This window comes from Schistocerca serialis, chromosome 1, assembly GCF_023864345.2.
Source record: "Schistocerca serialis cubense isolate TAMUIC-IGC-003099 chromosome 1, iqSchSeri2.2, whole genome shotgun sequence".
Taxonomy (NCBI): domain Eukaryota; kingdom Metazoa; phylum Arthropoda; class Insecta; order Orthoptera; family Acrididae; genus Schistocerca; species Schistocerca serialis.
Window position 1 is genome coordinate 448,603,381 of NC_064638.1, and position 72,089 is coordinate 448,675,469.

Here is a 72,089-nt window from a genome sequence, read left to right on the forward strand (position 1 = left end):
GCGACCGTGACTTATTAAACTGATAGTTCGGTAATTTTCACACAAGTCAACACCTGCTTTCTTTGGGACTGCAGTTATAATATTCTTCTTGAACTCTGAGGGTATTTCGTCTGTCCCATCCATCTTGCTCACCAGATGGTAGAGTTTTGTCAGGGATTGCTATCCCAAGGCTGTCAGTAGTTGTAATGGAATATTGTCTACTCACGGGGCCTTGTTTCGACTTAGGTCTTTCAGTGCTCTGTCAAATTCTTCACGCAGTATCATATCTCCCATCTCATCTTCTACTACGTCCTCTTCCATCTCCATAATATTGCCTTCAAGTACGTCGCCCTTGCATACACCCTCTGCATACTCCTTCCACATTTCTACATTTCCTTCTTCGCTCCATCTGAGCCCTTGATATACATACAAGTGGCTCTTTTCTCCAAAAGTCTCTTTAATTTTCCTGTAAGCAGTATTTGTCTTACCCCAAGTGATATGCACCTCTACATCCTTACATTTGTCCTCTAGCGATCACTGCCTAGTGATTTTGCATTTTCTGTCGATCTCATTTGTGAGATAATTGTATTCCTTTTTGCCTGTATCATTTATTGCATTTTTATATTTCCTCCTTTCATCAATTAAATTCAATATCTCTTCTGTTACCCAGGGATTTCTACTAGACCTCGTCTTTTTACCAACTTGATCCTTTGCCGCCATCTACCCAGTCTTCTTCTACTGTATTTCTTCCCCTGTTATTGTCAGTCGTTCCCTTATGCCCTCTCTGAAACTCTCTACAATCTCTTGTTCTTTCAGTTTATCCAAGTACCATCTCTTTAATTTCCCACCTTTTTGCAGTTTCTTCAGTTTTAATCTACAGTTCATAACCAACAGATTGTGGTCGGACCCCGCATCTGCCCCAGGAAATGTCTTAAAATCTAAAACCTGGTTGCTAAATCTCTGTCTTACCATTATATAATCTATATGAAACCTTCTAGTGTCTCCAGTTCTCTTCCACATACGCAACCTTCTTTCGTGATTCGCAAACTGTTAGCTACGATTAAGTTATCCTCTGTGCAAAATTCTACCAGGCGGCTTCCTCTTCCATCCCTTACCCCCATTCCATATTCACCAACTATTTCTCCTTCTCTTCCTTTTCCTACTATTGATTCCAGTCCGCCATGACTATTAAATTTTCGTCTCTCTTCACTATCTGAATCATTTCTTTTATCTCATGATACATCTGCGAAGCTAGTTGGTATATAAACTTGTACTACTATGGTAGCCATGGTCTTCGTGTCTATCTTGGCTACAATAATGCGTTCACTGTACTATTCGTAGTAACTTACTAGTGATTCTATTTTTTATTGATTATTAAACCTACTCCTGCATTACCCCTATTTGATTTTGTATTTATAACCCTGTATTCACCTGACCAGAAGTCTTGTTCCTCCTGCCACCGAACTTCAATAATTCCCGCTATATCTAAGTTTCATTTTATGTTTCCGTTTTTAAACTTTCTAACCTACCTGCCCGATTAACGGATCTGACATTCCACGCTTCGATCCGTAGAACGCCAGTTTTGTTTCTCCTGATAACGCCGGCCTCCTCAGCAGTCCCCGCCTGGAGATCAGAATGGGGAACTATTTTACCTCCGGAATATTTGACCCAAGAGGACGCCATCATCATTTAACCATACAGTAAAGCTGCACGTCCTCGAAAAGATTTACGGCTGTAGTTTCTCTTGCTTTCAGCCGTTCCCAGTTTCAGCACAGCAACACCGTTTTGGTTAGTGTTACAAGGCCAGATCAGTCAATCATCCAGACTGTTGCCCCTGCAGCTACTGAAAAGGCTGCTTCCCCTCTTCAGAAACCACACGTTTGTGTGGCCTCTCAAAGAGATCTTTCCATTATGTCCCATAAAAGTTCGACAGGATTCATGACGGGCAATATGGGTCGCCAAATCATTCTTTCGAACTGTCCAGAATGTTCTACAAACCAATCGCCAAACACTGTGGTCGGTGCCATGGCGCATCGCCATTCATAAAAATTCCATCTTTTTAAGGGAACATGGACCTAATACATGACTGCAAATGGTCTACAGGTAGCCAAACACAGCTATTTTCACTGAACGATCTGTTAATTTGGACCAGAGGATACAGTCCACTCTATCACAGCGCACACCACTATGGAGCGACCACCAGCTTCCACAGCACCTTGTTGACAACCTAGGTCCATGGCTTCGTGGAGTCTGCGCCGTACTCGAACGCTGCCATCAGGTCTCCTATACTGAATCCGGGATTCATCTGACGAGGCCATGGTTTTCAGTCATCTTGGATGCAACCGAATTGGTCACGAGCCCAGGAGACATGCTGCGGGCGATTTAGTGCTATTAGCAAAGGCACTTACGTCGGCCGTCTTCTGCCACAGTCCATCAACGTCAAATTTCGCCGAACTGTCCTAACGCATATGTTGGTCGTACGTTCCGTACTGAGTTGTACAGTTATTTCACCCAGCGCTGCTTAAATATTAGCACTGACAACTCTATGCAAACGTCGATGTCCTTAGTCATTAAATGCAGGTCTTCGGCCATTGCGTTTTTAGTGGTGAGAATTGGTGCCTGAAATTTGGTATTGTCAGCACACCCTTGACAATGTGGATCTTGGTATACTGAATTTCTTAACGATTTCCGAAATGGGATGTCCCATGCATCTAGAGCTAACAATCATTCCGCGTTCGAAGTTTGTTAAATCCCACCGTGGGGCCATAATCACAACACAAAATATGTTGCTTCATCTCGTTTGGGACGAGTCCTAGCACTGTGGACATTAAGAGCGGTAGACAAGGCTGCAAGTGTGCTGGAAAAGCCACCGGCTGTGAAATTTGACAGTACGTTGTGAGATGATGAGAAAACATTTTCGCTGATACGTCATGCAGTTTTCCGGACGGCCTCGCACAGACTCGAGTGGTGTACTTCCGCCTGCGTGGGAGTCGTGCACGCCAGTCATCGCCTCTGCATGTGATTGGAGGCGAATAGCGAAGTTGTCGGAGCGCGTTGCGTGTGTGAGGCGAGGTGAGAAGTGATCGCTAGGCGAGCAGAGACCGCTGCAAAGCGCCGGGGTCATTACCAGCGTGTGGGCAGCCGGAGGACGCGGCTGCAGGCGCAGGGCTTCCCCACCAACTTTCGCTTTTGCTCAATGTTTAGACTGTGCGTTAGCCGCAGAGGAAATGGTCACGAGGTCAACGCGCCGCTCCTACGGCGTAAGGACGGTGACTGGACGGTGCTCGTCCGAAATCTTCCGTAATGAGCTGACTATCTCAGGTACCGACTAGCAGTAGTTAAAGAGGTTCTCTTCTGCGCGGAGGGCCTCTAATTCCTTTGTTACTTACCTCAAGCCGAAGAAGTCATCGTAAATTAAGAAAACGAACCATCACAGCGGTGTCATCAAAGAAATTTACTTCTAACGAGTAGTTTCGGCGCAACACTTACGCCATTTTCAGGTGCACTACAAACCATAAGAGTACTTTTATTTCTTGGCCCATGTATCGTAGTACTTATATAGCACTAATTATCGTGCATAGAATACATCAAACATGTGTACTCTATAAAGTGTAGATGTATGCAGTCCACAACTAGTACTGAGTTCGGCAGTACATTGGCCACAGAATGAAAGTGCTCGTTTTGTACGCAGTGTCCCTAGAGATGATGGTAGTGTTGGACCGACACAAGACTAGAAAATTAAAGTTACGCCTGAGGTGGTCCGTTTTCTTTATTTATGTCATCAGCCGCTGTCCCACGACCGCGAGAAAGATGGACTTCCAGAAGTTGAAAGAACCGTAAACCGCGCGGAGAGCTACTTTGGTTACTTTAAACCTTTTCTCCACAGTTCTACATCATCGATTTTCTCTTCCGTCAAGTTCTCTCGACATCTCTGTCTGAGTGATGGCCCGTTTGACTTGTGTAAATATTATTCTCTGTCGATCGTAATAAGGTCGCTCGTCAGCAAAACCAAACACCTATATTTCATATTTATTTAAAAAAATGGTACCATTGATTTAATATTCTTTCTAGTTAGGTTCCTAGATTTTTTAATTACCTATATAGAGGGAATTTTATCAGAGAGGTAAATAATTATCAGTGTACCCACTAAGGCAGTGTGTTAGAAATCGTAGATATATCGTAATTTTCTTACGGTAACATCCCAGCCAAGATGATTTGCACTGACTAGACACAGATATAAGGAAAGTAAAGTAGTCATCAAGTCAAATTCTCGTGAGAACACAACATTTACCTTCCTCTGACTTGTGAATTGTATCATAAAGCTTCTTACTAGCAGATCTGTCATTTAATCGTCGCTACAATCGATCTCTCTGTCACACGCCTGATCGGTGGCGTTTGGTTCGGTTCAGATCTCGGTAAGTTTAGCCAGAAAAAGGAACAGATGTGCTGGCTTAGAGACTGTGCTCTCCTGATTTAGAGCCAATGTCCTGAATTATTAGACTGGTGCATAAGTTCGCTGCGATTTTCCATCAGTTTCATAAACCCAAGAGATACTCGTAACAGAGACTTTAGTTATTAATGATGTATCCTTCTTCACTGTTTACAATGGTCTGCCGACAATGGGGTCGCTTTCGATTCCGCGACTGTAGAAATAACGTGGTTTTCAGGCGAGCAACTCGTCGAGTCATGTTCGGAGCGCATTTTTATCCGGAAAGGAAATTTTTTGAAGGTTGATCGATAGAAAGCGGAACAGGTGGATAACGTGGGTGCCGAATGAATTCCCAACCCAGCTCCTATATAGAGTTTTTTGTCGGTCTAGCAGAACGCGGGCGGACATTATCGTGGAGTATCATCACCTCAACAGTTTACCTTGTTGTTGTTCTTCGATTACGTCTGCGAGACGTCTCAGTTATAGGCAATAAGTGTCAGCAGTGAGGATTACAACTTGGGAAGCAATTCGTAGTATACCATACCGACGCTGTTCCACTAGATGCATTAACGCTATTTTTTGTGGAGCACTTCTTTGTACCAGAAAGTTGCTGCTTTGTTTGAGCTTAACCATTCCTTTCTTTTCCTTACGTTCGCACAGAGACACCGTCCTCATCACCAATAACGATACAGGATAGGAATGGTCGGTGTTATTCACCAGCCCCCTTGATGACGGGCAAATAGAGATACCCATCTGGACACAAGCTTCGTTTCGTGATTTTGGTTTAGAGCGTGCGGACGCATTCACCAGATTTTTTAGCTTTCCCCATTGCATGCAATGCTCTTACAGTGATGTAATAAATAAAGTAAAACACATATACCAGTTCCCGGGAACACTGACGTGGCTTATTGTGGTTAATGTGTTTAAAACGATCATCCTGAACATGGAGAGTCACTACCGTCCAAACGATTCTTCTTCAAACGATAAAACTATTTTCTTGTCATACTCTGTTCAATGGAATTATCTCCTTTCACGGTGGAAATATTTCTAGCTGACCTTGCTGCTGTCACGCCTCTGCCGAACTCCAACAGAGGAATGTAATGTAAGTGTTCCGATTTCTCCATTTGGCACTCCTTTTTTTTAATGTCCGCAGCTCCACTCAGTACCTCCAAATGACAATATGTAAACTCAGATGGCAACGGTGAACTACAAAAAGATGGGATCGATAAATAAATCCATAGCAAACGGAATCCCAACATGCTAAAGAAAATCGCTACGAAACAACCTAATAAATTCCAAACCTCTGGATAGTGTCTCATGGAATTAGCACCTCCGAGAATATTTATCTGCAAAAGTGTCATACGTCTCCTGCCCCCATTTTTTCCACACACGCGATATTTCATTTGATGCCCCACCCTTTTCTTTCCGTTACTCAGATGTTAGTTGTCGTTCCTTTAGCACCGAGTATGACCTTCAAAGTAAACCTAAATCTAATAAGCGGGGAAATTTGGTTTTTCGTTACAAATAATCGTACACACTTCGCACAAATTATTCGCAAGGGGCATCTTTAGCGGCTCTCTCAGCCTGGCTCCCCAATTGCCGCCTTTGTCGTATCCATCCCTGCAGGGACGGCGCGGGGTAGCCGTGCGGTTTAGGGGGCCTTGCCACGGTTCGCACGGCTACGCCCGTCGGAGGGTCGTGTCCTTCCTCGGGTATGGTTGTGTGTGTTGTCCTTAGCGTAGGTTGGTTTAAGTTAGATAAAGTAGTGTGTAAGCCTAGGGACCGATGACCTTAGCAGTTTGGTCCCACAGGAACTTACCACAAATTTCCAACAAAATTCCAGCTCTGCAGGAGTGTAAGGGTGTGGATCTTAAGGGTAGTTAGTCGGTCGCATTGTGATGCTAAGCTCGGTATCCCCTTCGTGCTATTTGAGAGGCACCAGCACCGGCTTTCACTCTTGAATGGCACCACACAGTAGACAAAGTCATTACAGCCACCCGCAACAAACATATACACTCAAGGTACAACTATCGCACGCAGTGAGGGAAGGGGTCGTTACGCACAGAGCATGAAAACTTCTTCCGAGTAGGCAGCTGAAATCGCCCTTCGCAACCTGCCAGTTAACGATGTCATACGATTGTCTTTTCTACGAGGATTCCAATCCACTGCGCATCTTGGCTTTTTCGTAAATATACAGCACGGTCACTGGTAAAGCCACCAGAAAAAGTGTGAAGGTGACTTGGGAGACCAGTCAGAACTATTATAGTTGTTTCCGGATCTCCATCTTTTATTCATAGAGTGAATGGCTACATGACATTTTAATGACCAATGATATATTTGATCTGTCTTATATTTTTTGGTATTTTTACTAATGTATGTGTATGGTTAATTTATTTCAAATAATGACAACTGATGTTGCATATCAGAATTGTTGTCTATTGTAAGCTTGATTTGATCGATTTAGACGGGACCTGAAGATGGTGGCAATGAGTCAGCGAAACTGGTAGTCGACTAAAATTGGCCCGCCGGAGTGGCCGTGCGGTTAAAGGCGCTACAGTCCGGAACAGCGTGACCGCTACGGTCGCAGGTTCGAATCCTGCCTCGGGCATGGATGTGTGTGATGTCCTTAGGTTAGTTAGGTGTAAGTAGTTCTAAGTTCTAGGGGACTGATGACCACAGCAGTTAAGTCCCATAGCGCTCAGAGCCATTTGACTAAAATTATTCGTAAAATTAGGGCTGTCTGTATTTTATTTTCTTCAAGTCATTACAGCTGTACTCTAATCACTTTAATACTAACAATCAAGCTGCAGAAATCTTAGCATTATTGGTCAAATGGAATTCCGTATGTTATACATTCCTCAGGTGATTTGTACACTTACGACCGATTAAAACTTCCTAGCACGCAGAGAGACGAAGTCAGATTCATGACTTCAACAGACAGTGCACTTCCCGTTGGTCATCCGAGCACGGAACAACGAAAGGCACCACACGACACACAGCGTTCACATTCACACAGCAATTTCAGCACTTTCGCCTGAGACGATTCAACGTAAGCTTGAATCTACAATGTTCTCAAGTTAGGTTTATTTCGCTGCCTTGAAAGTTTGTAGCGAACTAAAACTGTACGTCAACAGTGACGCAAATGATATGTATATAGGGAAGTTAGCGATATGTTATGGCCTGCAGTACGGTCCGTGTGTTAGTGTGGTCCAAATGGCCATCACAGCAAACATTAATTTTTTTAAAATTATTTGTCATAGTATTTCATTGATGAAACACAATAGCCTTGTGCAAATGACAGTCTGAACGATAAGACATGTTATTAAGGTCTCGCAGTAGCTTTTACATTGTTCCTCACCAACATATGAAAGGAGAAGGTCTTTAGAGTCTACCATACTTTAACCACATTTCGCAACACGGCAGTGGTTTGTAGTATTAGACCTATTATTCTTCTTTTGTCAAAAATCTTTTATCGCCTTTTACAGGCTGTCTCTCCCAAGAGTCATCAGGCGCGCTTTCTATGGTGTTTCGGCAGATATTTACAATTTTGTTTTTGAAATGTACAGCTGGAGTCAGCCTACACAAATAGAGCCCGTCACGTCTTTCATACGACCCCCAGCGCAACGGGAAGCGTCGGTTTGTTTTCCGTTACAAACAAAATGGTTTTTTCAAGTGGAATTTCACGTACCCATTCAACAGAGCGCTACCAGATTAGTCTGGTGCGACATTTGCTTTATCGCAGGGTACTAACAAGAACAGTACAGGAACAGTAAACACTGAGAATAGCCAGTTCTGCACCGTCGACAGCTCCGTCCTGCTCCTCACGTAGTGCTACCGCCATAGGGAAGCGCAGTTCAGTCTCCGCTGGTGCACTGCTTATTCCGCGTGTTTTACCCTTCCTTTTAATAGGTGCAGGTAAAAAGAATATCGCACTAGACTAATCTGGTAGCGCTCTGTCGAATGGGCACGTAAAATTCCGATTTAAAATCATTTTGTTTGTCTTGCGAAACCAACCGATGCTCTCAGTCGACGCTGGGCGTCGTATGAAAGACATGATGAGCAGGTTTTGTTTGGGCTGACTCCAGCTACACAGTGCAAAAGCGAAATTGCAAATTTCTGCCGAAACACCAGAGAAAGATGCGCCTGATGACTCATAGACACACTTTATACACAAACAATGATACTTTAATTTGCAATCATCCATAGATCAATATTTCACCCGATTAAGTGAACGTTATGGAAGTGAGTGCTGTCTCTGCCATGGGCACAGGTTTTAAATATGCTGTCACTCTGTAGTTCAGAAAAGTAGATCAGAATACAACTTAGAGGCAACGTTGGCGTAAAATACCAAATTCGTCAGGATATGAAACCTACTGGGATGAAAACTGAGTTTCCCATGTCTGGCTATATTGATGATTACAGTCATCAATTTAATGTAAACAGAATGTAATTTTACTCGTCACTCAGAAATGTACCGTTTCTTGTGAGGGCCAAATTTAGCTTATTATATTTTTGTCACAATAATTTAAATCAAAGTTTGATTCGCAAAAAGATTAATGATCTTTTAAATGGGAGCATTCATTTTTGTCATTATAAGGTCATGCTAATAAAAAGTGATGCCTCCGAATTTTTATTCTGTCCTCAACATCGGTTGAAGTATTACATGTCATGTTCATTACTCGGACGATTTCCTACTATGCTGATGGAGGCTGTAACCCTCTGTCGCCATATGGCTCCGAATTGTAGCGTGTAACATGGCGGCGTGTAACGTAACAATGTCGGTGCGTGAGAAACAGCGTGCAGTAATCTAGTTTCTAATCGTAGAAAACGTCTCTCCAATTGAAATCCATAGAAGATCGAACGCTGTCTACGGTGATGGATTCCTTAACGAAATTGGGACTGGCGATCAAAGCTAAGTTAACCATTTTAATCCCGAAAAAAGAGAACATCGATGGAATTCCGGCACAAAGGATCACAGATCCCAAAAAAGTCTAAGACCATGGCATCAGCATGAAAAGTCATGCTCACAGTGTGCCGATACATACAACGTGCGAGTTTGGTTTTCATGTCTAAGGGCACCACCAAAAAACTCTGTGAAGTCCCGTAAGACATCCAGAAAACTGTGAGCACAAATTCTAAGGCTCGTCCACACATGGAATACCCTCTTGTTCAGTATGACAATGGCGGACCACAAACGAGCGCTGAGACATATGCAACAAACTGACGCCTCGGCTTCACTATCATGGATTATCTTCCATACAGTCCCAACTTGGCCTAAACCGCTTTTCATGTGTTTCCAAAACGTCCAGCATACTTTCGAAGACTTCACGTTCATAATGATGAAGCGTTTCAAGCAGAGGTGAGGTTGTAGCTCCGTCAACGATGCCAAACGTTCTAAAGTGACGGTATTAACGAACCGGTCACTCGTTGGCAGGAATCTGTTCTTCGCCAGAGTGACTATGTTGAGAATTTTCCCATAAGTATTTCGAAGGCATTACATTTCAGTACGGCATCCTCCTCACGCGTGTCAAACGACAAAATGACCAGCTACAGTGATGACATATTAAAGTGGGACTATTACACATATATGTGTCATTTCGCATCTTCCTAAAACTGTAAGCTGCTAACCCTATTTAGCACATTTCAGTTCTGTTGCATTTAGACGATTATTTCACTTCGTTTCAGATGTGTAACATGAAAGTACTGTACATATATTTTGCGTTAATTTCTGAAATTAGTGTATTAATTGTACTGTGTAATTTCCGTTATTTACTTGGAGATTCGCAAAATTGTTCTTGTCGTAGTATGTAATGTCAGGAGAAAAGCTGGGTGTCTGTTTATCAAGGCAAACAGCTTTAAAGTACCACACGATTGCGATCCAGTGTATGAGTGAACCAGGAATTAACTGCGAATATACGAGCTGTTTTCGCTTTACTGCATTTGTAGCTTCGTGAGTGACATAGTTACTATTAACAGGCTGAAGTAGATAGACTTGTTGACCTTCTCTTCAGAGTAATGACAATCATTCCGTGCTTTTATACAAATGACAGCAACACCGGATCTGGGCAACACTAGTTTCACATAAAACAGCCCACGATCGTAGAAACAAAGTAAGGTTTGAAGATATGAAAAGCATCTTAGTCTAGCAGTGAGCTGGACGTTTTAAACAGCCGTAAAAGAAAAAGTCTAATTGCGGTAAGTAGCCTATGATGAGGAAGCTCAGCTTCTCAGTTTCAAGTTGTACAATTTGCGAGACAAAATATATTTTCTGCTTGTTTTCTACGAATGATTTGTACGGATATGCAATTATATTTACACGGAATTTCACCTAAACAGAAATAAGGGAGATTTATCACGTGCAAAGTTGAAAACGTTTTATTTTAATTACTATATACGAAAGTACAAGACGTTTTAATATTTTCTTGAATGTATGAACACTCATCTCCCATTGACCATTAGATACTTGTTGGTTCGAAATTATTTTCCGATTTATACTTCGAAATCAAACTGTGTTCTAAGACTCGTTTCTGCCCCTGTTTCTCAACCTGAAAATTAACGCCGAGAAGGCGGAAGTGTTGGTGGTATTCGAAGCAGTAGTGCACAGAAACGCACTGTAAGCAAGATACGTTGAGTTGATTTAGGTAAAGTCTGTTAAGTACATGCGGAACAGGTTGAGGAATTACAAAAAATTAAAATAGCGCTTTACTAATGTATCCGTAACACACTTCAGCATGAAACAGGTGCTGTGACCACATACGCTCCACAGCAAAACTAGATTCAGGATATAGAATGTAATAATAGCTACAGTGAAGTTATGTGCAACAGAGGCATTGAGTACCGCAAAGTTGTAACATGAGAAACTCCTAGTGCATGAACGAGAAATCTGGAGAAACATCTTGGTGAGCAGCGAACAGCTGAAGAAATAAGAATCAGGAACTGTGCTAAGTGATGTGGCAACGAAACATTGTCCACAAAATCATAACAAGAAAAATTGACCGCTACGGCGCTGATGGATAGACATGAAACTGCAAGGTACATCCAGGAAGCTATAGATGGACGAAATCATGAAAGCTTGGGATTGACTTGGACTGGTAGCAAATAGTTTACAATGTATGAATTTCCAACTTTTTTCGAATAATTGCTACTAATTTATCACCCCAGTATGCACTGAATGGACAGAAGTAATGGGATGCCTCCTAATATCGTATCGGTCCTCTTTTCGCCCGGCGTCGTGCAGTAGCTAGAAGTGGCATGCACTAAACAAGTCACTCGAAGTACCCTGCAGAAATATTGAGCCCTACTATCTCTATAGCTGACCACAACTGCGAAAGCGTTGCCGGTGTAGGATTTTCTACAGGAACTGACCTCTCGATTATGTCCCATTACGGTTCTATGGGATTTATGTCGCACTATCTGGGTGGCCAAATCATTTTCTCGAATTTTCCAGAATGTTCTTCAAACACATCGCGAAAAACTGTGATCCGAAGACGCTGGGCGTTATCATCCATAAAAATGAACATTAACTCCATGAATAGCTGCAAATATTCTCCAAGTAGTGGAACACAACTGTTTCCAGTCAATAATCAGTTTAGTGGGACCAGAGGACGAAGTCCACACCATTGTGGAGCCACCACCAGCTTGCACAGTGCCTTGTTGAAGCAGGCCGTTGTGGCCGAGCGGTTCTAGGCGCTTCAGTCCGGAACCTTGCTGCTGCTACGGTCGCAGGTTCGAATCCTGCTTCGGGCGTGGATGTGTGTGTTGTCATTAGGTTAATTAGGTTGAAGTGGTTCTAAGTCTAGTGGACTGATGACCTCAGACGTTAAGTGCCATAGTGCTTAGAGCCATTTGAACCATTTTGAACCTTGTTGAAAACTCTGGTCCGTGACTTGGTGTGGTCTGCGCCACGCTAGAGTACTACCATCAGCTTTTATTAACTGAAATAGGGATTCAACTGACCAGGCCATAGTTTTCCAGTAAACTAGGCTCCGACCGATGTGGTCACAAGCCGAGAAGGGGCGCTGCAGGCGATGTAGAGCTGTTTTAGCAAATGAACTCGCGTCGGTCCCCTTCTGCCATAGCCAATTAATGCAAAATTTCGCCGCACTGTCCTCACGGATACGTTAGTCGTACGTCCCACACTGATTTTTGCGGTTATTTCACGCAGTGTTCCTCATCTGTTGTCACTGACAACTCTACACAGAAGCCGCTGCTCTCGGTCGTTAAATGAAGGCCATAGGCCATTACGATATCCTTGTTGGGGTATTTCCTGAAATTTTGTATTATCGGCACACTCTTGAGACTGTGGATCTAGGGATATTGAATTCCCCATCGATTTCCGAAATGGAATGTCCCATGCGTATAGGTGTAACTACTATTTCGCGTTCAAAGTTTGTTAATACCCATCGTTCCACCGTAATCACGCAGGAAACATTTTCACACGAATCACCAGAGTACACATGACTATTCCGTCAGTGCACTGCTGTTATACAACTTGCGTACGCGAGTCTGCTGCCATCTGCATACGTGCATATGGCTATCCCATAACTTTTGTCGCCTACGTGTATATCACTCGATAAATTAAGAAAAAGAACTGGACCTTCTGTGACTGGTACAGAGGCTATTCAGAGCATAACGTCCATGCAAATTTGTTACTAATAACCGAGAGCCTGGGTGGTTAAATATGTTAAGAGACGTTTGTGATTTCAGAGGACGTTTACTCCTTAGGCATATAGTATTCGTTTAATGATTTTTTCTCTGCTACGAATGTAGAATGGGCAATATTAACGTTAGCGGTAGCCTGGCTCTTTAAGCATTTTGGCAGCTGAAGCTGCTGAAGCGGTTCTGTCGATTCAGTTATATAAGAAATGAAACCTGATTAAGTACAGAAAATGTAAAAAATGAGTGCAAGGACAGCTATGTCCACCAGACTTTTCATGTTTATTTAATGACCTTGTTGCAGATTGGCCGCTAAATCCGAAAGTTCAATGCGACTTCGAAAATTCTTTAAGATGGGTAATTATTTTCATGGTTTGTGCATTACTGCTGAAAATATCGCATGCTAACACATTCACAATAATGTGTTCACCATTGACAATATTTTATGTTTTTTTGTCGAAAACTGGTATACTGAGACCACGCATGTGTAAAAATACAGGTTGATTCTTACAGTAACATAAAAGCAGCAATCAGCCACTGTTTACATTACTATTTATTTAGAACTAAAGGAGCTGTTACTGGTTTCGAACCAAAACGTTGGTTATCAAATGACGGTTCACGTTTAAAATTTCATGTATCTTAAGCTGCAAATGTGCGGTTCATTGATTTTAGTTCTGGCGAAAGTTCTTGGAGGGCGATGATGCCCTATAGCAAAAACCAACTTAATAAAAGATTATTTCATTGTTATAACATAACTAATACGATAAAATTAAATGAAAATAAAGATTCTGGTATAAACCCATCACCAACAACAGAAAGAAAATTTAAGACTGTCGGATAATAAAAACGAACGAATTTAAATTTAAAGTTACGTTTCAAAGTAGGTCACACACCTAGAAGATTTCTACAGGCTCTTTTGTGTATGTCACCAATAAGTATGACACATTTTTCAGCTAAGATCTTGGACACAGATACCACTTAATTGCTAAAAAGTGATATGTAATCTCGGTCATGTAATTTTTTTCGCTCCAAACGGGATTGTAAAAGGGCCTTCAGACACTCAGTTTTTATTGCGCAGTGACACTGACCATCAGCGCGCGGTATTGACGGCTTGGTAATGTACTGAAGGAGAGGGCAGTGTACACTATAAGTGTAATATTGCGTAATATACGGCAGTTCCTGCCGGAACAGAGAGTAATTCAACTCGCTTCGAATGAATTTCCGCAAAGAACTGAAAAAAGCCACGGACAAAAGGTCAGGGTGTGTGCTGGAGGATGTATGTTAAACCATCCTGAGATACTTTGAGAAATGATATTCCTGACGGTAAAGGAAAAGCTAGATACTTAACTGACCAGAGTATCAGAGAAAACTGAAGATAATGATGTAATGACAGTAAGCGGAAATGCTAATTTTACTTGTAGCAGTTTTCAGAATTGACAAATAGTCAGGTTAGCTGCCACGTGAACAAACTTCTTTCTTTGTAACGGTTGTCGCACCACGTACATAAAATCGTGTTAGCATTCAGTCAGTAAATAATTGTTTTCTTTCGTTTGCAATAGTTGTTGCATAATGCATAAACAGTAACACATGTTTTCGATCAACTACTCAGTTCATTTGTTTGTTGTTATCCTAGCTTACGCAGCTATGTTTGAATGAATGAGTCCTTTAGTCGACTAAAGCGTTTACAAAGAGCTTTTCAGGCTTCTTTCGTCAGTTCTGCACAATTTCTGCTTTTGCAAGGCAAGTAATTCAATAGCAAAACATAGGAGAGTGAATCGAAAAAAAGACGAAAGTAATGAGAAATAACATGAACGAGAACACCTAGAAACTTAACATCAGGACTGATGGTCAAAAAGTAGATGAAATTAAAGAATTTTTGTACCCAGGCAGCAAAATTACCAGTGACGCACGGGAAAAAAACACTGGAAAAAGGGCATTCATGGCCAAGAGAAGTCTAGTACCGAACGTAAGCCTTAATTTGAAGAAGAAATTTCTGAGAATGTACGTTTGGAGCACAGCACAGTATGGTAGTGACTCACGGACTGTGGGCAAACGGGAAAAGGAGAGAATCGAAGTATTTGGAATGCTGAAAATTAGGTGGGCTGATAGGGTGAGGAATGAGAAGATTCTGCCTAGAATCGGAGAGGAATACATGAAAAATACTGACAAGAGGGAGGGACAGGATGATAGGATATCTCTTAAGACATCAGGGGATGACTTGCATGGTACTAGTGAGAGCTGTAGAAGATAAAAACTGTAGAGGACAGAGATTGGTATATATTCAGCAAAGTATTGAAGACACAGGTTGCAAGTGCTACTCTGAGGCTAGTGCTACTCTGAGACATGAGAGGAATTCTTGGCAGGCCGCATCAAACCAACCAGAAGAATGATGGCTCAAAAAACGTCCTAAATTCCAGAATGAGATTTTCACTCTGCAGTGAAGTGTGCGCTGATATGAAACTCCCTGGCAGATTAAAACCGTGTGCTGGACCGAGACTCGAACTCGGGACCTTTGGCTTTCGCGAGCAAGTGCTCTACCAAATGAGCTACCCAAGCACGACTGACGCCCCGTCCTTACAGCTTTACTTCTGCCAGTACCTTGTCTCCTACCTTCCAAACTTTACAGAAGTTCTCCTGCGAAACTTGCAGAACTAGCACTCCTGAAAGAAGGGATATTGTGGAGACATGGCTTAGCCACAGCCTGGGGGATGTTTCCAGAATGAGATTTTCACTCTGCAGTGGAGTGTGCGCTGGCATGAAACTTCCTGGCATATTAAAACTGTGTGCTGGACCGAGACTCGCTCTCGGGACCTTTCCCTTTCGCGGCAAGTGCTCTACTGGCAGAAGTAAGGCTGTGAGGACGGGGCGTCAGTCGTGCTTAGGTAGCTCATTTGGTAGAGCACTTGCCGGCAAAAGCAAAGGTCCCGAGTTCGAGTCTCGGTACAGCACACAGTTTTAATCTGCCAGAAAGTTTCAAGTTCTAAATTATTGAGCGCAGACATTTCGCTTCGCAGACAGAGTTCTACCTGGACGTCACTGTAGTAATATTGTGCTGCTCTTGGCGTCACTCTCTCGCGTAGTGTAATTACATAATATTATAGTGCAAAAATATTGAGTGTGTGAGGGCCCGCTTAACGCTTGCTGTTAGAGCGAGCCACACACTTGCGGGAGCGAGACGCGGGCTGTGCGAGTCTTCCAGAGACGCTGCAGCAGGTGGGATGACGCGCGCGTGGTCGGGCCTTCGGACCAGTCCCAAGGGCTGCGGGCTGAGGTCGCCCGGCCTGCCGGTGGCCGCTATAAAGGCGACCGGCGCTGGCCGGCCTGCAGAGTCTAGCTCGGGCACCGGAGGCCGCTGAGGAGACGCAGACGCAGACGAGAAGCAGACGAGACGCCGCCGCCAGACATGACTCCCTCGACGAGAGCCGCGCTGCTGCTGCTCGGGATCGTGCTGGTCGCAGAGTGGGCCGCCAGCGCCCCTGCACCAGGTGAAGTCTCCACTAGTTCACAGCCCACACCAGTACTCGAGAAAGCACCTAACAGTAATTCGCTGAATTACAGAATGTCGGTTTGAAATATCATTTATGAACATATAGCCTGATCGCACATTATGAATCATCTGAGGAAGACGATCTATTGACAGTCAGTACGCATTCATAAAATGTCGTTCTTTTGAAACACAAGTAGCCATTTATTCACACGAACTAATGAGTGCTTTTCACAGGTGAGCCCTAATTTTCTACATACTTCTGGATTCCTTTCGGCGTTGTTCCTCACAAGAACTTCTAATCAAATAGCATGCATATGGAGTACCGTCTCTACTGTGCGACTGGACTCTTGATTTTCTGTCAGAAACGTCAATTCGTTAGTCATTGACGGAAAGTCATCGAGTAAAACGGAAGTAATACGTGTGTTCCCCTAGGAAGCGTTGTAGGCCGTCTGCTAGTCCTAATCTATATAAACGATTTAGGAGACAATCTGAGTAACCATCTCAGGTTCTTTGCAGATTATGCTGTCATTTACCGTCTCGTAAAGTCATCAGATGCTCGAGACCAACTGCAAAACGATTCTGACAAGATATCTCTGTGTTGTGGGAAGTAGAAATTGACTCTAAGTAATGTGTGAAGTCATCCACACAGGTTCTAAAAGAAAAATGCGGCTACACGATAAATGGTACAAATCTTAAGACTGTGAATTTAACTACATGCCGGCCGTGGTGGACGAGCGGTTCTAGGCGCTACAGTTTGGAACCGCGTGACCGCTACGGCCGAAGGTTCGAATCCTGCCTCGGGCATAGTTGTGTGTTATGTCTTAGGTTAGTTAGGTTTAAGTAATTCTAAGTTATAGGGGACTGATGACCTCAGAAGTTAAGTCCCATAGCGCTCAGAGCCATTTGCACAATTTTAACTACATACTTAGGTTTACAATTACGAACGACTTAAAGTGGGATGATCACGGACGTAATGATGTGTGGAATTACAAACCAAAGACTGCGTTTTATTGGCAGGAGACTTAGAGGATGTAATATTCTGTTAAAGAGACTGCAGACATTATGCTTGTATGTCTACTTCTGGGATATTGCTGCGCGGTGTCGGATACGCATCAAAAAGCATTGATGGAAGACAACCTTAAAGTTCAAAGTAGGGCAGCTTATTTTGTATTATCGTGAAATGGAGGGAGAGTGTAACGGATACGGTATGCGAGTTGGGATGCAATCAGTAAAACAAAGGCGTTTTTCGTTACGGCTGGATCTTGTCACGAAATTCCAATCAACAACTGTCTCCTCACAATGTGAAAATATTTTCTTATTGTCCATCTCCGTAGGGAGAAATGAGTATCACAAAAAAAGTTTAAGTGTTCGTTTTTCCCGTCCGATGTTCGAGAGTGGAACGGTAGATACAGAGCTTGATGCTGGTTTGATGAACCCTCTGCCAGGCTTTGAATTATGAACTGTAGCTGTATACGTAGATGCAAATGCGGACATAGTTCACGACCGCAACATTTGTAAACCCGAGAGAGCTTTGACAGACTCCTGAAATAGGAAGTATGGCCCTCGAACTAGTGTTACTGTTCTAAATGTGGTGCGTTTCTTACACTGTGTTTATGGCTCTGTGGGTAAACATCAGACTGTGCGCCGAATCGGGTCCAACGTGGTACCCTTGCCTTTCGCGAGCAAGTGCTCTGCCCACTGAGCTATCCAAGCACGACCCGTCCACACAACTTCACTTCCGCCGGTACACATACCTTCCAAACTTACACAAGTTCTTCTACATACCTTACGAGATATACAATTCCAAAAGAAATAAGAAAGGTCACAGGTTCGATCCCGATCCAGCACAGAGTTTTAATCTTCCAGGAGGCGTACACTCTGCTGTAGAGAGAAAATCCATTCTATTAACAACCCATTCATTCCCCTTCCCAGGATGTGGTTAAGCCGTGTTTACGGAATAACCTTTCTTCCAGGAATGCTAGTCCCGCAAGTATGTAGGAGACCTCCTGTGATGTTTGAAAGATAGATCCGAGGTACTGATGGAAGTGAAACTGTGGGTTCGTCATTAGACGTGCTTGCGTAGCTCAATCGGTAGAGCACCGCGAAAAGTATAGGTTCCAGGTTCGAGGTCCGGTCCGCCAGCAAATTTCAAATCAGCGGAGAGTGAACTTCATTCTGGGAATCAGACTATAATTCCAAAACATCGGTTTTAAAATCCCTTTCTCCACTGTTGTTCTGTGATGTCAGCGAAGTCTTAAAAATTCCTTGTATATATATAAAAGACATATTATGTTCCACCGTTTTTCGGACAATACATGTTACACATACACAAGTTTCGCAGACTGTTTCCGTGACTGTCTGTTTAAATTTCAAATAAAAAACATAACTTAAGCAGTCATTTTTATTTACAACGTCTTTCAGAGGCTATGCTCATCAGTGGGTAGCGGATCAAGTGTTTTGATCCCGGTAACAATCTAAACACTTGATCCGCCACCTGCTCCTGGAGCGAAGTCTCCGAAACACGTCGCACATTACTGACTTAAAGTTTAATGACTGGTTACATTGTGTTTTTTATTTCTATCCCAAGAAATGGTTCAGTGTGACAGTTAATAGGCCAACAGAATGTAACGGAATATTGCCTTCAATAGGACTACGCTCAGTAAATTACAGAGGCACTGAAGCAAAGCTTATGAATCATGAGACCCTTATTTTCTTACTCCGAATAATCATGTAGCCGTAAATATCGCTGGCCAGTCACACTGCAAGTCTTGGGTCCTTGAGCGCCAGCTTATTCAAAAAAGAATGGGCCAATGAGGAACGTAGCCGTGAAGTCACACCATACGGTGATACGTTCGCCATACAGAGGAACTTCATGCACAGTGACTGGAGGTGAAGATCTCCACACTCAGCAATTCTGCGTGTTCACCTCCCCTGTCAGGGAAAAATGAGCTTCGTCTGTCCATAGAATGGTCCAGGGCCAGCTCTCGTCAACTTCAATCCCTGCGAGAAAGCGAAGTCAACATGTCGTTGTGCGTCCTGTGACGCAAGCTGCTGTACGATATGGATCTTGTACGGAAACCATTTAAGAATGGTTCTATGCACCTTCGGTACAGTGGACCACGGTATTTTCAACTGTCGTGACACAGCACACTCACAGACTGACGATCGGGAATTGCACGCAGCGTTGTGTGTTATTGCAACAGCGATTTCTTTAACCACCTCCCGGAGCGACGCCCAGTTTTTCAGTTGATTCGAACTTCTTCGTCGTGCTCCGCACAGCAGATGGAGAAAGAGACCCTTCTGTTATCCCTTCAGCCGGCGATATGCTCGAAGTGCAGCATTACTGTTGTTTTGATAACAGAGCTTCTTCACCAGTAATGCCCTGCTCCTTTTGTCGAAGGTCATGTTGACACGTCACCAAGTGCACTGTGACTGGTCAGGTGTGTGAGACTATGCATCCCAATGAATGATCACTGCACCTGATGGCCATAGTTGAAACAGGATGGTGGCCCTGTGACGCAAGGAAATCATGCAGCCCATACTCTGGACATTAACGTTACCAAGTTTGGTACTCGTACGGTATTTAGTTTCTCTGTTATAACGTTTTAAATAGGGAAAGTTTAATTGTAACCCCCTGGTATAATTTAAATAAAATACAGTGCAGCTGGTGTAATATATTCAAATTTTAAGCTGCATCATCTCATTTTTTTTCTAATTTTTGTCACACTTTGGTTATTTTTCATATTAGAAGTTTCCTGTGTTGAATGAGAAACGATGACGATCCGTAACAACTTGGGGAGCAGAATTTGAAAGGGATAAATGTTTAATGATAATACAAATAGTGTAAGATACATAAAAATAACCACTAAAGAAACATCAACGAACAAGAATGTGTTGTCTGGATCTCATACGAACACCTTAGCTATGGAACACTCGATACTGAGATGGATGGAGAAGGCAGGTACACTGTGAGCAGCCGGCCGGGGTGGCCGAGCGGTTCTAGGCGCTACAGTCTGGAACCGCGCGACCGCAACGGTCGCAGTTTCGAATCCTGCCTCGGGCATGGATGTGTGTGATGTCCTTAGATTAGTTAGGTTGTAGTAGTTCTAAGTTCTAGGGGACTGATGACCTCAGAAGTTAAGTCCCATAGTGCTCAGAGCCATTTGAACCAGCCACTGTGAGCAGACAGGTAACTGAAGTCCATATTACCGGACTGTTGACGTAAATTTAGTGTTTGGCATTGAAAGATTACATTAAATAGCTAGAATCGAAGGATTACTGCAGCATGTAAGGATTTCAGAAATCTCGAGTATAACTACAGATCAAATTAAATGTATTTGCCTTTTCTTTCTCTTGAGTTTACTGACTGTTACTGACTAGCTGAAGATTAAAACTATGTGCAGGTCTTGGACTCGAACACGGAACCATTACGTTTCGCGGGCTAGCGCTCTATCGTCAGAGCATTCCGCCAAACGTAGCTCTCGTCCCGTTCTGACAGCACTGAGCCAGTACCTCATCCCCTATTTTCCACCGCACACACCGCTGCTAAGTGAAAATTCACAGCTAAGGAAAAGTCGGCGGTAGTCCTCACCGAGAAGCTAGTATATCTTCCATGCAGTTAGCGAAGTGCTGGAGAGGAAAAGCTCTCAACGCGTCCTTAATAAGCGTAGATATTCTCGAGGCTGCCGTCGAGGAGCTCTCGTCCAGCCGAGCAGATTCGTTTACTTAGCGCAGACGTGACGCAGCTGTCCTCGTTCCCACAGAACCGACGTTCCACCGCAAGAAGTTCGGCGGCTACGGAGGGTACGGAGGTTACGGCGGCCACGGCGGCTACGGCGGCCACGGCGGCGGCGGCGGCGGCAGCTTCGCGGGCAGCTCCGCGTCCGCAGGCAGCGTGGCGGGCGGGCACGGCCCCCACGGGGGCGGCGGCCAGTCCAGCAGCCACGCCTCCAGCGCCTCCGCCAGCTTCGGCGTCGGACCCTTCACCGCCTCCTTCTCCCAGAGCCAGGCCTTCAGCAACAGCCGAGGCGGCGGCGGCGGCTTCGGCTTCTTCGACTAGCAGGTACACTCGAGCACTATCAAGCTGCATTTCAATTACGTGAGCAACCTTACATCTAAAGGGCTACTCACAACTACCTACGAGGTTCCAGAAGAGGATTGCGCGGGAATCAGGACACATAGAAAAATGAGGTATCGGTGGACAGGCTATCTGTACAACTTTAGATTCGTAATACGTGTTGTGGTACAGTCGCAGTGCGCACCAATAGGGCCAGATGTGTCAGATCATGCAGGCAAATCATCCACTGCGAATTTTCTCATCGGGGTATGAGGGGAATCAAATGGGAAAAAAGAAGAAAACCAAATAATCGATGCCCACTTTACCAACAATATATTTACGTTTGCTTTCGGAAGCATGATTGTACCCAGGAATGCACCTCTTCATCCGAAGCGTCTTTCTTCAGATCTCCAAAACTATGAAAATCGCATGGGGACCGATGGAAACTGTATGGGGGATAAGTAAGGGCTCGCCCGCAAAACTTGTGCAGCGTAGTCGAACGAAATTTGGCAACATGTGGGCCGACATTATACGGCAGCCGCAGACTAACTTGCTGCAGACTAATGTGAACCTTTTTGTGCAGAGGTCGCCTCACAGATACAGGGAAAGTTGGAGTACTCCGCCAGCTTTATAAGGCCAGCGCAGCAGCAGTACAGCCAGTTCCTTGTCGAGCTAGGACTAGCTCTTGATGAATGGTCGTCTACAAGTTTATTTGTGTGTATATAGTGATTGTTCGAGAAGTGTAGTTCAGTTTCAATAAACGACATTAAACTGAGTGTTCTACAATACTGAAGTATACTCAGTAGACGACCATTCATCAAGAGCGTCGGTGAGGTCCGTCGGAGCTGGTCCTAGCTCGACAAGGAACTGGCTGTACTGGGAGTACTCCAACATTCCCTGTATCTATGAGGCGACCTCTGCAGAAAAAGGTTCGCATTAGTCTCTAGCAAGTTCTGTTTGTTTTGAAGAATTGTTGTCCTGTTGGTTGCGCCTGCAAGTGCTTGTGTATGTTATATGGTACACAGGGGTATCTTGAGTGTAGTCTGTCTGGCAGGGGCCGTCTGTGGCAGACATAACACCACCCTTCAGCATTCCGCTGAGTTAAGACACTATGCCTCGCTCGCATTTTTCTGAGTTATGGCCATAACCTTTGAAATAACAAACAGTTCATTTAAACTTTTATTCCCTGTTTCGTTTTCATTTGATTGCCCCTCATACTTCACAAGTGCAGAAACCTATAAGTAAACAGATTTCCAAAGTGAGCTGCTGCCATTGCGCCTTCTTGGACCGTACCAGCAGTAGTCTCAGTGAATTGCATAAACTTTTTCCGTCTGTGGTGGGATAAAGGATACCCACATTCAGCACTTGTAACGCAAGTTAAAAACTTGGATAAATGTTCTACACACTGATATGTGCCTGTTTCCTCTATGTCTAGTACTTTCGCCTTCCGAAAGCCTGCATGTACTTACAAATAATACTGTACTTTTTATTAGAATTAAATACTTAGTCGAAGAGACAGAATGGCTGCTTATGCTGTAAAGAAGATACCTATCACTGAAAAAACAGTCTTTTAGCTGCGTTCTCACTGGACGTGCACTTGAAGGTGCAAAGATAGTTTACAGAGGAAGTTCCCAAAAACCGGTCCCCCATTTTGTTTTTGATTTTAAAGCTTAGAAAATATTAAAAAATTTATGTTTTAAAAAGACGTAATATTTACTTTTTCAGGCATAATATAACATCTTCCAGAAGGTTATAAAATTTCTGTGTGGCTTCTTTGCCGAACCCATGAGCCCTGTTACTGAATGCCCTTCATGCTTTCTTTCGTAGAGTTTAGTTTTGCGATGTTTTAGAAAAAGACCAATCAACTTTTCACAAGAAATTTCGTCCTTGAAAAGGTGTTCAATACTATTTCTCACTGTCAATTACACAGTCATTTTTCTCATGTCGTTATGCTCAAGCCCAAAGAAAGAAGCTGCCATAGCAAGAAAGTATTAAAGTAGTTCTTCTTCAAAACGTTTACCCGAAATTGTAGGTCTGCCTACTTTCGTTTCGCTGCTTTCTCTGGTGTACTGTACTTCTTGTTGGACAGTCTCACGACTGTTCGCTTGCGTTGTTCTAACCTCTTCCTCATTTTCTGAACTACATCAACAGCTTTAGTGGTTTTAAAAGGACTGCTCGTGTTTTGCTCAACGTTCCCCACAATCCGCTTCGAATCTGAAACAGAAATCCAAGAGAACGAGGGTAGACTTGAAGCATGGAAAACTAAAGAGTCGGGTTTAAGCAACTGAATGGGTCCAGTTTACGCAACAAAGCCTACATTTTGTTAACCAAATAAATTTTAACCAAACGCCTAAATGAAACAATTTAGTCCTAAACACTAACCTTGAACCTCACTATACAGGAATGTATGTTGAAACGCTTACCCGTCAGTATCTAGGAGAAATAACGAAAAATGTGGCAGAAAGTAAAAACTTTTTCCATTGCCTGAGAATATGGCTACAGAATGGTTGAAGTCTAACCTACTATTTACATTTGGTTCCACTAGAGTTCAAGAAATTGCAGAGCCAAGAAGCAGTGAATCCGCGTTAGGGGTGGGAATCCGAATTTAAGCACCTTCCTCTAATAATGTACCACGTGATACTCGTTTCACCGTGACCTATCAACTCATACTCCCTGTCGGTACGTTTAGGATATCCATGTGCTGACACAAAACTAAACTCCACGATAAGGCCTTAAAAACACGCGATGTCGACCGGCCACCGTATCAGGACACCGCTATTCCAGCCGTTGTCAGTTTTCGAGGCTGCTACTTTCCATTTAAGTAGCTCGTCAGTTGGTATCACGAAGCTGAGTTCACCCCACTCCAGTCTTCCAACCAAGAAAAAGTCTTTGGCAGTAGTGGGAACTGGACCAGGATCCTCTGCATGAAAGTGACGCCTGATCTCTTGACTACGGAGGTGCAGCGTAGTGAACAAACGAAACACAATATTTATTCTGAAAACAGAATCACCTGAAATAACTACATTAACCTAGCGATTTGTCAAAAACAATGGATTAAAGGCACCAGCCATGCTGGAAAGACAGCTTTAAATAATCGATCTTAGAACTGTTTGTGACACCAGATGGAAACAAAAAGACACATGTTTGAACATTTATCATTAGTTAAAATTGTGTGCCAAGGCAGGATTCCTAATTTTCTTGGGGTGTGACTTTTTTAGAGCGACAGTTTCCAGACATTTTGTATGTGGTTTTGTGTTTTCAGTATATTTGTATAACGTTATGGATTTGGACTGCAATAGCCCACATTCCACCACACTTCCAGAAAACACTGACGAACGTAAGAGTTTTTTCAGCTCGGCCGCGACCCGTAAAATGAAGCTCCACGTTATGTAGCAGTAAAATTAGTCACGTTATGCATCAGCGTTCGCAGTCACGACTCATATTATCACTGCTTTGAATTCTCTACCACATCCTTTCTCTAGCAGCAAGATACACAGGAAATCCTAAATGAACAGAGAGATAGCTTGAAGCCTCTACATGAAACAAACTTCGTAAGACATATGACCTACCCCTCCCTCTCCCTCCCCCCTCCCCCCCCCCCCCAGAACAAGAAAGAAAAATCAAAGCAAAGACCTAGTAACCACCCCCACTTAGTGAAGAACATTTTTGAAGCCGTGGGGCAGCCTTTGACACAGCGCAGTCACAAAGAGCATTTTAGTCGAAACATTGCCAGCTGTAGTTCAGATCAAGTAATGACTCTCGTCTCTCAGGAAATTTTATTACAGCGTAAATTCCGCTGAAAAATAAATGATGCATTCTAGGGAGAATGTCTCGGAGTGCAGCTGTGGCAGTCTTTCTCTCTCATGTAAGTTCCAGATATTCTAGATCCAGAAAACATCAGTAAAATTACTTTGCAGAAGAGATGAGAGAAATATTGTTCAGCAGTAAGGAAAATATTGTTTTATTTTTTTATCGTCAACGTTTACATAACGTTTCTATTATATTTCGAAAATCGTTTATCACATTTTTGTCATATATTCATATTACATATATATGTTCCACTTTGGACACCCATCGACACCTCCGAATTACTTTTCTACTGATAATCTACCATAGAATAAAAAACCCAGACATTTGAATTACTTACTTTACTAGCGTGCCTAAGTGATTTATTTAGGTGTAACCCAATTTTTACAACTTAATTTTTCATATTTCGACGCGCACACCTGGAAATTATTTCATCTTGAATAATATCTGCTCTCGTTTTTCACCCATTTCACTTATCTTTCTAGTCCAAACGAACCCTCGATTTTTCAAAAGAATAAACAAGTAATCTTGTTCCTATAGAGGAAATTTAACTGGTCTTAGTATTCGATTCTCTTAGTTACATAGAGATCGAGCATTCTGGGATTTTTTTCTAGTCTATTTATATAAATAGATGCCACTTCAGCACTTCTCTCAACCATTATTTTCACTGACAGGACGAAATGTAACTGATAAAATTCGTTTGTTGTCCAATCAGACAGAAATCCATCAAACTCCCTCTGCTCCTCCTTCCACAAATCGTGCCACGTCATCAAAATATGTACCCCAGCTGGAAACCCAGTAAACATCAAAAAAGGAACAGAAAAAAGGGAAAAGCCAAATACCTCGAAATATTTATTGTAGATTTGTCTTCATTAAGCTACTTTTATTCTTCGTCTATATTTTTAAAATGTCAAATACAATGCTGAGTGTTTCTCAAACAACATTTTCTTTGTTAATATTTCTTTGCTCTTTCTTTTGCAGGGTTCCTGACGATTAACGATACTCGCATCCTCATAATGATAAAAAACAGGAATAAAAACATGAGCCAATTTCATACTTCCCATTATCATTGTATATTACCTTGTAAATAAACATTTTTACAAAACAACACTCATTTCTCATTCTGTTGAAAGTCTCCATGGACATTTCCTGACGTGGTCGAGGGAAAGGAAAACCTTGAACTGTTTGCAAATTGCGAAACATGGTTCTATGTAATCTCGCCGTGTATGTAGGTGTGTGTCTCAATATATGTTGCAAGATTTTCGTAAAATTAAGTGAGCATGATGTGAAGGTACCATCTTCAAAACTACTCAACTGCTCAACAGGAAACTGGAAGAATCGCGATATTATTCAGATGTTATAATACTCTATTTCATGAGTACTGGTGAGCAGGAAAAACTTTTTATCCTTGACTGGTGTATGTTTCACTGCAGCTGGTCTGCAGCGACGTATATATACTAATTATCGAAGGAACGATTTCCGGAAATTATACACATACTTGGTCTGCCGCCCTGTTGTATTTCTCAATAGTTCAGCTGTGCTAATATTTGCAGGCAGGGTAGTCAGAGGCTTAATGTAAGAACCACAAAGTCTGTAAACTGTTACTGTGTTGGGGAAGTAAGTACTTACTGCAATGTATCATTCGAAGAGATTTAATTCGAACATTAAAGAACCATAATAACAGTTTTTAAGCATTTCTCACTAGGGAATATTTAAAAACACCTCAGACGTTGGAGTTAAGGACGAAATCATTTCGTGCTATTTATGTTTGTTACATAGCTGTAATAATATGAAAAAGACTTTGCTTTGAAGGTGAGCTTACTTTAACACACGGAAGAAAGTGAACTAGAAGCTTCTTGTGTATCCAGTAAAGATGAAACTCACAGCATTCGTACAATACTGGTTTCCAGATTAGTTAGATAATTAGTTACATGTTTCACAGATCATATGAACGGTTCTTTTATGGAAATATTGTTGAACGAGTCAGTTTAAAGGATATGTTTACATGATTAGTTTTCATACTACAAATTATTTTTTAGTCCTGTTCTTGGAGCCGGCCGCGGTGGCCGAGCGGTTCTAGACGCTGCAGTCCGGAACCGCCCGACTGCTACTGTCGCATGTTCGAATCCTGCCTCGGGCATGGATGTGAGTGATGTCCTTAGGTTAGTTAGGTTTAAGTAGTTCTAAGTTCTAGGGGACTGATGACCTCAGATGTTAAGTCCCATACTACTCAGAGCCGTTTGAACAATTTTGAACCTGCTCTTGGAGCTGCACTTAAAGACAAAGTGCGGTACTTTTTTTACACGCTTCCTGTTTTTAAATAGAAATCCGCCAGCGGAGTAGAAAGAGTGTTAAGAGAAATGATCTTAGGATAGTTTTTAAAACGTGCTTTGCTACCTGTCAATCATTTTAGGTTGTTGGGAAAATGAACAAGAACTTTCATTATTGCATTTTGAACTCCCTCTGAGCCAATGACACTTTTAATAGAGTGTAATGAAGATCATCTTCTCGTCTAGTGTTGTAGATATGGACAACACTTTTATTCTCAAATTGTTATGGTTTATTTATGACAAATTATGTCAGCGAATATATGTATTGTTATGGTGCCCAACCCCTTCAAGAGATACCTACATGCTAACTGTAGGCGAAAACCATACATTATTCTTACTGATCACTTTTGTGCTTCAGTACATGCTTTCTAAGTGATAAGTTACTCCAGAAAATTTAACCGTAAAATGTTACTGAGTAGAAATGTACAAAAATATGTCAGAAGATTGATTCGTTTGTTTTCAAGACTAGTAATTATAAGGAGACCAAAGTAGCTGCACTTAAATCTTTGAGAAGTTCAGTAATATGCTGCTTACAGTTCAGTTTTTTATCAAATGTACACCAGAAATTTTGAGCCGTCTACAACGATTATTGACGCCCGTTCATGTGCTGCATCAACTGTCGTATAGCTCTGTTGTACAGATTTGAATATAGTGTGTTCTCTCCAAACTTAGGGAGAGTCCGTTTTCAGAGAACCACTTCATAATTCTATGAAACGCTTAATTAATTCTGTGGCCTTCTCTCTAATGGAATTTATTACAACACTAGTAACGTCTGCTTTTTAAATGTTTAGTAGAAGGTCATTCATGAGTACAAGGAACAGGAGTATACACAGCATTAAACCCTTTGGGACTCTCTTTGCGATTAATCCCCAGTCACTAAAACTTTCTACCATTCCAATACGGCTTGAATCATTTGACACTTCTTGCTTTCTGTTAATTGAGTATGATTGAAACCAGCTGTGTATAAAGCTATCTTTTGCATACACCCTGAGTTTCGCTTATAGTGTGACATGATCTCCACAATGAAACACTTTGAAAAGATCACAAAAATTGCAACTGCCCATATTTTATCATTTAAGGCTTGTAATACTTTATTAGTGAACGTGCAAATAGCATTCTCAGTCGAACAACCCTTACAGAAACCAGACTCTGATATGCTATGTAAATTGCTTCTACTTGTATGTGATACGACTATTGGGTACATTACTTTTTCGAATACTCTGGAAAAAGGTGTCAGTAAGGAAATAGGATGATAAGTATGTCTTCCTTAACGCCTCTCTTATGAAAAGGTTTAACAACTGCATGATTTAATCTGCCTGAAAAAATTCCCTTTGTCAGTAATGCATTACATATATCACTAAGGTCTTTACTCATTAAGTTAGAAAATTTTTTCAAAATTCTGTTTGATAATACAACAATACCATATGACCAATTTTTTTAGAATTTTTAGATTTCTATTACTTTCAGCAAATAATTGTGGTGCTACTTCCAGTTCCTTAATGATGTTTTTAATATATTCTCTTCAACTGAACTATTTTATTTTAATATATTCCCTTCTGTTGTATTATTTAATCCTATTCTTGCTGCCCCATTTAGGAAGTGATTGTTAAAAGTACTCACAACTGGTGAACTATCAGTTACAACATTGTCATTCAGTTTACTTGTTACAGTTTGCTGTACGCTGACTGGCTGTTTTGTCTCACATTTAACAATACCCTATAGAGTTTTCTTCTTATTATCCACACTATTAATTTCTGTTGGGATGTATTTATTCCCTGGCGTATGATTGTCTATCCTTAAAATATTACGGTATTTCTGATAGACTGCAGGTACTGTTGTATATTGATTTATTGTGGCATTCATACAAATTACCTGTTCCTGTTGTATGAGATTTTAATTGTTTTAGTTATCCATAGTTTATTTGTTTGTTAATAGATTATCTGGATAATGGGTTAGAAAAGCAATTCTCAAAACTGAATGTGACATTAGCATGTGTTTCGATATATACCCCCCCCCCTTCCCAGTTCCTTTAAATTACTCTGAAAATATTTATCCAATCTTATTAATAAGCTTCACTGTTTAGTATTAACCTACCTCAGGGCTATAAGGCGCTGTATTGGTTATTTACATTAATTTTGCATAATGATCAGATAGTTCATTGACTACTGGGTACACATTAATTACTTCAGCCCGAGCAATAACTATGAAAATTTTATCACTCAGTGTTAGATGCCTTGCTGTGGATGAATTAGGAAACTGACTTCTGAAATTAGATAGATACAGAAAATAATGGTTCCATTTTCATTTTTCCTGTCTGTATCTTTTAAGATGTCCACTTTTAAATCTCCACAATCTACTAACTGTGTTTTCTTGTCTAACAGAAAACTCAACACTGCTTCTATATTTCTCATAAATAGTTAAAGTTTCGAGGAGGGGATCTGTATATTGTTACAGTTACCAGATAAATATTTTGCAGTAACAATTCACAGGCATATGATTCTGTTCCTTTCAGTATTTTTTACTTTGTGTTCAGTGTTTGCATATGTTACCAATATTATCTCTAGACGAAAGTAATGCTAGTCTTTAGTCCATGATATTTCATTTATCCATCCCTATGGTTATGTGGTTCTTAGAGAGGCACAGAACAGTGATCAGTTCAGAATTTTCTACATCTCCTGGTCATACAAGAAGTTTATGTATCTTGTTTTCCAACCCCATAATGTTCTGCTGAAATAAATTAATTTTATTCTTCTGGATACTTTTACATATATTGTGGTCCTACTCTGTTCCAATTTCTTTAAATACTGATTCTAACATAAAAAATATGCCTCTCTGATTTCAGCAATTACTGGGATTTTGTCGTGCGTGCTTCTGGCGCCCCTTACACTTTCTGAAATGTTTCCATAATCAGCCCTCACCCTTCCTAATCAGGCCATGAATTGTGTATACCCATCCCCCAATTGCAGCAACAGCCGTGGCATATATATGCGTGTTTCAGCCAAAAACATTCCACTAAGCTCTTTGTTTGCGTGGTTAATGGCTGTGTTAACGCAGGGCTGGTCATGGCACTGTAAAATCCAATACTGGCGTGTACTCCTCCTGTTTCTTCCAGGTCACATTTAATATTGAAACCAAAATTGATAGCCAGGCTGTTATTCGCCCCTCCCACAACAAGTATCTGATTCTCTTCATCAAAAATCTCTGTACAAGGCCCCCACGAGCTTTGTCAACTGGCTAAGCTTGGTGCTGGATTTCAAGATGCTTGTGATCCCTGGTGTTCTACTCCCATCTTTTTGTGTGGCATCTAGCTTACACCCAACCTGTCAACATGACTTTTCTTTGAACCTAGCCTTAAAGTTGTTTCTACGATTCCAGTGCAATCTTCTTTGCTCAAAAACTGGCTGACGCTCTTCTCTTGTTTCAGATAGCAAGAGCAACTGATTGCTGACTGAATCTGAAAAGCTATTTCTGAGGTTTTCTCCTTTTGTCAATTACCTGTCACCTGCTCCCAGCTCCCATTGTCTCTATCCTTGTCACCACCACATCTGATTCTGCCTGAAGAGCACAAATTTTTCTTCATTCTTCTACGACTTTCTTGACTCGACTAAATGATCTACAACTCCATGGGAGACTCCTATCTGACACTTTAAAGGTTTCTGCGCTGCAATCAATCCCAGTGAAACACTAGCCCACAGTCCTGACATGTTTCTCTCATACCTACTAACCCACAGCATCATTCACATTCTCACCCATGACGCTACTTTTACACTCACCTAACACTCACTACCACACATTTAAATTAAAATAAAGTAATGGTTTGCGGAAACTTGTCTTTCGCTGCTGTTGAGTTAACTTCTAGGTGACGGGCAGATGTATAAAACTAGAATATAAACACAAGCTGCGACATCGTCGCGAAAAATCACAGTGACCCGTATATGAAATGATAATTGAATAGACACCCTAGCTGCAAGCAGGCGTTGATACACTTCATTGGGGACATGTTGAAAATGTGTGCCCCGACCGGGACTCGAACCCGGGATCTCCTGCTTACATGGCAGACGCTCTATCCATCTGAGCCACTGCGGGCACAGAGGATAATGCGTCTGCAGGGACTTATCCCTTGCACGCTCCCCGTGAGATCCACATTCCCAACATGTCCACACCACTACATTCGTAGTGCGCCTAATAGTGGACATGTTGGGAATGTGGATCTCACGGGCAGCGTGCAAGGGATAAGTCCCTGCAGACGCATTATCCTCTGTGCCCGCAGTGGCTCAGATGGATAGAGCGTCTGCCATGTAAGCAGGAGATCCCGGGTTCGAGTCCCGGTCGGGGCACATATTTTCAACATGTCCCCAATGAAGTGTATCAACGCCTGCTTGCAGATAGGGTGTCTATTTAAATATCATTTCATTTCTAGCAACGCTGCATGGTCATCCACGGTAACTGTTCTTTCGGGAACAGATACTACCGTCATATATAGTTAATGACCCGTATATGTAATAAGTTTCCTTTAATTTACGTCTATGGTCACAATCTTTTCTGTTTAACAGATTACCGGTTTCGGTCTTTAATGACCATCATCAGATCTGTCTCATAAAAACAAATTCCTAATGCACTGCAGCCATAGTGGCATAGTCAACTGTTAAATGCGGTATCAGCACCAGCATCGTCAAATACATATATATCACATCACATGCACGAGTCATGTTGTCAGTAAAACTACTGTTTAAAAAACATTATGGCTGCATTGCATTAGGACTTTGTTTTTATGAAACAGATCTGATGATGGTCATTAAAGACCGAAACCGGTAATCTGTTAAACAGAAAAGATTGTGACTGTAGACGCAAATTAAAGGAAACTTATAGAATATAAACGACAAACGGGTGTTCGCTGAACACAAGCTTTAAACCAAAGAAGATACGCAACGAATGGAAACTAAAAAAACGCACGATATTTTTAATAACAGTGTTGAATAGGCCCTAGCTGGAAATTATGAAAAGCACTCCTTTGTACCCAAAACAACACGAACCGCTTGAAGAATTCAGATTACGTCCTTCTCTTCTATACGCACGTTATTCGCAGTTTTGATAGAACAAAATGGCTCTCATGGATAGTCAAGAACGTAGTAAATATCTCGTGTTCTGGTAACTCGTTCATCTTCTTACTCGACGCATGATAGCAGCGAAGAACGGCTGTGGCGGAGGCTGAGAAGAAGCCTCGTTCATCCATTGCCATGGTGCTGGTAGTTGCTCAACATTATAGACAATCATTATGAAATACGGATGAAAGGCAGATCACACGAGTACTGTGACTGTTCGGAACTTCGAGGTGAGGTGCAATCGGCAGAACAGGGCAGCTTAATATTGCAAATAAGAGGCGAAGATCCTTATTTGAATCACTGTAGCGCTCAGTGTTAACATTTATAATTATCTTATGAACGAAGAAGGTTTTACATTTATTTAAAAAGGTTGTTTATTTCAGCTTTGTAACCTCTGACGTATACCTCTAAAATTTCCACAGACTGGCTTATTTTACCATTATTTTCATATTAACATGCTTTCAGTTTCCGATGATAAGCAGGGACACTGCTAAACATACATTAATTTTTTACCGGTCTGGAGTGTGTTTGTCTCTTGGTGGCACATATTACTGTATCGATTATGCGAGGTAACTAATTCGGAGACAACGTGAAACTAGAAAGTTTATATCAGTGACGAAGGTAATTTAATTTAGTGGAATTGTACGAGTAATTCCGTTCAAAATAAATGCCTACGTCTGATACTCAAATTAGATATAAATGTTGAATTTTAGTACTAAATTACTTTGCTTACATAATAATGACTATGTGACACTGTACCTCAAAGACCTTGCAACTGATACTGATAAGAATGAACTTGACACTGATCAGTTCAATTTACTACAAGTTTTACCACAACAACTTAACTACGCCGAACTCAGTACTGCAATTGCAAAAAAGTGGAGAAAGAACAAAAACTTTCTGAAGTGTGTTTACAAAACCGTGTAAACTGATGCACTTAGTTGATCTCGGTAACATTTGTGGGAGAGCATGGAAGGAAACACGGGAAAGTCAAAATTCTGGGAAAGGTAATTCGAACCTTGTCCATTCGTCCCAGAATTTTACCCGTAAACGTTGCCTTACTATCGGAAATCATTGCTGTCCACTGTAGCATACAGGTAAACGTTACTCAGAAACCATACGCTTCTTTCTACTTCTTATTTTTCGTTTCTTTTTCTTCTTATTTCCTACGTTTTCGCTGGAATGGCTTGCTGTTTGATTTAAGACAGAGACGTGTACAGGTTCTTTGAGAAACGTTCCAGTAAGATCGAAGCTTTCGAGAAAGCAACATGCAAAATACCATGGGGAATTAGTACTTTATATAACATAGCGTTCTTCAAACACTATATCTTAAATAAAATCAAAGAAAGTAATATTACAAGGGTTGCTCATAAAGAACACATTCCCTACGAACGTAAAGGAGGTATTTTTTTCCATAAACATTATTTCGGCGTATCTGCCCACAATAAACGTCACAACAGACTCTGAGTTGTAAGTGCATCATTTTCATCTCTAAATCCTTTTCATAATAGACTCAGACAGAAATCTATACCGAAAATCTTGATTCACAAGCCTCACATTACACAGGGACTAACAGCAAAATAGGGGAAACGAGTATCGAAGATTAACACGTCGCTGTTAGTTAAAGGATCATCGAACAACGTAGCGAAAATTTTAAGAAAAGATAAACGAAGATTATAGATCACGAGAGAACAAGCACTAACTCAGGTGTAAAGCGATGTGGGAGGAAATCAGCCGTGATATTGCTGAGGGGAGCGTCTGGGTTAATCTGGCTAGCTGGACAGTTCAATGAGTGCCCAGAATCGTTTCAGGTCACTCAGTGAGCATTTCAAACAGTTTTCAGGCTAGGGACCAACTATTAGAAGTACGCAAATGCAATACGCCCAGTCCGTTAGCCCATTGTTTGTCTACTGCGAGATATCAGATCGTAAAGGCGACGGGCGTTGCCATCGGAAGACCTTGCTCGCAGGGTGTGGTCACGATTGTGGCTTTAGTGCCGCCGCGCCCTTGGGACCCTTTTTTTTACATCGGGGAATACATTACACGTCAGAGGTGGATACACCCTCGAGCGACCGAGAAAAACACCTAACTACAGATATCAATGAAAGTGTTTTTTCTCAGTTTACTTGACTGGTAAAAAACCAAGTCTGTTCAGTGCCTTAAAACTGCTGTAATACTCACTTAACCAGACATGCACGCACACACGCACAAGTGCGGATGTGCACACCTTCACACGCTTGTTGATTCTTAACTTTGTAACGTGCTCCCATTATCCTCTCGCTGGATAAAAGCCTGATCCTCCTCCTTACTTGCCGGCTGTAGAGGGAGCGGGCAAGAAACTTTAACTGATGCTAAGATCCTGATCTGCCAGGTTTAGGAAGTGTCTGTGATGGCTCAGGTTAACAAAAAACCAAAGACCCATTTCGACGTTTCTGCCTTATTTGCACAAAGTATCGGCCTTGACAGTCATTAGTTTCTTTAAAAACCACGTACCAGTAATATACTGGTGGCTCTACACATAATACAAATCACAGTAGGACATTCTGCATAACTAACGACCCATACCAGCGTAGCCTGCTTCGAACCTCGAAGAACGTCTTCTAGACGCACCCAAATACCGACACGCTCTCAACCACAGGCCTACTAAAAAAAAAAAAAAAAAAAAAAAAAAAAAAAAAAAAAAAAAATTCCTGCGTGTTCGTGCACGCAAAACCAAAACTGTTGTTGCCGCAAGAGAAATATAATGTACTCTTAGAATCAGATAGCAGTAAAAGAATCTTAACATATATATGTACATAAAGCAATTAATAGATACAAAAATGAGATCTGTGAAATACATATACGTTTATCTCACAGCTTCTTGTTACGTTATATGTTATTGTATGCTTGCCACATTTCGTATTTCTATTGCTTTACACTATTTAAATCTATTTAAATGCACACTAATTAAATGTTTACAGAACGTGTTGATTACCAAAATAGCATGCAGTTCGAATAAAACCTTTGTTTATCAATTTAGATGATTTGGATCGTTATTAAATAACAAAAACGTCAAAGGTCACGCTTGTGACCGACGTCTTTTGAGCAATACAACTCTCATGGCGTGCTTTTTTATCAGTAGGTATCATTATCAAAGAATAACTCAGATTGCGTTTTATTATTGGCAGCACGCTTAAGTAAAATGTCTTGACTTTTTATGGGCCTGATGATGATCGGTGTGATCGAACCTGATGGTGAATAAAATAATTTTATTTAAGCAGCAGGCCTCTACAGTGATCATGATATACATTATTTACAAGCTGTCGGATTACATCGCCATCTCCGTAGAGTTATTTAAACTATCCGACGATTTTGTGCAAAATTTTACGTCTCTGTACAACAACAACGACCATGAGCGGATTTGTTGTTCACAGTTCAAGCTAACGTTGGTTTTTGTGAATTCACTGATTTTATTCACAATTCCTTCATAAATAAACAAGAGCTGATTTACATGTTCTTATACGCCACCCTTATTCTGCATGAATGTTTCTCACAGGCTTCATGACGAAAAATCCAGTCTCGAAGTAGTTAAAGAAAATTTTCAGTGATCTTTAGTTGTCATGAGATGTCTAATTACTGCTGTTCTCAATCTTGGTAACTTGTGTGCCATTCTTGTGGAGATTTTTCGTTGCTTTTACCTTCATCCTTCTATTAACCTCCAGCCTCCTTACAGTTACCAAAGTTGACAGTGTGTATGAGTTATTGCGATTACGGCTATAGTAGCTAGCTGTATCTTCGGACATTCTGTTAGTGAATTTGAGTCTCCTTAAGACTTATATTATCTTTACTGTCATAGTTTGTAGAGTACGATTTGCATGTTTGTTGATTCGCAGTCAGAACTTTCTGTTATTTGTCAGTCGTTGAACCGTCAGTGTATAAAAGCTCATTCTTGTTGTGGGCCTTTATATATATATATATATATATATATATATATATATATATATATATATATATATATATATGTTAGCGTTTCTGTTTTTTTAACCTAGTCTCGAAAATTTTTGGACTGACGGGGTATGAATAAGTAGCCTGGACTGACGGGATATGAACAAGTGACCTTTATGGAAATATAATAGTGCGTAATTTATACCTCTTTAGAAAAGACTTCATAGCCTGTCAGTCCAGAAAGTTTCGAGATTGGATTTTAAAAAATTGGAACGTTAAAATGGTGCATTTAACGCTTCAGGGATTCAGCATATTCTCCTTCCACTTAAGCACAAAACACAGAACAGTCACCCAACCATGTGAAACTGTCAGGAAAGTTCTTCTTTGTAATCAACTCGAATGTCGTAATGGCCTGATTATCAGTTATATCGTCAAATCCTTGACGCTTCTTGTGAATTTAGAACCTTTGTCGTTTCATAGCAGGTTCGTACTGATAAGTCTCCTCTCGAATTGTGGTTATTCCCAAAAAAGAGTTTTCCGCGTTATGGATTTGAACCACTCGTCGTTGTTTTTATTCAGAGGTCAAGATTCGCACACTTTCCTCTTCTTCAGAGCATTCTGGAGAATGTCTTCAATATCTGATTAAAGTTGTTGCTGCATTTCGATTTGCGAGGCAACAACGTTGTCACACAACGGTCGCACATCTGCTACTTAACACTGTCTGCCCACAACTGACTGTCGAATGCACATCTGTTGCTTACAGGTGATGTCGCTTATAAGCCAGAAATAAAATCAGTCTCGGAATTTGCTGGACGGACGGTGTATTATTGTATAAATGACCCAATGATGATTTCAAGCGAATCTGAATGATCTGTGATTCATAGGCATGTCTTTAAAACTCCTTATGATCCGCTTAAGCTCTCTGAGACGTCTTGACAACAATTTTATTGTTCTAGTTTGCCACATACATTCCAACGTTATGTCATTCTCAAAGGCTGCAAACAAAAAGTATCAGTAAAAATACTAGACTTACTACATTTTCACCGATTAAGTGGAGCCATAATTTAGGAAATATGGGTTGAAGATTAACAAATGCTTAATGTCACTGTTATGACCCAGTTGAAATATGTCCAAATGGATATTTAGTATCTGGTCAACAACAGGCAAGTTCAAGATGACTTCAAGGGTTAAGGTTGATACATACAGAATAATCCGCTAGGATGTGCTAAGGCTGGGGTGTAATGAGGCCGTTGTTTGTCAGAAAAAAGTAAATGTTTACAAAAAGTAAGTCATGGAATGCAGTAATTACAGTGAACAACAGGTGTAGCTTATGTATTGCTATGTCTGCTACTATGAATAAAATTTCGTAACTGGAGGCAACTGAATAAGCGTTATACAGGGAAGGAATGGCTCAAACCAAATTTGTTCTCCAAGACGCAGACTTTGAAAATGGCATACATTAGTTAACCAGTACAAAGTAGTAACCATCCAGATAACATTTCATAAAACTAGTGTGAAGTTAACAACGACAATAACGGCACAATGACAGTTGTGCAACCTATCATACTTGGTTTACATTTCCATATTTTCAGATTCATGGAATTTGAGCTGATTCTTGACGATTGAAGTAAACGTATAATGAAACTTCTGTTGGCATTATCGTATAAGAAATTATTAAGTGGCATAACAAAAGGAGACAGGTGTGTTTCTGAGCGAGTGGCGAGTGAGGAGAAGGAGATGCATAAGGAAAATTCTTGGAACAGGATTGAAATTGGCGTACAATTAAAGTAATATTTTTCAAATCCTCTGTAGTCTTTTGACTATAAAATATATATTATAAAAACAGCACTGCTTATTATGATTTATTTATTTATTTATTGTTCTGTGGGACCACATTAAGGAGAAGTCTCCATGGTCATGGAACGAGTCAATACATGAAATTATAACACGATTGTAGAAACAGATAAAATGAAATATAAGAAACATATTCAGTTGTAGATTGTAGAAACAGATAAAAATGAAATATAAGAAACATATTCAGGCGACACGTCGTTAGTTTAAATAAAGAAAATAAAGAATGTAACACTGGAATTTGCTTAATTTTTTAGCTCTTCCAGGAGCTCCTCGACAGAATAGAAGGAGTGAGCCAGGAGGAAACTCTTCAGTTTAGACTTAAAAGCGTTTGGGCTACTGCTAAGATTTTTGAGTTCTTGTGGTAGCTTATTGAAAATGGATGCAGCAGAATACTGCACTCCTTTCTGCACAAGAGTCAAGGAAGTGCATTCCACATGCAGATTTGATTTCTGCCTAGTATTAACTAAGTGAAAGCTGCTAACTCTTGGGAATAAGCTAATATTGCTAACAACAAACGACATTAAAGAAAATATATACTGTGAGGGCAATGTCAAAATTCCCAGACTATTGAATAGGGGTCGACAAGAGGTTTTCGAACTTACACCACACATAGCTCGAACAGCCCGTTTTTGAGCCAAAAATACCCTTTTTGAATCAGAAGAATTACCCCAAAAAATAATACCATATGACATAAGCGTATGAAAATATGCGAAATAGACTACTTTTCGTGTTGAAATGTCACTTATTTAAGATACTGTTCTAATGGTAAATAAAGCGGCATTTAGTTTCTTAACAAGATCCTGAGCATGGGCTTTCCACAACAGATTACTATCTATCCATACGCCTAGGAACTTGAACTGTTCCGTCTCGCTTATAACATGCCCATTCTGTCTGATTAAAATATCAGTTCTTGTTGAATTGTGAGTTAGAAACTGTAAAAACTGAGTCTTACTGTGATTTAGCATCAAATTATTTTCCACAAGCCACGAACTTATTTCATGAACTACATTATTTGATAATGTTTCAATATTACACACAAGATCCTTCACTACCAAGCTGGTGTCATCAGCAAACAGAAATATTTTTGAATCACCTGTAATACTAGAAGGCATATCATTTATATAAATAAGAAACAGCAGTGGCCCCAGCACCGATCCTTGGGGAATGCCCCATTTAACAGTGCCCCATTGGGACTGAACATCATTACCACTCTCAATATTGCGGAGAATTACCTTCTGCTTTCTGTTCTTAAAGTAAGAGGCGAACCAATTGTAAGCTACTCCCCTTACTCCATAATGTTCCAACTTCTGCAGTAATATTTTGTGGTCAACACAGTCAAAAGCCTTCGTTAAATCAAAGAAAACACCCAACGTTCGCAACCGTTTATTTAATCCATCCAAAACCTCACAGAGAAAAGAGACTATAGCATTTTCAGTTGTTAAGCCATTTCTAAAACCAAACTGTACATTTGACAGCAAATTATGTGAATTTAAATGCTGCAGTAACCTTGTATATACAACCCTCTCGATAACTTTAGCAAACACCGATGGCATAGAAATAGGTCTATAATTATCAACATTAGCCCTGTCTCCCTTTTTATAAAGTGGCTTCACTACCGAGTACTTTAATCGGTCAGGAAACCGACCACTCCTAAAGGAAAAGTTACGGATATGGCTAAGCACTGGGCTAACATACATGGAACAATACTTCAGTATTCTGCTAGATACCCCGTCATATCCATGAGAATTCTTGGTCTTTAGTGATTTAATTATTAACTCAATCTCCCTCTTGTCAGTATCATGGAGGAGCATTTCAGGTAACAGTCTCGGAACACTTTTTTCCACGAGCGCTATATGATTCCCTGTTGGGACTAGGTTTCTATTTAGTTCGCCTGCTATATTCAGAAAGTGATTATTAAATACTGTACATATATGCGACTTATCAGTAACACGGACATTCCCACTACGCACTGATTCTATATCCTCGACCTGTCTCTGCAGACCAGCCACTTCCTTTATGACTGACCATATGGTTTTAATTTATCCTGAGACTTAGCTATTCTATCTGCATACCACAGACTTTTTGCCTTCCTAATAACTTTTTTAAGCACCTTACAATACTGTTTGTAATTGGCTACTGCATTTAGATTGTGACTGTTTCTAACGTTTTGATATAATTGCCACTTTGTTCTACAAGAAATTCTTATACCTTTAGTCAGCCACCCAGGCTGCCTGTTTGTGCTAGTACCCTGTTTTGAACGTTCTAATGGAGCACAACTTTCAAAGAGCACGATAAAAGTCTTGAGGAAAGCATTATATTTATCGTCTACTGTATCAGCACTATAAACATCTTGCCACTCTTGTTCCTTGATAAGGTTTACAAAAGTCTCTACAGCAACTGGATCAGCTTTCCTAAAAAGTTGGCAGCTATATTTAACATGTGTTGCAGCACAAAAATCTTTTAGACTTATAATTTGTGCATCATGATCTGAAAGGCCATTCACCATTTTGCTAACAGAATGCCCTTCTAGTAATGACGAATGAACAAAAATATTGTCTATGGTTTTTCTACTGTTCCCTTGCACTCTCGTTGGAAAGAATACGGTTTGCATAAGATTATATGAATTAAGGAGGTCTACCAGCATCCTTTTCCTTGCACAATCACTTATACAATTTATATTGAAGTCACCACATAAAACTAACTTTTTGTATTTCCTATAAAGTGAACCAAGAACCTCCTCTAGCTTTAGCAAAAATGTTGTGAAATCTGAGTCTGGGGATCAATAAATAACAACAGTAAGAAGTTTAGCCCCACTAAATTTAACCACACCTGCGCAACATTCAAACACCTTTTCAGTGCAGTACTTTGAAACATCAATTGACTCAAATGGCATACCGTTTTTCACATACATGGCTACTCCCCCACACCGCAAAGAGCTCCTAGAAAAGCTGCCAGCCAACCTGTACCCTGGTAAAGGAAGCCTCTGAATTATCTCCTTATTTAAGAAGTGTTCAGATATACCAATAATTTCAGAGTCAACATCTATAAGCAGTTCACTAACTTTAATGGCTTGTATGTTTTGATGAAATATACTAATTCCCTCATTAATCTGATACCTAAGCTTTGTCAAAAGTGGTTTCTTTGTTAGAGAGATTTCCTTAAGCAGGAATACCAGTCAGCTGACTTCAATCCAAAAAAGGTACAGCTCTAACACCCACAACTACCGGAATTTTCCCATGAGTGATCCCACCACCCCCAGCTATGCTGTCACCTATAAGCTTTGCCAACCTCCCCTTTCCATACCTGTTGAGGTGCAGGCCATGTCTAGTGAAACCCGTCCTGCTGATAGACTCCACCGACACCACTGAAATGTGACTCATGCCTTCTGTCATTAGCGCACCCCCAAGTCTCATGTTATTACGTCTGACGGCTGTATTAAGATGAGGCCGATCGTGACGCTGAAACAGTTCCACGAAATGCACATTCGTGTTGCCAGTCTGAGTGGCTATCTTTTCCAGGTCACCATCTATGTCATACTCCCCATCCCTATCAATACTATTACCGGCCCCACCCACAATCACTACCTGATCCTCTTTTGTAAAATCCCTACATAACCCCCCTATGTTAAAAGTCACCTGAGCCAATCCTGCATTAGGCTTCACAATGCTGGTGACCTCGTACTCACTTCCCAAAACTTCCTGCAACTGCTGGCCTACACCTCTACCATGAGAACTACCTAACAGCAGAACCTTCTTCTTTCTCTTAGTCTTTGCAACTGTCCTAGCCACCGTAACTGCTGAGGTCTGCTGCATACTTCCTACATCTATAGCTACTAGAGATTCCTCTCCACTAGACTCTGACAGTTGGACATATCTATTACAAACACCAATAGTAAAACTATCTGAAAATCTCCTTCTCCTAGCAGATCTCTTGCCAACAGCCAGCTCCCATTCCCCAACCCCCTTCTCCCTCCTCATCCTGTCTAGCTCCTCCTGTGCGTTTTTCAACTGCACCTGAAGGGCACAGATCTTACGCTCCTGCTCCTCTATCAACTTACTCTTGCTACATAACCTGCAGTTCCAGGAGAGGATCTCACCAGAATGCCCACTGGCTTCCCCACTGCATTCCCCCCAGTGAAAATACTTCGAACAAGTCTCACACCGCAATCCACTACTCACGAACCTACGGCAAAGCCCACACTTCTCACTCATGGTAAAATTTTACAGTTATTGAAACAAGAAAACAACTTTATCTAAGTTCCGCTACTACAATAAGAAGATGTTAAAAACTGACTACAATTATCACAAACTTGCTCTACAAGGAAAGTAACTACTATTATTGACAGTATTAATCAACAACAAATGAGAATATAACAAAATACCAACACAGAAAGAAAATCAAACATCTAATGACAGTAACGAAACTGAAAGCAGTTCGCAAAAATTTCTTCTGAAGTTATTTCACCGGAAAACACCAAGAACACCGGTTGAAGACTGCTGAAGTTCCTAAATAAACTACTATACACAAACAATTAATTAGTACTTAGCTTTCGATGCGCCGCTACAGCTGCAAATTAAAATCTAATACCTTGAAAGCACTGTAAAATGCTTATAAAATGATTCGTCTTACTTTGCCTAACTTGCAATTTTTTCCAAACATTTTAAGGGTTTTACTGTAGCTTTCATCCATCACCAGAATTTGTCAGATGCAAAGACAATGGAAAGTAGTTAACTCACATAGCACAAATCGTTGCATGTATACCAGACACTATAGCAAGAGCCCCTCAATCTTATCAAAACATTCCAGTGTATAGGAATACAATGGACTAGGGCCACTGTGTACTGACACAGGTTGGGTTAAGTACAATAGGTGGCCACCAGATGCCGTCCGATACCGAAGATAACATCTAAATGTTTCAGTATTAGTGAATTGTTACGTACAGGTACACATGTCTTTAGCTCCTTCAATGAACTGCCAAAACCAATTTTTTAATCTAGTGGTAATGAACTTGTGCCAATGTCAAAGTCTTTTATATCACCAATATTAGCTGCTTTGTGCCATTGGCACATTTGTGTAACAGCACTGCCCCTTTTCCATACTGTGAAGCTTTGGTTGCCACAGTTTTTTAATTACAGAAATGCTTCCTTGCATGCACTGGATAACTCATACTTAACGTCTTTTTTGCAGTGTTGGGTTAGTGAAAGCTTCATGGACTATAAATCTGTCACAATACAGAAGTTCATACAGAAATGATTCTAACACTTGTAAATTTCGTGTGACTGGAAGCTTATCAGTATCCCTCGTAGATCCTGGTCTCACTAAAAATATTACTACGTATTTTAAGCTTGGTTCATTTAAGTGATAATTGCCCAGCTTCCACCACAGCCCCGTTTTTTATACGTGATTAAAAATGTCTGAAAATTAGCATTATATTCCTCTCAAATAGGTTTCATTAAAATTATATCGAGAAGGAAATTAGGACACAGTGGGATGTCGAGAATCAGTTTGGAAAAGACAGTGGTGTTCTGGCCACTCCAAATGGTAGCAGGTTATTCTGTAACATGTAGAAATCAATTTATAGTAACACTGTTCGACCTATTTCTGCAGTGGAGGGCAGTTGTGAATAAATGTCAACAAGGCCAGTCTTGAAAAAAATTTATGGTCTTAGCGAATTTTGCCAGTAATAATTCTGGTAGTGTAATTGGATAAATATATTATCTGTGACTTCAAATGTCTAAATCCAGATATAAGCGTTGGTGTTTAAACTGAGACCACTGACGTCGCCCATTGCCTGATTGATGTAGATGTTACTCACATCTAGCTAATGCTACTTATGTACCACTTCTGTAACTGCTTGTCGTCTGTAAATCCGTGGCTGTGGAACTGAAATAAAAGCTTACGCTCTTGAGAAGATTTTGTGCCGCTTACTGGGGCTTTAAACAGTTGTTGACAGCCTAAGTGGCTGAACGGTATGACAGATGATACACCTGGACATTTGTTCCATAACTTTAAAGCCAGAAAGTGGTAAAAGCGTTCAGTTCAATTTATTACTTGCTAATGTCGATGAAACAGTAAAAAGAATTAATATTACACTTATATGTTTATGGATTAGTTTGAAGTTTACATAAATGTTTATGTATCACTTAGTAGGATTATAAGACCTGTATAGCTGACGACCTGTTGCTGCGGTTACAGTTGCTGCGGGCACGTGGTAGGTCCTTACCCAGCTAACCTAATTAAGGGCAGAGCTATTCCACCTTACAGTTAACATGAGACACCAGAAGATCCTGAAGAAGATTGCCGCAGAGGGGTCGAAACCTTAAGTTGCGAGGAAGAAATCTTAAGATGAACATGATGTGGATTATCAACCTAGAAGATTTTAGCTTCAATTAATGATCATCTATATCACTAATTGCGTCGTAGCTTTGTTTACTGCTTTTTTCTGCCAAGTATGATGCGGGCACCGACGATCAGCTTTACTGTGCCAACTTCTTCATTCGGATTACCACTTTACCCAAACATTCTCAACTGTTTGACGGAATCTTCCTATCTCTTTTTCTCATCGTTTTTGCTCTCTAGTACCATGGAACTTATTCGTTTGCGTCTCAACCACGCCCAATCAACCTGTACATTGTTTTACTTAATTTCCCACATTTTATTTTCCTCGGCAGATCTGGGGAGGACCTACTCATTTCTTAACAGGCAACTCAATTTTCGTCATCCTTCGGTAACGACAAAAGTCAAACTCTTTCATCCTCATATTTTTTCGTTTTCCCACAGTCCAAAATTCACTTTCGTAAACTGCTGTGTACCAGAAAGTTCTTCATCGAATTGCCTATGTTTAGCATTAGTAGACATTTGATTTGCTGTTTATCTGTGCTATTCTGTTTCTTATGTCCTCCTTGCTTCGACCTTCAAACATTATTTTGTTTCGAGGGTAGCGGAATTCCTTCACTTCGACTCCTGTGTGGCTCCCAATTTTTATGCTAAGCTTATCGCTAGTTTGATTACTCATGTGCTTCATTACTTTAATCTCTTATTGAATTATCCTCAGTCCACATTCTGTACCCATTAGGCTCTGTTACATTCAAAAAAATGGTTCAAATGGCTCTGAGCACTATGGGACTTAACATCTATGGTCATCAGTCCCCTAGAACTTAGAACTACTTAAAGCTAACTAACCTAAGGACATCACACAACACCCAGCCATCACGAGGCAGAGAAAATCCTTGACTCCGCCGGGAATCGAACCAGGGAACCCGGGCGTGGGAAGCGAGAACGCTACCGCACGACCACGAGATGCACTGTTACATTCAACTGGTACTGTAATTCCCCACTTTCACCGAGAATAGCTGTGCCTACAGCGAATCTTATCATTTATATATAATGTCCTGATTCTTAATCTCACTCCAAAACGTTTATTTTATTTCCGTCATTGAAAACCTGCGTCCTTGTATTGGATCCCGTTTAATCTGATCTTTTGGTCCTCTATTCTTATTGTTCCCTCTTGGTTCCTGTAGATATTGGGTGATATCTACCTTTTCCTGCAACGTGTACCTATAAAAATAATATTTCACACATCTGCACTACTTTACGATGTCTGGTACTTTTCCTAAGGCGACAAATCCTATCAGAGCGTTTTCAGTTTTAATAAAAGCATAAGTCGCAATTACTCATCCACTGGTACTGATGTATGGGCGTCTGGTTGACGGCTTCAGACTAATGTACATACTTGCTACGTGGACATGCTTATGACAGGTGAAGAACTCTGCGTCACTTTTTGGACAGTGACGATTCCCGTGCACGTTGTAGCAAATAGGATATCGTTTGCTAACTTGTCCTTATTGGGATGTGACAGTGTTGTAGGGACGTGGCGTTTACGTGCTGCTCTCTCTCTGTAGACTAGCGAGTCTCCACACTCTTCCATTTGGATACCTGCTGTTGCTGTGCGGTTGGATTTACTACACTACTCGCCATTAAAATTGCTACACGAAGAAGAAATGCAGATGATAAACGGGTATTCATTTGACAAACATATTATACTAGAACTGACACGTGATTACACTTTCACGCAATTTGGGTGCATAGATCCTGAGAAACCAGTACCCAGAATAACCACCTCTGGCCGTAATAACGGTCTTGATACGCCTGGGCATTGAGTCAAACAGAGCTTGGATGGCGTGTACAGGTACAGCTGCCCATGCAGCTTCAACACGATACCACAGTTCATCAAGAGTGGTGACTGGCGTATTATGACGAGCCAGTTGCTCGGCCACCATTGATCAGATGCTTTCAATTGGTGAGAGATCTGGAGAATGTGCTGGCCAGGGCAGCAGTCGAACATTTTCTGTATCCAGAAAGGCCCGTACAGGACCTTCAACATGCGGTCGTGCATTATCCTGCTGAAATGTAGGGTTTCGCAGAGATCGAATGAAGGGTAGAGCCACGGGTCGTAACACATCTGAAATGTAACGTCCACTGTTTAAAGTGCCGCCAATGCGAACAAGAGGTGACCGAGACGTGTAACCAATGGCACCCCATACCATCACGCCGGGTGATACTCCAGTCTGGCGATGACGAATACACGCTTCCAACGTGCGTTCACCGCGATGTCGCCAAACACGGATGCGCATCATGATGCTGTAAACAGTACCTGGATTCACCCGAAAAAGTGACGTTTTGCCATTCGTGCAACCAGGTTCGTCGTTGAGTACACCATTGCAGGCGCTCCTGTCTGTGATGCAGAATCAAGGGTAACAGCAGCCATGGTCTCCGAGCTGATAGTCCATGCTGCTGCAAACGTCGTCGAACTATTCGTGCAGATGGTTGTTGTCTTGCAAACGTCCACATCTGTTGACTCAGGGATCGAGACGTGGCTGCACGATCCGTTGCAGCCATGCGGATAAGATGCCTGTCATCTCGACTGCTAGTGATACGAGGCCGTTGGGATCCAGCACGGCGTTCCGTATTGCCCTCCTGAACCCACCGATTCCATATTCTGCTAACAGTCATTGGGTCTCGACCAACGCGATCGGCAATGTCGCGATACGATAAACCGCAATCGCGATAGGCTACAAACCGACCTTTATCAAAGTCGGAAACGTGATGGTACGCATTTCTTCTCCTTACACGAGGCATCACAACAACGTTTCACCAGTAAACGCCGATCAACTGCTGTTTGTGTATGAGAAATCGGTTGGAAACTTTCCTCATGTCAGCACGTTGGAGGTGTCGCCACCGGCGCCAACCTTGTGTGAATGCTCTGAAAAGCTGATCATTTGCATATCACAGCATCTTTTTCCTGTAGGTTACATTTCGCGTCTGTAGCACGTGATCTTCGTGGTGTAGCAATTTTAATGGCTAGTAGTGTACTTTACTTAGCAATGTAGCTCTTGCAACAGACATGTGACGCAAGACTCTGGTAATCATGATGATTGTCGCATGTCATTGGGTGATATGTGACATTGATTACAAGGGTATTTCGCAACATCAAAAATGCTATTAAAATGTTTGATGAGCAATTTAGAACACACGTGCTATTTATTACACTTTCCTGATGGCTCGGTCTCTTTATCAGGAAATAATCTATCACAACTGAATAAGACGGTGTGCGTCAGACATACTGCATGACTGACAAGAATAACTCCACTATTTGGATTGTCCTCGTAGTTCAGTGGCCCATTTTGTCTTAAACTGACACGTTTGTTTTAGTATTCTGAGCAGATTTGAGCTTAGCGGATACGATGTGAGTCTGATGACTAATGGCTGCGCCACAAATCACATACTTCGGCAAATCCTGGTCTACCATGATCATCTAATGGCTGTAACCACATACTTTGCAACAGGGAGAAGGTAAGCTAACGCTCTGGTTATAGTGTCGAAAACATCACTTTAAACGAAGTTTTAATCGATGCAAATAAATTTCCAGCGATTCTTCTGCGTTGTCGAAAGAGATAACAGCCACTTTTTGTTCGGCTAGATGTTTTGTTTCTTGTGTTGATTTGTTCCTATAACGAAAGCAACTGTTTCCACAAATTCAGGACCTGCAGATCTGTATTGGTTATTGCTGTGGAGACTGTTATGTAGCATTATCACCCATTTACTGAGTATGCTTGCAAGTATTAGTTATTATAATAACTGCAAATTCGTTTACTCTCTATTCTGTCTTTCTGGCAGAAAGTTAGGCGACCTGCCGTGGAAAATTTCTGTGCAGGGGCGGAATATGGAGTCATAAATTCTTTTCCTTCTGAAAGCACTGAACGAAGAGGCATTCACCAGAACTGGAAGCCAATGGTGGGCCCAACCATCCATAGTCCCTAACAACTGGGGACAGCCCGGCAAAACTAGGAGGCCATAAAATTTCTGGGCCACGCGTAGCCTTAAACATTCCTTCTAAACAGATGTGTATCTGCAAGGTGGAGAAAACACGATATGCTTTCAAAGTGAAGAATGACGCCGTAGCGACGAAGGAAGCAGCCGTGTGTTTCAATCAAACTTGTAAAGCGTACTCTGATTGGTTCACGAAATTTATTTGGTAGCCGGAGGAAGGGCTTGCATTTGTGTACATGCTGTCCTTCTCATTTCCCAGGACGGAAAATCACGTCCGTGGCAGGAGAAAACTCCGAACCTCTGTCCCCATTTTCAGACACAATTAACATTACTGATTCACCTGGACAAAATACGTAAGGAAGGGGATTTTTGTAAGATATTCTTGAATTTTTCATTGGTCTGTGCTTGCAGTTCTTACAGCAATTGACTGGAGAGATTGCAGTGTTAGTAGTGTCATCACAATTACTGTAATAAAGAGCAAAGAACATTTTAGGCAGGCACCGAAAACTGTCCGACTTTGCGAGCCCAGCAGCCATCTTTCCCTCAGTGTTTCAGAGTTTGGACTCTGCCACAAAATGGATGCAGATGTCGTGGCCAGACAGAGAGTCCACAGCCACCCTTTGGCTGAAGAGTGGCTTTATGCACTGCTGCCAGCCCGTCCCTTTGTGGGAGAATGAAAAAACAATAAATAAAATTAAGTGGTCATAATATTTTGGCTAGTCAGTGTAGCAAAATCCGCTCGTAAAACAGTTTTTCGACATAAACTTGCGCTTGGGAGATTGTAACAAAACAAAGGAAAGCCGAATGCCAGCTAAGAGTCAATATTATCGACTATTTCGAAAGGTTTTCCTTATTCAAGTAGCCGGGCGCCGTTACTCCTTGAAGTATGAGTTAATTTCTTGTGGTTAGAGTAGGTCACTTTGATGAACGCGTGTACAGCATAATGAAGTACTTACATTACTAATGACGGTGAGGAGGATGAGTTAGCCGACGTTCTGGTGCTGGCACGAAACCTACTCCACTCTAATTATATCAAGGGGGCTACAGCCTAGACCGATTGGTGGATAATCAGTAACAGTGTTCTATTACCGCAGTTTTAGAGACACAGTGGAGAGCTTTAGAATTCAAACAGGAAGTTACTTGATCAAATCTGCTTCCCTTCCGTTACTGGCCAAATTCTGCCGATGAAAATCTCCACCACCATGAAAAACCGATCTTGCTACCTCTGATTCAAGACCAATTGCACAAGACTTCATTAGTGACTTCAGTTATGGAGGATGATAACGCGATAACATTCTTCTAGAAACCTGAGTGTGAAGTTCGTTTTCACATATGTATTTAATATTCATTCCCATCATCTAAGTACTGAGTAACTCAGAAGGCGTCTATCGACCTTTAGGTTCATATTATTGGTTGTTTGGTAGAACTTTGATCACGTTACGGGACACCGTATTACTTGGGCTTGAAATGCCTCCTGATAATCGTCTGAATTAAAATTCCTTTCTGTACAAACTGTCTTTACACACCTGCCACCCACGGAGAGGATGACGTAATCGTGAGGTCGGCCTGGATAGATCAGTCATTAGCAACAATGCTCCTAATAGGCAATGGTCTCGGTGTTCTAGTCTAGTAGTCTAGTATACAGTTGTAATATATCACAAAATTTCTAAATCATGTGAGACCTTCGTTCCTTACGGTGTATACAAGGCGTATACAAGGTTGAAATAGCGTCGTAGACAGCCACCGATATTTCGGCAGGCGTTCTGTAAAATGTGGAGTCTATTCAAATACATTTCTATGAGAGCACAGGAGGAATTTTCCGCGTTATCATTGTTCAGTAATGAGACAAAACACTGTAAAAAATATCTTCTTTGTGTGTGTGTGTGTGTGTGTGTGTGTGTGTGTGTGTGTGTGTGTGTGTGTGTTTTATGGAAGCTGCAGTCAGCACTACATCATGAATGTATTTCGCTAACACAGGTAATATATGCCTTAATTTATGGCACAAAGTACCATGCGCATGACTATATAAATAATTTTGTAAACTGAAGGCCGAGAGGGGAGAAAGGAAAGGAACGGGAAGGAACTCATAAGATCAGTTGCATTGGGACTTAACAGGCTTCTGCAGAGAATAAATGTTAGTATTTTTCTTGATCCTCGTACAAAAATTTACTTCACTTCGCATTAATAAAGCTATTTAACGCCTTCACGTGCCCATGCATGAAAAGAACAGACACCACGTATTCGTGTGTATAAATGATGATGGCAAATGTTTTCTGTCAGTTCTTTGTATGTTTTCTGGCGTAGTCTCATAACAATTAGACGTTTGAAATGTAGCCTTCACGTAAATTTTGTTGTGAGATAGACTCTTTATTTGGACATACATATTTCTGATTCTTTCTAAGAGCACATTTAAAACAAGGTATTCTGTAGCAAAAGTAATAGCACAGCATCTCCTTCACTTACTGCTACGAATTTTGTAATACTGACAGTTGTAATATAAAAATCAGTATAGTTTCATACAACTATCGCAATAAACTTTTTGCTCACTGCACTTCCGTACAGTACTAGGTACTCCAAGATAAAATATTTATAAGTAGTTAGTTGCGCTAAAATTGTGTTAAATTATGCAGTGTTATCTTGTTGGTATCCGTTTATAGTTTAAATAAGGTATCATGCCGTCGTAGTTTCATTTTCATACTTAGGCATACGACTGCCTTAAAAAGCTTTGGTATTGTTAAGCGAAGTAAATTCTTGTATTAGGGTCAAGAAAAATACTTATATTTATTTTCTGCAGAAGGCTGTTCAATGTTGTCAACGTGACACTCTATTACATGTAACTACCATGAAAAATACGAATGCGTGTTAACAGTTAAAGAGAATAATAGTTTTCCACTGATAATGGCAAAATAAAACTACGTAATTGAATGTAAATTTATAATGACTCTTTGCCGTGTTTACTCATCGATTACTTTTGCTACAAGTCGCGTTACTTGTAATATCCATTACGATCATTAAATTTTCTGTTCTGTAATTTAAAATTTTAATGGGCAAATTTAAATGGTTGATAATTGATCAGAAGAACTATTTTACACACTGCGTCCATTTTGGCGTTAATACATCTTGCGCTAGGATGGAATAATGAATCTAATTTTATTTAAGAACAGTTGGCACTTGAGACTCGGAAAGTAGTTGTACGTAAGACCGTGGAATTGTGAAAAGACGGCCAAGGTGTGCTTTGTTCACGCAGACAAAGCAGTGCGTGTCTCGAGACATCTTCTAAACGGCTGCAGGCCTCACGGAAACAGCGACAGTAAGTCATGGAAGGATTGTGCAGCTGTAACAGGGCTTCGTAACCACAGTATCACCAACTTCTTCGTATCCAGAGCAGTACCAACTTTTCCAGTGCTTGAAGAACGTCCGTTGCCACAGATACAAGCAGTAAAAAGTATTCCACTCCTGTCTTCTGATTTATGCTTCCTGTAAATGTACTGATGAATCTTACGCTTATTTTATTTTTCTACTTAATTTTGAATTAGTACTTGAAAGCTATCGCTCGCTTTAATCTTGAATACATGTCTGAGTGAAGCTATTCGTGTACCACCACAATAATATAAAAACAGTGAATAGCATAGGGAATATGAATAACAGCGGAGTATTTAATTGAACACAAGATTTATTAAACATTTAGTAACTACAACTAGCTGACAAATGTTACACAAAAATAACAAACACAAATTAGATAATGAATGCTGTTTGATGGGCAAAGCACACATTTGCGTGGAAGCAGTACAAATTCTCCTCTGAATTAATCCCTTTTACAGCGCAATCTAACTCTGTTTGCATGAATCCACTGCGAGGCCCGATTCTATTTAAACGGAATCAAATATGATCAACTATACCACAAAATTCATCTGAAAAGAGGAAGCTGTGAATATCACTTAACAACTCTACACCAGTGCGGCAGTACTTCACCATTTCACCTTGATTCAAACGGCAGCTGTAATTTTCTGACATGTTCAAATTGTGTGAAATCTTATGCAACTTAACTGCTAAGGTCATCAGTCCCTAAGCTTACACACTACTTAACCTAAATTATCCTAAGAGCAAACATACACATCCATGCCCGAGGGAGGACTCGAACCTCAACCGGGACCAGCCGCACAGTTCTGACATGTCCACAAAAATATGTGAACTACTCGGTCTAGCGTTCTGGTTATCGGATTGTGGGAAATATCATTATCAGAGCCCTGAAATCCTGACAGATTTTCAGTGTGAGGTGCACCCATTCGCTGGTCTGGCCAAACCAATCTGACTCACAGGCAGAACACTGCGTGCCGGGATTGCCAAACGTCAGATGGCTAACTCAGGATGAATAAATTCACCCTCATCACCATCATGACGATATGTCCAAGATGATACGCAGTTCTGCTGACAGTACAGTTGGGAACTGCCACGGGATCTTAGTCCACCCCAGGATTCAGACGACAAGTCCCTCCCACTAGGGAAAGACCTGAATTTCTCCACCAGGAGAGGGCGAGAAGACGAAGCACACGAGGAATCACCCCACTTTCCACCAAGTCTCAGCACAGGAGCTGAATTAGCAAAACAAAAACCGCCCCCACACTGCGCAAAGCAGTCAAGCTATTCTTCTCATTGAATTTCTCCTCTTGACTGTTCTGCTGGCCAGGTAACCAATCTAGAAACAGCACCAGGGTCCCCATGCTGTGGAAGAAAGCCTCTACATTGTAGATCCTGAGAGGAGCCAATTAGCGACTCCAAGTCTCTCTTGTATAAAAAAAGATTTTTAAACTAAGGAGGCGTCGTTCTTATGATAAGCATGGCAATGTTTTGGCAAAAAACACATACCTAAACAGGACCACAGTCTCTCACCTCCACTAGACATGTACGCCAGCCACAGTCTGTACCGTCCCTGCTTGTAACATGAGAATGCACATTTATGACCTTCCTACCTTTTGCACAAAAGCTCAGTTTACAGCTCTCTCTTAAATGGTATCCTCCAACCACTTCCAACCATCTAGGCGTGCCGGCCGGGGTGGCCGAGCGGTTTTAGGCGTTACAGTTTGCAATCGGGCGACCGCTACGGTCGGAGGTTCGAATCCTGTCTCGGGCATGGGTGTGTGTGATGTCCTTAGGTTAGTTAGGTTTAAGTAGTTCTACGTTCTAGGGGACTGATGACCTCAGAAGTTAAGTCTCATAGTGCTGAGAGCCATTTGAATCATTTGAACCATCCAGCCGCCTTCTGTGACGGACTGGTGTCTGGCCTGAGTAAAATGTTTTGTGAACTGCCTGGTACTACGAGGAAGGAGGACAGGGCTTCGGCTACGGTCGCAGGTTCGAATCCTGCCTCGGGCATGGATGTGTGTTATGTCCTTAGGTTAGTTAGGTTTAAGTAGTTGTAAGGCCATGGGACTAACGACCTCAGATGTGTCCCATAGTGCTTAGAGCCATTAGAACCATATTAAGACCTTTTGTAATTACCGTATTACATTTTCTTAGACAATTATAGCAGTGGCAGATATGTTACGGGTAAACGGGAAACACATATGCTACTATCAACGGAAAAACAATGAAAAAATTCATGAAAACTTCAACCAAATTTGTAAAGATCATCTCTACGGCTTGGAATAAAAGTCCTTCCAAACTGTTGGAAGTTGTTTCGGGATTACAGAAAGTTTTATTTCGTTAGTAACAATTCACTCAAAACTGATTTGAAAATTTAAGAAAAGGTGAAAATCAAGTATTGCTATAACAAAGAAAATTAATACTATTGAGTGGAAGTGAACAGATGTTCAGGAGTTTTTCTTTTCTAACAGATTTCGTAACCACAGAGGTGACAGTGATTGGAAGACTACACAGACCAGTACCACATAATAGGAAGGTGTCAGAACTGATTCACGGAAATCATTCACCTCGCTCTGTGGGAGAATTATGCAACACTTTTTGAGTTTAGATATGACGACCAATCACTTTGCAACAGTCACGATATCTTCTACATCTACATCTACATCTACATTGATACTCCGCAAGCCACCCAACGGTGTGTGGCGGAGGGCACTTTACGTGCCATTGTCATTACCTCCCTTTCCTGTTCCAGTCGCGTATGGTTCGCGGGAAGAACGACTGTCTGAAAGCCTCCGTGCGCGCTCTAATCTCTCTAATTTTACATTCGTGATCTCCTCGGGAAGTATAAGTAGGGGGAAGCAATATATTCGATACCTCATCCAGAAACGCACCCTCTCGAAACCTGGCGAGCAAGCTACACCGCGATGCAGAGCGCCTCTCTTGCAGAGTCTGCCACTTGAGTTTATTAAACATCTCCGTAACGCTATCACGGTTACCAAATAACCCTGTGACGAAACGCGCCGCTCTTCTTTGGATCTTCTCTATCTCCTCCGTCAGACCGATCTGGTACGGATCCCACACTGATGAGCAATACTCAAGTATAGGTCGAACGAGTGTTTTGTAAGCCACCTCCTTTGTTGATGGACTACATTTTCTAAGCACTCTCCCAATGAATCTCAACATGGTACCCGCCTTACCAACAATTAATTTTATATGATCATTCCACTTCAAATCGTTCCGCACGCATACTCCCAGATATTTTACAGAAGTAACTGCTACCAGTGTTTGTTCCGCTATCATATAATCATACAATAAAGGATCCTTCTTTCTATGTATTCGCAATACATTAAATTTGTCTATGTTAAGGGTCAGTTGCCACTCCCTGCACCAAGTGCCTATCCGCTGCAGATCTTCCTGCATTTCGCTACAATTTTCTAATGCTGCAACTTCTCTGTATACTACAGCATCATCCGCGAAAAGCCGCATGGAACTTCCGACACTATCTACTAAGTCATTTATATATATTGTGAAAAGCAATGGTCCCATAACACTCACCTGTGGCACGCCAGAAGTTACTTTAACGTCTGTAGACGTCTCTCCATTGATAACAACATGCTGTGTTCTGTTTGCTAAAAACTCTTCAATCCAGCCACACAGCTGGTCTGATATTCCGTAGGCTCTTACTTTGTTTATCAGGCGACAGTGCGGAACTGTATCGAACGCCTTCCGGAAGTCAAGAAAAATAGCATCTACCTGGGAGCCTGTATCTAATATTTTCTGGGTCTCATGAACAAATAAGGCGAGTTGGGTCTCACACGATCGCTGTTTCCGGAATCCATGTTGATTCCTACATAGTAGATTCTGGGTTTCCAGAAATGACATGATACGCGAGCAAAAAACATGTTCTAAAATTCTACAAGAGATCGACGTAAGAGATATTGGTCTATATTTTTGCGCATCTGCTCGACGACCCTTCTTGAAGACTGGGACTATCTGTGCTCTTTTCCAATCATTTGGAACCCTCCGTTCCTCTAGAGACTTGCGGTACACGGCTGTTAGAAGGGGGGCAAGTTCTTTCGCGTACTCTGTGTAGAATCGAATTGGTATCCCGTCAGGTCCAGTGGACTTTCCTCTATTGAGTGATTCCAGTTGCTTTTCTATTCCTTGGACACTTACTTCGATGTCAGCCATTTTTTAGTTTGTGCGAGGATTTAGAGAAGGAACTGCAGTGCGGTCTTCCTCTGTGAAACAGCTTTGGAAAAAGGTGTTTAGTATTTCAGCTTTACGCGTGTCATCCTCTGTTTCAATGCCATCATCATCCCGGAGTGTCTGGATATGCTGTTTCGAGCCACTTATTGATTTAACGTAAGACCAGAAGTTCCTAGGATTTTCTGTCAAGTCGGTACATAGAATTTTACTTTAGAATTCACTGAACGCTTCACGCATAGCCCTCCTTACGCTAACTTTGACATATTTTAGCTTCTGTTTGTCTGAGAGGTTTTGGCTGCCTTTAAAGTTGCAGTGAAGCTCTCTTTGCTTCTCCAGTGGTTCCCTAACTTTGTTGTTGAACCACGGTGGGTTTTTCCCGTCCCTCACAGTTTTAATCGGCACGTACCTGCCTAAAACGCATTTTACGAGTGCCTTGAACTTTTTCCATAAATACTCAACATTGTCAGTGTCGGAACAGAAATTTTCGTTTTGATCTGTTAGGTAGTCTGAAATCTGCCTTCTATTACTCTTGCTAAACAGATAAACCTTCCTCCCTTTTTTTTGTATTCCTATTTACTTTCATATTCAGGGATGCTGCAACGGCCTTATGATCACTGATTCCCTGTTCAGCGCTTACAGACTCGAAAAGTTCAGGTCTGTTTGTTATCAGTAGGTCCAAGACGCTATCTCCACGAGTCGGTTCTCTGTTTAATTGCTCGAGGTAATTTTCGGATAGTGCACTCAGTGTAATGTCACTCGATGCTCTGTCCCTACCACCCGTCCTAAACATCTGAGTGTCCCAGTCTATATCTGGTAAATTGAAATCTCCACCTAAGACTATAACATGCTGAGAAAATTTATGTGAAATGTATTCCAAATTTTCTCTCAGTTGTTCTGCCACTAGTGCTGCTGAGTCGGGAGGTCGGTAAAAGGAGCCAATTATTAACCTAGTTCGGTTGTTTAGTGTAACCTCCACCCATAATAATTCACAGGAACTATCCACTTCTACTTCACTACAAGATAAACTACTACTAACAGCGACGAACACTCCACCACCGGTTGCATGCAATCTATCCTTTCTAAACACCGTCTGTACCTTTGTAAAAATTTCGGCAGAATTTATCTCTGGCTTAAGCCAGCTTTCTGTACCTATAACGATTTCAGCTTCGGTGCTTTCTATCAGCGCTTGAAGTTCCGGTACTTTACCAACGCAGCTTCGACAGTGGACAATTACAATACCGATTGCTGCTTGGTCCCCACATGTCCTGACTTTGCCCCGCACCCGTTGAGGCTGTTGCCCTTTCTGTACTTGCCCAAGGCCATCTAACCTAAAAAACCGCCCAGCCCACGCCACACATCCCTGCTACCCGTGTAGCCGCATGTTGCGTGTAGTGGACTCCTGACCTATCCAGCGAAACCCGAAACCCCACCACCCTATGGCGCAAGTCGAGGAATCTGCAGCCCACACGGTCGCAGAACCGTCTCAGCCTCTGATTCAGACCCTCCACTCGGCTCTGTACCAAAGGTCCGCAGTCAGTCCTGTCGACGATGCTGCAGATGGTGAGCTCTGCTTTCATCCCGCTAGCGAGACTGGCAGTCTTCACCAAATCAGATAGCCGCCGGAAGCCAGAGAGGATTTCCTCCGATCCATAGCGACACACATCATTGGTGCCGACATGAGCGACCACCTGCAGATGTTTGCACCCTGTACCCTTCATGGCATCCGGAAGGACCCTTTCCACATCTGGAATGACTCCCCCCGGTATGCACACGGAGTGCAAATTGGTTTTCTTCCCCTCTCTTGCTGCCATTTCCCTAAGGGGCCCCATTACGCGCCTGACGTTGGAGCTCCCAACTACCAGTAAGCCCACCCTCTGCAACTGCCCGGATCTTGCAGACTGAGGGGCAACCTCTGGAACAGGACAAGCAGCCATGTCAGGCCGAAGATCAGTATCAGCCTGAGACAGAGCCTGAAACCGGTTCGTCAGACAAACTGGAGAGGCTTTCCGTTCAGCCCTCCGGAATGTCTTTCGCCCCCTGCCACACCTTGAAACGACCTCCCACTCTACCACAGGTGAGGGATCAGCCTCAATGCGGGCAGTATCCTGGGCAACCACAGTCGTAGTCCGATCAGGGGATGCGTGGGACGAGCTGCCCGTCCCCGACAAACCCCCATCCGGACCCCCACAGTGATGCCCATTGGCAACAGCCTCAAGCTGTGTGACCGAAGCCAACACTGCCTGAAGCTGGGAGCGAAGGGATGCCAACTCAGCCTGCATCCGAACACAGCAGTTGCAGTCCCTATCCATGCTAAAAACTGTTTTGCAAAGAACGTCTGAACTAATCTACAGAGAGCGCAAACAAATCGACAAAATTTAAACGGTTATTAAAATACAAGATTGCCTAGTAAATGCAGTAATGCTGCTACTTGCGCACTGTTGACACTGCTCGGCGGCGGAAGGAGACTAAGCGAAATTACACTATTCAGGTACTAAAACGCGATGCTACACTCTCAAATACTATAATACGCCCGAAATTTTTGAATTAAACAATGCAAGTACCAAAAACACGCAAAGAAATTAAGAATTAAACTATGTAACAAACGAGTGAGCTAGGAGTATACGACTTGCTGCTCAGCTGCTTATCCAACGGCGGCAGGGAGCACACTGACTGTGACCAACCGACACTGGCCGTTCAAAACAAAAACAGTAGACAAACGACTACGCGAATTTACACTATTCAGGTACTAAAACGCGGTGCTACAACTCTCAAATACTGTAATACGCCCGAAATTTATCTTCATTAATACCGATCATACGAAATACAATCGCGCTCTTCTCTCACGATATTTTTGGTGTCTTTGATAGATTTACTCGATTTGATTCGTTGGTGCTTTATTTTGGAGAAGCCTTCACTTCAGCGCAACATTCGCACCAACAACGTACAAAGCAGTCCTGTGGATAAAGTTTGCGACTGGCTCAGGGAGAGCATACGGCTCTGGGTGCAGAGTCGTCCAGAGGCAGTAGCAGCCAACGGGCACGTGCTCGAAAGTGTGACAGGACTATTACCCTTCAGTACATACAAGGTGTCCCATTTACTTTGACTACCCCAAACAACTTTTTGTCCAAAAGCAAAATAAAAACTGCACCAAGCGAAGGTTGTTTATTTACCACGAGGACACTAACCAGCATGGATTCCTTTCTTGTAAGTTTGTTCGTAACAGAGATATGAAAAACAGAAATTTTCTAATAACATCCCGTGTTTCTCATTCGATAGTCCACAATCTCTCCTCAACACCTGTTCAGAAACATATCACAGTGTACCATTCAAATAATCACGACGTTATTTATTATGTAAGTGACTTTGAGTCTCATGTACAAGGACACAGAACAGTTACCAGCACTAACGGAACTCGTCCACTTGCTGAAGTTGGCAGTAATAATAATAACAATTATTATTATTATATATCGTGCGGCTCACTGGCCTAGAGCAAGTCTTTCAACTGGACGGCACTTTGGAAAGTTGCGTTTCGCGTTTCCCTGATCTAACCCAGTTATCCAACCGTGTAAGAGGATCTGCAGCTTAACACGGAATCAGAACCGCATGTAGACCTCTGGCGACTTTTCACATCGTTCAGAGGTGAAGGCTAGACTTAAGTCGGACTGAAAATTTCTGTGGTCAAATCGGGATTCGATCTCGCGACCTCTTGGTTCTCAGGTACACACTTTTCCATTAGACAACCGGACCCAACGATAAACAAATCGAAATACAAGGAAAATGCACACAGGTTATTCAGCCGTATCCAGTTGGAGATCTGCGTGAGTAGAATGTACACTAAAAGGAATACTACACATATAAATGCTACTCCAATAAGTTCTACTCGTATAAGCATGATCTAAGTTAGCTGAACAGTAATAGCAATAATGTTTTCTTGTTTACAACAGGGGTATATACAACACACTACGGTACTTCTTTTGAGCAATATGATGTATTTCTACCTTATCATCGTTGGCGAACGTTGTTCTCACGTAAACCTTCAACTTCAGACGATTGACTGAATTACCGCTGCGAATTTTCGTTGTTTTTCCATTTGTCTGCTGTCAAGTCCAGCAAGTGGAAAGTTTCTTTACCGCTGGTACCTGCTCTGTGTCCTTGTACATGAGAGTCAAAGTCACTCACGTGTTACGTTTACAATTAGGGTAATGTTTCTTTGGATAGTGCACTGAGATACGTTTATGAACGGGGAAAGTGGATTATAGAATAAAAAACATTCTAGAGAGACAATTATGCTGTTTTATGTCCATCTGCTAGTTAAACATTTGCTTGATCATTTCTTATTTTGCTTCTGGATAATAGCTTTTTGGGATGATCAAGGTGAGAAGGATATCCTGTATGTACTAATGTCATAACTGCTGGCTTTACTTGCAGTCTTTGACTATCACCGTTCTGTGATTGTCAATAGGGATGTTCTATCGGAAAGAAGTTGCAGTAATACGGATACTGACAAAATCTCAGGCTTGTGTGAAAATTGCAACTAGATCTTAAAACATATAAATGTAACTTATGCATTCAAGAAAGTAAGAAGAACACTACATTGTTAAAAAACTTATACTGGAGTTACTAGTGCTGAACAAGTAGATGAGAGTCCATATCATGGGTGTCATAAGTGGAACGATCATATAATCTCACAGTAGGTTTGGGTCGACTTGTAGTGCGCTAGGAAACTACAGTTTGTTGCCGAAAGTGCCGTACCATTACTTCGCTTACTCCCTATAAAGTAACACTTCTCAACTTTGTGGAATCCACATCAGCACTGAGTAAAATGGCGGCTCGTATTCATACATAATGAGACTTGTTTTACTAACATCACTGCGTAAAAAGAGGCATTCCAATTTTAAATTTGATTGTCTTGAAGAAACAAATACGGTTAGTTGCATAAATCCGTTTTTTTACCAAAGAACCTATTTTCAGGGAGGAGTCTATGAATATTCTTCATCACCCTAACGCAAATCTGGTAGAATCTGTGAATAAAACATTGTACATATAACAGCTCTCGCCCAGGGTGATAATCTCCTCACGCTTTCTATAGGAAAGTCATTAATAACGACAAACGGATGCACGTCACCTTGTGTTTCCCCAGTGCACTCATGCCACTGTATTTACATTCCAGTACAAATGGCGATGTCTTTTCGTCTCTGACAAGGGGAGGCCACGCCGCTGGGATAACGGATTAACTTCAAACTTTGTACACTTTTAGTAGCCCATCAAAACAACATAACGAGCAAGTAGTAAGGTACACTTCTCTGTCAATTCCAAGAAAATTGCAAGAGAAATTTTACGAGTCAATCAAGTCACTTATGTATCCGTGCATAGGGCCCACAAGCCAGGGTTCATGTTGGTAAAATGGTTAGCGTTCGGGCTTCGTACAAATGACGCATCTGTGGCGGCCTGCCGACTCCCGCTCAAACCTCCAATTTTTTAGTATACCTGTAAATTCTGTGACATTCTAAAAATTTGAATCTACACTACTCGTTCTGACTACATTAGCTATGTCTCACCGCTACGCAGGCTATCTCCTAACGGGGCCTAGCTCAGTGTCTGCAACTCGATGCGTCGAGGGCACAGTAGTTCCAGCTATCGTACCAGACTGCGATTTCGCAAATCACGACAAGCACACATTTTCAGGAAAACTCTGTGCTTTTCTTCGTTTACTTGTGGATGGTTAGAAATACGCTTGGTCTAATAAATAAATTTGATTAAAAATAATAAATAGTCAAATATTAAGAAATTGACTAAAACTTCATGATAATACAGGTGGTTTTTTAAAATTTTATTACCTCACAAATGTCATATGACTTTAATAATACGACCACTGATGAGAAAATATAGAGTAAAAATTTAATATGAGCGTGAGTCGAACTACTCCCTCATATCCAGTCGTTCTTATGTAGCTCGAACGCCAAGCACTTGACCACCATCACTTCTAACCGCTGGTACCTAAGTACAGTTACATCAGTTACATAATAGTCGCGTGAAAATTCTTTGCTATTTTCTCGATATTGACTGAATAGTGCACATCACTACTTCAACACGTGGTGTTGGAGTAAAGTCTTTGATTAATAATCAAACCATACTCGGCCCGGGTTCTAAACCCGCCACCGTTTGAATTTTGATTAATAATCGGCATTGGCGGCCAAAGACTTCCAGCATAAGAAGTCAATTTCATTCTGCCAATGGCCTTGTCAAAGAGGGCGGACGAGCGGACAGAAGTTCAGGGCACTCTCTTGTCCTAGGGTAGGGAAACTGCCCCTTAAGGCGGAAGAATCAACAATGATCAACGGCATGAAGATGCAGAAGACAACTGAAACGGCTGCATTAAAGACACGACATGTGGACTGTAAATGTAGAAGTGTCATGATGATCTCTCTATTGGCAAAAGATTCCGTAGTAGTCACCTATTCGGATCTCCGGGAGGCGACTGCCGAAGGGGAGGTTGATTGTTTAATCAATAAAAGGATAAGTTTCTGCGAGTGAGGCCAATCTAGATATAGCAGGGGTCGGTGAAGTGAAATGGAAAGAAGACAAGGATTTCTGGTAAAAAGAGTATAGCGTAATATCAACAGCAGCAGTAAATGGTATAACGGGAGTAGAATTCGTTATGAATAGGAAGGTAGGGCAAAGAGTGATACTGTGAACAGTTCAGTGATTGAGTTGTTCCTATCAGAATCGGCAGCGAACCAACGCTGACAACGATAGTTAAGGTATACAAGCGATGTCAGAAGCTGAATATGAAGAGATAACGTATTTGAGGATCCTGAAAGAGTAATACAGTACATTAAGGGAGATGAAAATCTGATAGTCACAGGGGACAGGAATGCAGTTGTCGGGGAAGGAGTAGGAGAATATGGGCTTGGGTCAAGGAATGAAAGAGGAGGAAGACTAATTGAGTTCCGTAATAAATTTCCTCAAGTAAGAGCGAATACTCTCTTCAAGAATCACAAATGGAGGAAGTATGCTTGGAAGAGACCGGGTGATACGGAAAGATTTCAGTTAAATTACGTCATGGTCAGACACAGATTCTGAAATCAGATACTGGATTGTAAGGCGTACCCAGGAGTAGATACAGACTCAGATGGAAATGTAGTAGTGATGAAGAGTAGGCTAAAGTTCAAGAGATTAGTCAGGAAGAATCAATACGCAAAGAAGTGGGATACATAACTACTTAGTCATAAGGAGATACACTTGATGTTCTGTAAGGCTATAGATACTGCAATAAGGAGTAGTTTAGCAGGCAGTACAGCTGAAGAGAAAGGGGCATCTATCAAAAGGGAAATCGTAGAAGTTGGAAATAAAAACATAGGCACAAAGAAAGCAGCTGCGAAGAAATCAAGGGTAACAAAAGAAATACTTCAGTTGGTCGATGAAAGAAGGAATTACAAAACGTTCAGAGAAATTCAGGAATACAGAAATACATGTCGCTAAGGAATGAAATACATAGGAAGTGCAGGGAGGCTAAGACGAAATGGCCGCATGGAAAACGCGAAGAAATCTAAAAGGAAATGATTCTTGGAAGGACTGGCTCAGCATATAAGAAAATCATAACTACCTTCGGTGAAACTAAAAGCAAGGGTGGTAACATTAGGAGTGCAACAGGAATTCCACTGTTTAATGCAGAGGAGAAAGCGGATAGCTGGAAAGAGTACATTGAAGGCCTCTACGAGGGGAAAGATATGTCTGCTGTGATAGAAGAAGAAACAGAAGTCTATTTAGAAAAGATAGAGGATCAGTATTAGAATCAGAATTTAAGAGAACTTTGGATGACGTGGATCAAATAAGACAGAAGAGGTAGATAACATTCCATCAGTATTTCTAAAATCATTGGGGGAGTGACAAGAAAATTACTATTCACACTAGCATGTAGAATGTATAAGTCTGGTGACATACCAACTGACTTTCGAAAAAATATTATCCACACAATTTCGAAGACTGCAAGAACTGACAAGTGCGAGAACTATCGTAGCTCATGCATCCAAGAATGAATAAGAAAAATGAGGATGTGTTGGATGACGATCAGTTTGGCTTTAGGAAAGGTAAAGCCATCAGACAAGCAATTCTGACGTTGCGGTTGATAATGGAAGAAAGACTGAAGAAAAATCAAGACACGTTCACAGGATTTGTCGACCTGGAGAAAGCTTTCAACAGTGTAAAATGATGTAAGATGTTCGAAATTCTGAGAAACACAGAGGTGAGCTGTAGGGAGAGATTGGTAATATACAATCTACATCTACAACTTCATCTACATGATTACTCTGCAATTCACATTTAAGTGCTTGGCAGAGGGTTCATCGAACCACAATCATACTATCTCTCTACCATTCCACACCCGAACAGCGCGCGGGAAAAACGAACACCTATACCTTTCTATTTGAGCTCTGATTTCTCTTATTTTATTTTGATGATCATTCCTACCTATGTAAGAGAAAGTTGGTGACTGAAATTTCGTAAATAGATCTCGCCGCGACGAAAAACGTCTTTGCTTTAATGACTTCCATTCCAACTCGCGTATCATATCTGCCACAGTCTCTCCCCTGTTACGTGATAATACAAAACGAGCTGCCCTTTTTTGCACCATTTCGATATCCTCCGTCAATCCCACCTGGTGAGCATCCCACACCGCGCAGCAATATTCTAACAGAGGACGAACGAGTGTAGTGTAAGCTGTCTCTTTAGTGGACTTGTTGCATCTTCTAAGTGTCCCGCCAATGAAACGCAACCTTTGGCTCGCCTTCCCCAGAATATTATCTATGTGGTCTTTCCAACTGAAGTTGTTCGTAATTTTAACACCCAGGTACTTAGTTGAATTGACAGCCTTGAGATTGTACTATTTATCGAGTAATCAAATTCCAACGGATTTCTTTTGGAACTCATGTGGATCACCTCACACTTTTCGTTATTTAGCGTCAACTGCCACCTGCCACACCATACAGCTATCTCTTCTGAATCGCTTTGCAACTGCTACTGGTCTTCGGTTGACCTTTTTTTTTTGGTCATCAGTCTACTGACTGGTTTGATGCGGCCCACCACGAATTCCTTTCCTGTGCTAACCTCTTCATCTCAGAGTAGCACTTGCAACCTACGTCCTCAATTATTTGCTTGACGTATTCCAATCTCTGTCTTCCTCTACAGTTTTTGCCCTCTACAGCTCCCTCTAGTACCATGGAAGTCATTCCCTCATGTCTTAGCAGATGTCCTATCATCCTGTCCCTTCTCCTTATCAGTGTTTTCCACATATTCCTTTCCTCTCCGATTCTGCATTGAACCTCCTCATTCCTTACCTTATCAGTCCACCTAATTTTCAACATTCGTCTATAGCACCACATCTCAAATGCTTCCATTCTCTTCTGTTCCGGTTTTCCCACAGTCCATGTTTCACTACCATACAATGCTGTACTCCAAACGTACATCCTCAGAAATTTCTTCCTCAAATTAAGGCCGGTATTTGATATTAGTAGACTTCTCTTGGCCAGAAATGCCTTCTTTGCCATAGCGAGTCTGCTTTTGATGTCCTCCTTGCTCCGTTCGTCATTGGTTATTTTACTGCCTAGGTAGCAGAATTCCTTAACTTCACTGACTTCGTGACCATCAATCCTGATGTTAGGTTTCTCGCTGTTCTCATTTCTACTACTTCTCATTACCTCCGTCTTTCTCCGATTTACTCTCAAACCATACTGTGTACTCATTAGACTGTTCATTCCGTTCAGCAGATCATTTAATTCTTCTTCACTTTCACTCAGGATAGCAATGTCATCAGCGAATCGTATCATTGATATCCTTTCACCTTGTATTTTAATTCCACTCCTGAACCTTTCTTTTATTTCCATCATTGCTTCCTAGATGTACAGATTGAAGAGTAAGGGCGAAAGGCTACAGCCTTGTCTTACACCCTTCTTAATACGAGCACTTCGTTCTTGATCGTCCACTCTTATTATTCCCTCTTGGTTGTTGTACATATTGTATATGACCCGTCTCTCCCTATAGCTTACCCCTACTTTTTTCAGCTTGCACCATTTTATATTGTCGAACGTTCTTTCCAGGTCGACAAATCCTATGAAAGTGTCCTGATTTTTCTTTAGCCTTGTTTCCATTATTAGCCGTAACGTCAGAATTGCCTCTCTCGTCCCTTTACTTTTCCTAAACCCAAACTGATCTTCACCTAGCGCAATCTCAATTTTCTTTTCCATTCTTCTGTATATTATTCTTGTAAGCAGCTTCGATGCATGAGCAGTTAAGCTGATTGTGCGATAATACTCGCACTTGTCAGCTCTTGCCGTCTTCGGAATTGTGTGGATGATGCTTTTCCGAAAGTCAGATGGTATGTCGCCAGACTCATATATTCTACACACCAACGTGAATAGTCGTTTTGTTGCCACTTCCCCCAATGATTTTAGAACTTCTGATGGAATGTTATCTATCCTTTCTGCCTTATTTGACCGTAAGTCCTCCAAAGCTCTTTTAAATTCAGATTCTAATACTGGATCCCCTATCTCTTCTAAATCGACTCCTGTTTCTTCTTCTATCACATCAGACAAATCTTCATCCTCATAGAGGCTTTCAATGTATTCTTTCCACGTATGCGCTCTCTCCTCTGCATTTAACAGTGGAATTCCCGTTGCACTCTTAATGTTACCACCGTTGCTTTTAATGTCACCAAAGGTTGTTTTGACTTTCCTGTAAGCTGAGTCTGTCCTTCAGACAATCATATCTTTTTCGATGTCTTCACATTTTTCCTGCAACCATTTCGTCTTAGCTTCCCTGCACTTCCTATTTATTTCATTCCTCAGCGACTTGTATTTCTGTATTCCTGATTTTCCCGGAATATGTTTGTATTTCCTCCTTTCATCAATCAACTGAAGTATTCCTTCTGTTACCCATGGTTTCTTCGCAGCTACCTTCTTTGTGCCTGTGTTTTCCTTCCCAACTTCTGTGATGGCCCTTTTTAGAGATGTCCATTCCTCTTCAACTGTACTGCCTACTGCGCTATTCCTTATTGCTGTATCTATAGCGTTAGAGAACTTCAAACGTATCTCGTCATTCCTTAGTACTTCCGTATCCCACTTCTTTGCGTATTGATTCTTCCTGACTAATGTCTTGAACTTCAGCCTACTCTTCATCACTACTATATTGTGATCTGACTTTATATCTGCTCCTGGGTACGCCTTACAGTCCAGTATCTGATTCCGGAATCTCTGTCTGACCATTATGTAATCTAATTGAAATCTTCCCGTATCTCCCGGCCTTTTCCAAGTATACCTCCTCCTCTTGTGATTCTTGAACATGGTATTCGCTATTACTAGCTGAAACTTGTTACAGAACTCAATTAGTCTTTCTCATCTTTCATTCCTTGTCCCAAGCCCATATTCTCCTGTAACCTTTTCTTCTACTCCTTCCCCTACAACTACATTCCAGTCGCCCATGACTATTAGATTTTCGTCCCCCTTTACATACTGCATTACCCTTTCAATATCCTCATACACTTTCTCTATCTGTTCATCTTCAGCTTGCGACGTAGGCATGTATACCTGAACTATCGTTGTCGGTGTTGGTCTGCTGTCGATTCTGATTAGAACAACCCGGTCACTGAACTGTTCACAGTAACACACCTTCTGCCCTACCTTCCTATTCATAACGAATCCTACACCTGTTATACCATTTTCTGCTGCTGTTGATATTACCCGATACTCATCTGACCAGAAATCCTTGTCTTCCTTCCACTTCACTTCACTGACCCCTACTATATCTAAATTGAGCCTTTGCATTTCCCTTTTCAGATTTTCTAGTTTCCCTACCACGTTCAAGCTTCTGACATTCCACGCCCCGACTCGTAGAACGTTATTCTTTCGTTGATTATTCAATCTTTTTCTAATGGTAACCTCCCCCTTGGCAGTTCCCTCCCGGAGATCCGAATGGGGGAATATTCCGGAATCTTTTGCCAATGGAGAGATCATCATGACACTTCTTCAATTACGGGCCACATGTCCTGTGGATACACATTATGTGTCTTTAATGCAGTGGTTTTCATTGCCTTCTGCATCCTCATGTCGTTGATCATTGCTGATTCTTCCGCCTTTAGGGGCAATTTCCCACCCCTACGACAAGAGAGTGCCCTGAACCTCTATCCGCTCCTCCGCCCTCTTTGACAAGGCCATTGGCAGAATGAGGCTGACTTCATATGCCGGAAGTCTTCGGCCGCCAATGCTGATTATTTATCAAAATTTAGGCAGTGGCGGGGATCGATCCCGGGACCGAAGACGTTTTGATTATGAATCAAAGACGCTACCCCTAGACCACTAGACGGTAAATTACACCATAATCTGCGAACAACCTAAGAGAACTGCTCAGATTGTCACCCAGGTCATTTATACAGATCAGGAACAGCAGAGGTCCCAAGACGCTTCCCTGGGGAACACCTGATATCACTTCAGCTTCTACTCGATGATTTGCCGTCTATTACTACGAACTGCGGCCTTCCTGACAGGAAATCACGAATGCAGTCGCACAACTGAGACGATACTCCACAGGCCCGCAGCTTGCGTAGAAGTAGCTTGTGAGGAACGGTGTCAAAAGCTTTCCGGAAATCTAGAAATACGGAATCAACTTGAGATCCCCTGTCAATAGCGGTAATTACTTCGTGCGAATAAAGAGCTTGCTGCGTTGCACAAGAACAATATGTACAAGATCCAAGAGGGAATAATAAGAGTGGATGACCAAGAACGAAGTGTTCGGATTAAAAACGGTGTAAGACAGGGATGTACCCTTTCACCTCTACTGTTGAAACTGTACATCGGAGAAACAATGATTTAAATAAGGGAAGCTTCAGGAGTGAAATTGAAATTCAAGGTGAAAGGATATCAATGATAAGATTAGCTGATGACATCGCTACGCTGAGGAGAAGTGAAGAAGAAATACATGATCTGCTGAATGTAATGAACAGTATAATGACTACAGAATATGGATTAAGACTAAATCGAAGAAAGACGAAAGCAGTGAGAAGTAGCAGAAATGAGAACCGCGAGAAACTTAACATCAGGACTAATGGTCACGAAGTAGATGAAGTTAAGGAATTTTGCTACCTTGGCAGCAAAATAACCAATGATGGATGGACTAAGGAGGACATCAAAACCAGACTAGCACTGGCAGAAAGGGAATTCTTGGCCAAGAGAATTCTAATAGTATCAAACAGGCCTTAATTTGAGGAAGAAATCTGTTGGAATGTACGTTTGGAGCTCAGCATTGTATGGTAATGAAACACGGAATGTTGGGAAACCGGAACAAGAGAGAATCGAAGCATCTGAGATATGGTATTACAGACGAATGTTGAAAAGTAGGTGGACTGATAAGGTAAGGAATGAGGAGGTTCTGCGCAGAATCGGAAAGGAAGGAAATATGCAGAAAGCACTGACAGAGAAGGGACAGGATAGTTGGACATCTGTTAAGACATCAGGGAATGACTTCCATGGTAAAAAAGGGAGCTGTGGAGGGCAAAAGCTGTAGAAGAAGACAGAATAATTCAGCAAATAATTGAGGATGTAGATTGCAAATGCTAGTCTGAGATGAAGAAGCTGGCTTAGGAGAGGAATTCATGGCGGGCTGCGTCAAACCAGTCAGAAGACCGATGATTAGAAAAAGTAAATAAATAAATAAAATAAAAAAGAAGGAAGAGGTACATAGCATACTTTTAAATGTATTGCCTCCTGCGCGGAGACGTCTTGAGTACTGCGCTAGGGTTCGATCATTCGAAGAAAAAAATCTATTAAACATAGGCTATAAAATGCATACTTTAAGAGCTATGAGCTTTTGTTCAGTAGAAGAGGTGAGTTTCACAGTAGAAAAGATGAAGAAGTGGCCATAGCTCTTAAGGCATGCATTAGAGCCTATATTTCCTGGAATTTTTGCTTCGAACGATCGTTACTGTCATGTCCCTGAACATTGACCGTTCCTCCTATGAAACACTGTATACCCGTTTAGATTAAAGAAAGATGTACAAGGAATTCGGGTGCGTGCTGCTAGACTTATAACCAAACAGTTCGCTTAATTTTTAAAAGTCGAACTGTCACATAGGTTCGGTTATTGCTGAAGCAGGTGGCAGACTTCCGTTTAGTGGTAGAACAGGAGGGGAAATGAAAGCAATCTACAAAAATGATTGCTTAAAAAACACTCGTGCAACCAATCCTAGAATATTGTAAAGTAGTGTGAGACGTGTACAAAATAGAACTAACAGTGGATACTGAATATATACAAGAAGGGCAGTTTGGATGACCACAGGTAAGCTTAATCCATGTGATAGTGCCACTGAGATGCTAGCAAACACTTGAAAATAGATGAAAACTAGTCCTAGAAAGCCTACTTAAAGAGGTTTCAGGAAAGAGCTTTAAATATTGAATATAAGAATACAAAACAACCCATTCTGTCACCTTCCCGCGGTCCTTACCTGAATGGAATGGGAAGTACCCCAAATAAATAGCGCAAAGGAAAGTACCCTGTGTCATGCACTTCATAGCAATCTGCAGAGTATGGATGTAGATGTAGATGATGATGCAGAAGTGTTGGTAAGATGTTGAACGTTGTTCCATTACGACGTACTTTTTTGCGGAACAGTGCTTGGCAGACTATCACAACAGCGTAAGAACGATTAGAGATATCATACAACGAGGAGCCAAAATTCTGGGTTAGCGATATGCAGACACACAAATGGCGATATTGTCACATACGCAAGGTGTAAAAGAGCAGTCCGTTGGGATAACAGTCATTTGTACTCAGGTGATTCTTGTGAAAATGTTTCCGACTTGGTTATGGCGGCGCGACGGGAATTAACAGACTTTGAACCGGAGTGGTAGACAGAGCTAGACGCATGGGGGATTCCACTTTGGAAATCGTTAGGGAATTCATTATTCTGAGATCCACAGAGTCAAGATTATGCCGAGAATACCAAATTTAAGGCATTACCTCTCACCACGGATAACGCAGTGGCCGACGGCCTTCTCTTAACGGCCGAGAGCAGCGTCGTTTGCGTAGAGTTGTCACTGCTAACAGAAATCAACACTGCTTGAAATAACCACAGAAATCAATGTGGGACGTACGACGAAGTATCAGTTGGGACAATGTGGCGAAATTTGGCGTTAATGGGCTGTGTGAGCAACCGACCGACTCGAGAGTCAATAGTAATAGCACGACATTGTCTGCAACGACTCTCCTGAGCTTGTGAGCGTATTGATTAGACCGTAGACGTTACGAAAACCGTGGCTTGATCAGATGAATCCCGATTTCAGTTGGTATGAGTTGATGATAGGGTTCCAGTGTGGCGCTCATCCCACGACGCCATGGACCCAGGTTTTCAACAAGGCACTGTGCAAGCTGACGGTGGCTCCATGATTGTGTGGGCTACATTTACGTAGAAATGACTGAGTCATCTACTTCAATTGAATCGATCACTGAATGGAAATGGTTACGTTCGGCAACCTGGAGACCATTTACATTCGTGGACTTCACGTTCTCAAACAATGGTGGA

The 72,089-nt window shown here is 41.6% G+C and overlaps 1 protein-coding gene across 1 annotated transcript; it reads left to right on the forward strand.

The window, feature by feature from the left end:
* The first annotated feature begins 16,373 nt into the window (after positions 1 to 16,373).
* On the forward strand, positions 16,374 to 26,521 carry LOC126472954 (uncharacterized). Its single transcript, XM_050099972.1, has 3 exons — positions 16,374 to 16,548; positions 21,314 to 21,612; positions 26,395 to 26,521. The coding sequence occupies exons 1-2, from the start codon at positions 16,467 to 16,469 to the stop codon at positions 21,607 to 21,609; spliced, it is 378 nt and encodes a 125-aa protein (XP_049955929.1). The 5' UTR covers positions 16,374 to 16,466; the 3' UTR covers positions 21,610 to 21,612; positions 26,395 to 26,521.
* Positions 26,522 to 72,089: the final 45,568 nt, after the last annotated feature.

What these genes read in the sequence shown, in the direction of transcription:
- LOC126472954 (XM_050099972.1), top strand. Translation starts at nt 16,467, where the DNA reads ATGACTCCCTCGACGAGAGCCGCGCTGCTGCTGCTCGGGATCGTGCTG. An exon ending in CGCCAGCGCCCCTGCACCAG is followed by an intron (nt 16,549 to 21,313) that starts GTGAAGTCTCCA and finishes TCGTTCCCACAG; the next exon opens with AACCGACGTTCCACCGCAAG.